Source organism: Kogia breviceps, chromosome 1 (assembly GCF_026419965.1).
Source record: "Kogia breviceps isolate mKogBre1 chromosome 1, mKogBre1 haplotype 1, whole genome shotgun sequence".
Classification (NCBI taxonomy): Eukaryota; Metazoa; Chordata; class Mammalia; order Artiodactyla; family Physeteridae; genus Kogia; species Kogia breviceps.
In genome coordinates, this window is record NC_081310.1 from 88,953,505 (window position 1) to 89,014,452 (window position 60,948).

The 60,948-nt window shown below is 36.8% G+C and overlaps 1 protein-coding gene and 1 pseudogene across 1 annotated transcript; one reads left to right on the plus strand and one right to left on the minus strand.

Moving 5' to 3' along the window:
- The first annotated feature begins 37,366 nt into the window (after positions 1–37,366).
- Positions 37,367–40,750, plus strand: LOC131764256 (mucosal pentraxin-like). The gene is given in 3 exon segments (XM_059077218.1): positions 37,367–37,430; positions 40,165–40,200; positions 40,203–40,750. Coding segments are annotated over 3 exon segments (648 nt in total).
- Positions 40,751–42,913: 2,163 nt separating this feature from the next.
- Positions 42,914–43,907, minus strand: LOC131759240 (olfactory receptor 10J1-like; annotated as a pseudogene).
- Positions 43,908–60,948: the final 17,041 nt, after the last annotated feature.

Genomic DNA, 60,948 nt, shown 5'->3' on the forward strand with positions numbered 1-60,948 from the left:
TTAGTGGTAGGACGGGAATAAAACACAGACTTACTCGAGCATGGACTTGAGGATATGGGGAGGGGGAAGGGTGGGCTGAGACGAAGTGAGAGAGTGGCAGGGACATATACACACTATCAAATGTAAATTAGATAGCTAGTGGGAAGCTGCTGCATAGCACAGGGAGATCACCTCTGTGCTTTGTGACCACCTAGAGGGGTGGGATAGGGAGGGTGGGAGAGAGGGTGATGCAAGAGGGAAGAGATATGGGAACATATGTATATGTATAAGTGATTCAGTTTGTTGTAAAGGAAAAACTAACACTATTGTAAAACAATTATACTCCAATAAAGATGTTAAAAAAATAAATTTAAAAAAAAAAAAAAAAAAAAAAAAAAGAGTGGAGGGGGTTTGGGAGAAGAACCGGGTCATGTGCGGCTTAGATCCTTTCTCCTCTCTTCTCTCTCCTCTCCTCCTCCTCTTCCTGCCCCTCTTTCCTCTCTCTCCCACCTCCTTCCTCTCTCTCTCTCTCTCTCTCTCTCTCTCTCTCTCTCTCTCTCTCTCTCTCTCTCTCTCTCTCTCCCTGTTTCTCTTCCTTTTTCTATGCTGTAAGGTTTATGGGATGCTAGTTTGAGGAATGCAGGAGGCTACCCTGATCCAGCTCTATCTGGCAAGTAATATAGTATTTCTAGGAGAATTTATAACTTCCGCAGGTCATACAAACTTTTGTCTTCATCTACTGAAAATAAGAGACAATCGATGACATTTCCTAAAAGCTTTTGTAAAAAGTTGATCAAGATTTCCTATACTCGAAATTTTCAAGAATGCTTTTTTGAAAAAGCATTATGGTGAAGTCTGTTATTTTGAAGTTTAATTAATGAGAATATTTGGAATGTCTAATTTTTCTCTCATATTCATACCCCCTATATTCTTTACTTTGTATGATTTAAGGTATTTATTATGGTTACACCAGTGCATGATCGTAGAGGATTTTTCCTTCAAGAACATTTTGAGGGGGCAAGCAGGTAGTCCACTTTGAATTTTTCCTCAAAAGATGTGAATAATTCTCTAATAGGAATTTTTCTTGAAGTTATTAGAACATAAATTGAATTAAACAACTAAATGTCAAATTCAGTTATGTTATTTTGTGTTAAAAATACTAGCACAACAAACAAGTTTACAAATATTAACATTAGATATAATGTAATCTTCATTTTTCTGCTTTGTATTATTTAAATTTTCATACATATTTTTGGGAATATAATTTTTTTTTTTTTTTGTGGTACGCAGGCCTCTCACTGCTGTGGCCTCTGCCGTTGCGGAGCGCGGGCTCCGGACGCGCAGGCCCGGCGGCCATGGCTCACGGGCCCAGCCGCTCCGCGGCATGTGGGATCTTCCCGGATCGGGGCACGAACCTCTGTCCCCTGCATCGGCAGGCGGACTCTCAACCACTGCGCCACCAAGGAAGCCCTAGAATATAATAATTTTTAAAGTTATCTAGCTGGTGAATTCAAAATTTGTATTAACTGTCAATCTATTTCACAATTTAACTATTGTTTTATACATAAAATTAACAGCTTTCATAGTCAATTATTAGAGCAGATCTCTCATCCAAACATAAATATGACTATATTTCAACTGACTGAATTTCAAAAATTTGAGGCTTATAAGGAAACTTTTTACTTCAAGTTACATCCAGAATGCTTCTTATTGAAAAGTGAATATGAAAATATGGTGGACAAGTTCAAATAAGATGGACAGTTTATATTAGCAAAATTATGTTGATTAGTTATGATGGAGACCTATGTGATACCCAATCATGCATAAACATGATTTGTGTTTTTTCTTTTTCTTTTTCCTTAATTATACCGGGGGTGTAGGGGGTTATCAATTTTGTTGATCTTTTCAAATAACAAAGTTTTGACTATGCTAATTTTCTCTATTGTTTGCCTATTTTCTGGTTCATCGTTTTCTGCTTACTTTGGGTTTTCTTTGCACTTCTTTTTCTAGCTTTTAAGGTGGAACTTAAGGTCATTGATTTTGCACCTTTTACTTTTCTATTATAAGCATTAAAAACTACATTTCTTTGTAAGTACTTCTCTAGCTCTACCCTTAAATCTTAATATTAATTAAATGAACATTAATAATTAATATGAAAGCTATATTGTTTTCCTTTCAAATTTTGGGTTTTTTTTTTTTACTAGATGTCTTATTGTTATTTATTCCTAATTTGATTATATTTTGGTCAGAGAACACATGCTGTGTGATTTTAGTTCTTTTAAGTTTATTGACACTGGTTTTTGCCCCAGAAAATTTTCTATCTTATTGAACATACTATATGAACTTAAAAAGAAAATGTATTCTGCAGTTGTTGGTTGTAATGTTTTATAAAAGTCAATTAGATTAAAAAAATAATAATAATAAATAAAGATATGCCCAGAAATTTAAGTGCCTTGACTAAGGTCACGCAGTTGGCAAAGCAGAGAACACAAAGCTATTTAGTAATTGTAGAATTCAGAATTTAAGCAGTGGAATGTTCTTAAAAGCTAACTTAAAAAAAACGAAATTTTTAAACAACAGCTTTATTAAAATAGAATTCACATACCATACAGTTCACCCATTTAAAGTCTATAATTCAGTGGGCTTTGGTATATTCACAGAGTTGTGAAACAATCACCACAATCAATTTTAAAACACTTTCACCACTTCAGAAAGAAGCTCTATACCCTTTAGCTGTCATCTCCCAGCACCGCCTGTGCCCCAGTGTTAAACAATCATGAATCTACTTTTTGTCCCTATATATTTGTCCATTCCATGCATTACATATAAATAGAATCTTACAATAGGTAGCATTTGTGACTGGTTTCTTTCACCAGCATGCTTTTAAGATTCCTCCCCATTGTAGCATGAATTATTACTTCCTTCTTTTTTATGGCCAAGTAATATCCCATTGTATGGCTATACCCAAGATTTTTTTGTTTATTTGTTTGTTTTGTTGTTGTTGCTGTTGTTTTTTGTGACCACTTAGAGGGGTAGGGTAGGGAGGGTGGGAGGAAGACGCAAGAGGGAGGGGATATGGGGTATATGTATACATATAGCTGATTCACTTTGTTATACAGCATAAACTAACATGACATTTTAAAGCAATTATACTCCAATAAAGATGTTTTAAAGAAAAAGCTAACACTTTAAAAGTTTCTGTTGATTGGTAAATTGACCTTCTCTTGTTAAGGTATATTTCTCAATAATTGAATAATTGAACTGCATCTTTAAGTCAATGCTAGAGACATACACTCTTCATTTCAGTGCTTCTTGTAGAAGGTAACAAAGTAGAACCTTACTGCTCCATTTGTATTATATCACTTGCCTTATGACATAGAAAGTCTGCAAATTCATCTTCTTTCACATTCACAGCATTTAGAGATGGCTACTTTCTCCAAGTGTGTAAGAAGCAATTCCATCCACTATGGGTGGATTATTGTTTTCCTGTCATAGTCATTCAAAGGATTTGGTTTTTGTTTAGACTAGGAAATTGGAGCCTCTTACCAGAGCCACTTTGAATGCTCTTTACTTTGGGGGCAAGGACACTTCTTTTTTACTCACTGGGTTCCATGGTTCTGCTACTTTGGTCTCTGGCAAGTGGTTGAAGCCAATCTGATAAAATGTAAGCTATGGTCCCGGCTGATAATGACTTTCTGTGTGATTCATATAAGATGTGTGTTTCAGCAAGAGCTTTCACAAAAGGAATTTAGAGTTCCAAGACAGAGCCCCAGTAGAGGTGGAACTCTGGGGAGGGGTTTGTAAAACAGAACAATAAATGAAAACTAGTAATAAAAACATAAGCAAAACCACTGTTTATGGAATGCTTGATCTGTGCCAGAAATGTGGATTCTGAATGGGATTTCCTTAAATGTTCTTTGAGAGAATCAGAGATCAGACAATTTTCTTTCTGACTTTAATTATTTTCTGTTTTTAAAGTGTCCTTATATGCAACCCAGGAGAAAAAACTTGTCCCATAAGGACCAATCTGGGACTGGGTCCCATAAGGCATTTTCTCAAGGAGTTTTGAGTTTGAGAGAAAGGGGACTTTTATCTTTGGGTGGATCAGAGGAAACAGAGGCTTAAATGTTTCTTACAGAAGCCAAAAAATAAGTTTAGAAGAAACATTTTATGCATTAATCAATGAATAAGTAAATGAATAAATAAATATTTATTATGCATTTTAAAAATCTGAGGCCTGGAGAAAGATTTATTCAAAAGAGGACCACGCTCCCTATCTGAACTAGAGGCGCTCCTGGCTCAGTCCCACATACACCTCAGAGCAGGGAGGTATTGGTGTTTGCCCACTAGTGCCTGGGTCGTGGGCCCCTCTCCACACAGAGAGAGTAGTAACAAGGGCATGGAGAAACACTTTCAGTTCAGTGGCAGGGCTCAGGCCCACAGCTACGATTAGGTCGGGGCATAACATTTTGACCACTGCTCAGTGACCACAAGTTCAGGATGTTGGCACAGAAACAGGTGGTGTCCATCTGGACTGGTGAAAGCACATGATCTGTGAACATGTGATAATGCGGGTGCCCAGAGCAGCTCCCAAACAGCAGGCTCTGTGGCCACTTTTGCTGCTGAGTACATTTCCACTGCCACCACAGAAGGCAAGAGTGAGTGGCTCCTCCAAAGATCATGCCCCAGAACCCACATCCTTTCCCCTTCACCTCTGCTCTACCCCTCCCTCACAGCTGTTTCAGAGTACAAAGATGCTTTATGGGGATACATGCAGAACTCTCAGGGTATAAACTATGTCTGGGTGAATCCTTATAAGCATAGTTTTATTACTTCAGCTTGGCATTTGCTGACACATAAAGCAAGTCCTTACTGTTGTCTTTATCCTGCTTTCTAGTTTTAACTTTCGTTCTCCTCCCACCCAGCCCCAGGTCTAGAGTTATTTTCCTTGCTTCCCTGGGTCACTGAGGAACCAGTCTTTTCTATCTTGCCCTCAGGTCCACACCTCATTTCGAAGCCAAAGCTATCACCCTAAGTGCTAGATTTTAGGCTGGTGAGTCCATCATTTCTATGCCTAGATTTCACAGGACAAGTTGATAAATGGCACATGTTTGAGAAAGCCAAGGGGTCTGGCAAACACACTATGTGTTAACTCCTGATTAGATGAGAAAGATAACCATGCAAAAGGGAGGTGACCAGTATTCATGACCCTTCATTGGTTGCGTCTTGTCTGATATGTTGGTTAAATGTGGGGAGCATTACGAAATGGTTAGGTATGGAGAAGTTAGAGACAGGAAAAGCGAGGGCCTGGAACCACATAACTAATTCATTTAAAAATACTTATTAAGGACTTCTGTATTAATAACAACAACAGCAGCAACAGGCATTTCTGAGTGCTTCATCTGTGCCAGTCATTATGCTAAACACTTTCTATGGATTATCTAGTTTGATCTTCACAATGACTATATGAGATAGGAATGATTATTATCCCCATTTAAAGATAATGAAATCAAGAGTTATGGAAATTAGGTGGCTTGCCACTGCTTAGAGCCTATATGTGGTTGATCCAGGATTGGAACCTCAGTAGTCTGACTTCAAAGCCCATGTACGTGCTTAATATCAGGTATGAGGTCATGTGCTTTGTGCTGGGCATTCAAAAAAATGAAAGAATAAGACAGCATTTCCATTCACAAGAAGTTTACAGTTTGTGCAGAAAAACAAATGAATGAATATTATATGTGATGATAAGGGCCATGATACCTGCATAACTTGTTCCTGTGATAGAACATCACTGCACCTTTTGCTTCCTGCCTTTTTCCCCTCTTAGCCAACTTGTAAATGAATACAAAATTAATCTTCCTAAGGAATTGGATCTTTATACTTATAAAACTACAGTAAGCCTAAACCCTCCTCAACTGGAACCTGTTTTCAGAAAAAAATTGAAAGGACTAAGAAAGTTTACTCTGGAAAGAGAGGAGACTCAAGGAGAACACAGTAGTTATTTTTACAGGCTGAAGGAGTTATCTTATGGGGAAGCAAGTAATCAGTGGTCCAAGTAATTCCCCAACATATGTCCATAGACCAGTAACCTAGAGAACCTACCATGTGTCAGGGACTATGCTAGGTTCTGGGGATATTAAAAGAAAGTCCTAAAAATTGTAAGTATAAAAGGCAAACCTGAAAACTATGAAATATTAAACTAAGTGGTTTTCAAACACTAGGAAAATAAGTAAATGGGAAGAAATGGTGGCAAAGAGAATCATGGAACTATGAAGAGAAAGGCAAGAAACAACTGCATCTAGGGCATCTAAAACAAACAAATGTTGTTTTGGGGGGTTTATTTATTTGTTTATTTTGTTTTGTTTTGTTTTTAATGGTGATTCAGTATAAGGAGGATGGACAGTTTAGTCTTTGGAGTCAGTCCTTCCAGGCTCCAATTCCTGCTTCAGTTTTCCCACTGTCTTGGGCAAGACACTGAAACTTTGTGAGCAGATATTTCCTCACTTGTAATCATGAGAATAATAATTCACATCTCAAAGACATTAATTAAACATGGAGGATGTGATAAATGTTACCATATGTGGGAAAAAATCAGTAAGTCATTGTTAGCTTCATTCACTCTTTTACTCAATGTCACAGAGACTTGAATGGGGAAGTCATGTTGAAAATGCTAAAGTGAAGAGCATAAAAGAACAAAACCAGAAACCAGATGGGAGGAAGATTGTGTATTATTTGGAATATTTTGGCAATAAATGATGGAAATTTTACCTGAATTAGATACTTTTTTTAAAAAGACAAGTATAAAAGAATGTAATTATTTATACAACTCAAAAATCCACACTAGGTGCGGATGGATCCAGGGGCACAAATTATGTCATCAGTTGTCCTCTTAATTTCTTATCTCTTTATTCTTCTGTGTGGGTTTCTTCTCAGGTAGCCATGGTTTAGTTTGTAGAAAAAAATAGCTGGTGGCATCTTTAGGTTTACATGGCCCTTAGTGCTTATAAGTTTGAAGCAGAGAAACCTCAAAGATTGTATCAATCTCTGAAAAAAAACTGTCCCTGCTGGGACCATGTGCCATCTCTGAACTAATCATCATGTGTGGTGTGGGGAAGGCAACTCTGATGGCCAAGCATGGTTGTGTGATCCCATCTCTTCCAAGGCTGTCTTCGGTGAATAATCCAGGTTTGTCAATCAGAAAACTCCATCCTCTGAACCTAGCCCAGGGTAGGGAGCTACAGTTTCTAGAAAAGCAGAATTTTATTACCAAATGGAGGAGAAAAAAGATATGGAAAAAAAAAGAAGAAAGAATGGCATAACTGGAAAAGAGATTGAAATTCAGGATAGATAATAAGGCTGTTGATGTTATAGCTGACAGTTGAGGTAAAGCCAAAAAGAGTATGGCTGCTCATCACCAATGCTAATAAGCTAAAATATTTAAGACAACTGCTAGTGTCAGTAACACTCTGATTCTGGCAAAGGGATCCTGCTCTACACCTCATATTTTAGAGGGATTTATATCATAAACATAGCCCCAAATGGACTTATTAAAAAACACAGTGGCGCTTCTACCCTGAAGATCTAGTGTCCAGTGATAGCCTAAGGACATAGAACCCTTATAACTGACATGTTTTACTCCCCCAGAGAAATGCTGATCCACACCTCTTGCCCTTTGTCCTCAAAATAAAAAGGAGTTGTGTCCAAATACCGTTAAGTTGGTGGGTTGTGGTACTATGAGGTGGATACCACCTAGCATGAGAAGAGGTGTGAATGGCAGGAGCTCTTCAGACAGAAAAAAACAAATGAATTAACTTGTCAAACTTGTCCTCTCTGAAAACATGAATGCAGGAAGTTCTTGTGTAAAAAGTTATCATTTCCCAGTAGTGCCCAACTGTCTATTTTGTTGCTTCTCTTTGTATACCAATTTGTAGTTACATAGAGATGCACCGACTAGCCCATGTTGCACATGGCAGACGAAAAATGCTTTTCATGTTAAACAATTTACATTACTCTTAAGTTTAGACATCTGTAGCTAGCATAATATGCACAATATTTAAAAAGCAAGGCACTGATTCTTTACATCGGCGGATAAATAGACACTGAACTCTAGAATTGTAAATAGTTTTATTTTTATAAAGGTATTCAATATGATTTAAATAAAGTTTCTTTTATTAGATAAACTTTCAGCTTAAAATAATTTTAATGAAAAATCTTATATTTCTTTTCCTTTGGGAAATATTTTTATAGAGGATTAACCATCTAAGTCTTATCAGAAGCAGGAATTCTTATTTTTGCCAGATATGGAGCAGAATTATAGACCGAAAGACTGGACAGAGCTTTTAGAAAGGTAGTTTTTTTTTCATTTTTTTTAACTTTTAATTTTATATTGGAGTATAGCCAATTAACAATGTTGTGATAGTTTCAGGTGCACAGCAAAGCGACTCAGCCATACATATACATGTATTCATTCTCCCCCAAACTCCCTCCCACCCAGGCTGCTGCAGAAAAATTTTATATTTATCATTTATCATTCACATTTGCCTTTAACTTTAACATATTTAAATACTGTAGAAGAAAATGACTTTCTTGAAAACATGAAAGTTATTCTGTTTGGAAAATCTTCTACATTTACTTTAATTTGCATTTTTGATGAAAATATGTTCAAATCTTTTACAGTTTGAAGGAAGACATTTAAAATTTTTTTAGGTCAATGAGAACGAGTACAAGTCAAAATGTGATAAATAAGAATTAAGAAATTTGAAAATGTCCACCAACAGTTGACTGGATAAAGAGAAGATGTGAGATACACACACACACACACACACACACACACAATGGAATACTGCTTCGCCACAAGAAATAAGGAAATTCTACCATTTATGACAACTTGGATGAAACTTGAGGGCATTATTCTAAGTGAAATAAGCCAGACAGAGAGACAAATACTGTACATCACTTATACGTTGAATCTAAAAAAACCAAACTCATAGAAATAGAGAACAGATTAGTGGTTGCCAGGGGCTGGGGTGTGGGGGAAATGGGGAAGTATTGGTTAAAGGGTACAAACTTGCATTTATAAGATGATTAAGTTCTAGGGAATCTAATGTATAACGTGGTGATTATGGTTAATAATGCTGTATTATATAATTGAAAGTTGCTAAGAGATTAGATCTTAAACGTTCTCACCACAAAAAAGAAATGGTAATTATGTGATAAGATGGAGGTGTTAGTCAATGCTATGGTGATATCATTTTGTGATATATAAATGTATCAAATTAATGTGTTATACACCTTAAACTTACACAACGTTATATGTTGATTATATCTCAATAAAGCAGCAGGGGGGAGGGCAGCGGGAATAAATGTGAGCTCACAAAAGAAAAAGAGCTGAAAAGAGAAAAAGGAAAAGAGGATGAAATATTTAGAACTGTAAACAATGAAAATGAGCTCATCCACATGTGACCCATATAAAATTTGTAATTATATTACAATTTTTATTAAGGATTTAATTATTTATGAAAACAATACACATGAACAAGAAAACTGCTCTCATCAAGTTTGCAACTTGAACAGGTGAAACAAAATGCTTTCATTTATCTTCATATCTCTTACTAAAAGAAAACTAATTACTACTACAAACAATGAGAATGAAAAAGAGAATTACTCAGATCAAACTTACAATTTGGAAATACCAAATGTAATTTTGAACTTGCCATTGGAAGATGAAGAAAATTACATTCATGAAATTGGCAAATTTCATGGCTGAAGAAGACTAAATCTCTTGAGCTTTAGATGAAGACCTTGGAAAATGGCTATCACATCCTTTTGACATCATATAAATATTTTGAGCAAAACAGAATTCGATCCAAATTAATGCATCTACGCCAGATTTTTAGCCAAAACTTCAGAAGATTTTTTTGGTGCCATATACATTGCATAGTTTAAATTTGTCACTAGAAGATATGTCCACAACTGTGCCAATAGAAATGACATTTGTTGGAACAATTCGAATTTATATACAATATTTTCTGAATCTACTAAAGATACCATTTTTTTGAAATGCCTATCAAATTGACCCTACAACCACGGTTGATGGGAACATTACTAATCATTGGTAAAACAATTAAATTTAGGTTAAACAAGGTAAAGTATTAGAAGAGTTAAATGAATCAAAAGAACATCCTTAAATAGTGAGTCATGTGGAGAACAGTATAGAGTTTCCTTAAAAAAACTAAAAATAGAATTACCATATGACCCAGTGATCCCACTACAGGGCATATACCCAGAGAAAACAGTAATTCAAAAAGACACACACCCCAATGTTCATTGCAGCACTATTTACAATAGCCAGGTCATGGAAGCATCCTAAACGCCCATCGACAGATGAATGGATAAAGAAGATGTGATACATATATATACAATGGAATATTAGCCATAAAAAGGAACAAAACTGGGTCATTTGTAGAGATGTGGATGGATCTAGAGGCTGTCATACAGAGTGAAGTAAGTCAGAAAGAGAAAAATATCATATATTAACACATATATATGGAACCTAGAAAAATGGTACAGATGAACCTGTTTGCAGGGCAGAAATTGAGACACAGAGTAGAGAATAAACGTATGGACACCAAGGGGGGAAAGTGGTGGTGGGGGGGGGGGATGAATTGGGAGATTGGGATTGACATGTATACACTAATATGTATAAAATAGATAACTAATAAGAACCTGCTGTATAAAAAAATAAATAAAATAAAATTTTAAAAAATAGCGATTCATGGTCTTCAGCAGAAAATAAAGTTCAACTTCTGTTATCCATAGTTATTTTATAAGAAATGTTTCTATTAATTATGCTAGCAAAAGCTTATGAACAACACCATCAACAGAAAACAAGTAATATTCTGAAAGGGTAAAGAAATATTTCTCAAAATTTTAAAGAAATTGTTTTTTCTGTCAGAAGAAACTACATGTGAAATATGCAACGAAAGTGATATTCCAGCAACATAAAAGAAATTATAAAAATGAAATAAAGACATTTCCATAACTCTGAAGTTAAAAATTCTGGTATTACTCTCTACACAGACTATTTTAAGTCCATTAGAGATAATGGTATAGTCTCAGTTAAAGAGAGATGACTACATACTGCCATTTTTGGTTTTCTTTATAATATTCCAACATTGAAATTTTTGAAAGAAGAACTTAAGTAATACTGTATGGATCAAGATATTATTTTAAGAGCCAGCAAAAAACTGTGATAAAAGTGTTAGTAATTTATATGGTGAAATTTAAATATTTTGTAACATACTCTGTGATAGAAATAATTTATTATATTTGACTCATTATGCTCAAACATAATAGGTAAAATTTATAGCTCGTTTTCAGTTAAATATTGCCTTAAACATTTTCTTGTCAGTTCCAGTTGGTAGTGACTCAGAAAAGCAAATTTTCTACAAATTGAAATTAATAAAAACTACCTAAGAACCACAGTAACTCAAGGAAAATGTTCTAACTTGGCATTGCTTTCAACAAGACAATATTATATGAAAATATTGATAAAAGAACATAATTAGTGTTTTTTTCTGAAATGAAGGAAAGAAAAATTAATTTATTGAAATAAACATGTACTTTATGAATTCTGCATTTATCTCATTTCTTATCCAAGCATAACTAGTCCCTAAACTGAACACCCAGACATATGCAACAATAGATAATTTCAGTCATCATTGATGTTTTGCCAGCTTCCAGTCACATCAAAACCATAACTTTATACATTTTTTTAGTTTTGATAGTATGAAGATATATTTGTCTAGATAAGATTTTAGAACATTTTAGTTACCAATTTTTCCACTTGATTTATAATTTTTATATATTTAAATATGTTTGGGCATCCTTTTGTACTTTCCCACAACTCACACATATTAGAGGCAGTTATGGCTACTATAACTAAGTTTTTAGCTGGGTAACCCTTGCTTTAAAAGAGCTTTCTTTGGTAGTTCTCTGGTGGTCCAGTGGTTAAGAATCTGTCTTCCAATTCAGAGGTACATGGGTTCTATCCCTGGTCGGGGAACTAAGATCTCACATGCAGCAGATAACTAACCCCCCGTGCACCACATCTAGAGAGCCCACAGGCCACATCTAGAGAGAAGCCTGTGCACAGCAGTGAAGATCCTGCGTGCCGCAACTATGACCTGATGCAGCCAAATAAGTAAAAATAAATAAATATTTTTTAAAAATAAAATAAGAAAGTTTTCTCAACCCCTATTTTATAATTTATGAAAAGTCCAATGCCTTCCCAATGATTTCTTTGAATTCTCAGAGGTTTATATTCTCATATTTACCTCTGGTTCCCATTACAATAGTTCAGTTTATAGATGGCTTCATGTCTAAAACATACTGCCACACTCATGGAATTCCCTGGAAAAAGAATTCCCTTTTATGCTGTTTTTGTTTGTTTGCTTGCTTGTTTGTTGTTGTTGTTTTGTTTTGGGCCATGCAGTGAGGCTTGCAGGATCTTAGTTCCCCAACCAGGGATTGAACCTGGGCCCTCGACAGTGAAAGCACAGAGTCCTAACCACTGGACCACCAGGGAATTCCCCCTTTTATTCTGATTAAAACTTCTCATATATGGTATGTATCAGACTTTACTAAAAGTTCAAGATGATGGGGAGAGCAGTAGGGTATAGAAGACTGCAGATATGCACAACCACAAATGAATGTTGGTCACCCCTGTCCTAAAAATTATATTAGCTACAGTCCTATGAAGAGTGCTGAAGTTCATGGCACCTATGTGAATTAACAGACTTCTCACCATCTTGTTGGTTCTTTTTCCCTCCCATCTTTCTTCCCAGATTTTCCTCACCTATTTCTCTCCCATATCCACACCATCCCCCAAACCCTGCCCTGAAAAGAACTCTGACTTCTTTTCATACTATGATGCAGAACAAACCCTCTCTAGTCTTTCCTCTAAAACTCAGTTCCCCGTCCACACTGGCTGTACCAAAACCCATTACAGTGCTTGGCACAGAGGCTGACTATTACACTGGTGGCACAAAAGTCTAGCAGGATCCCTCAGATTATTTTTAACAACATCCATCCCCCTTTCCCTCAGAAGGCAGCTGTTGTTTTAATAGCAGTATTCTTTCTTCCTCTTCTCTTCCTCCCCTTCTCCCTCCTCCTTGTCTTCCCCTCCATCTCCCTCTCCTCATTCTTCAGTTTCACCAAAAATAGTTTCATAAGAGCACAAGAATATAGGCCTGTGACCTATCAAGACATAAGCATTACAGTTTGGCTGCTGGTGGTGGGTGTCATCTTCATTCAGAATTACACAATAATTAGACTGATAGCATAGCCTTATTTTGAGTGGAACCTCCTTGCACAGAAGAATGAATAAATTTAAAATGGAGGTATTACTTATCACAATCACCCTGTTGACATATTCCTCCTCTTCATTTACTTCTCATTTTGGTTGTTACTTTCTACAGAAAGATTTTCTTGACCCCCTAGACTGGATTAAATCCTCCTTCTATGTGCTCCCATTATACTCTCAGGTTCCCCCATCATAGCACTCATCACATGATGCTATAATTGCCAATTAACTTGCCTTTCTTTCTGGGCTGTAAATTCTGCGCACAGGAACTGTATCTTTCTTCTCCTTTACCTCTCCAAAGCCTTGCAGAGTGCCTAGCACACAGAGAGTGCTCAGCAAATCATTATTAAACCAATCATTCAATCAATGAAACATATGGCAAGAGTAAGAGGAAGGGTAGTCAAGCAGAAAGTAGGTAGAGAGGGGAGAAGGAGAGTTGCAGGAGTTGTCATCCACATGGAATACTTGCAGAATTGCTGTTGGTTCATTACACCTACTTTGAAATGAATGCATTTGAACAAGTAATGAATGATGTGTCAGCCACATGTGGGGTCTGGTGGTTTAGCTGCTTTAACCTCTCCTTCCTACTAACCCATCTATCCTTACAATAAGCCTCTATTAACTGTGGTGACCTGGACATATTTCTATTCTGAAAGTCTGATGAAGCCTCACTAATACAAAGTCAAAGAAAAGTAACCCCTGGACTACCCCAAACATTTAATTCAATATTTCCTACATGTCTCATATACACTTAATGATAGCACAACCTGGGATATAATAGTTGCATAAAAGACTGTCCCTCTCATAAAAGAGCTTCTAGTTGAAGAGGCAGTTCATCCAAAATCAAGTATTACTAAGTACCATTCAATTAAGTGTAAATTAACAGAAAAAGACAAAAAGGATTTAGACTCAGATGAAGATGAGCTCAGTGTGAGATGAGGCTTCAAAGAATGCTCCGAGGAAGTGGTGATATTGAAAGAAACTCTGAAGTAATTGAATTACTTACATAGACCTGATATTGTCAAACCCAAGTTCATATGCCTGATGCACAGTGAAGCCAAACAAACAGAAACATTGGAGTCTGGGGCAGAGAAAGGTTTATTGCCAGGGTCAAGTAAGGAGAATGGGGTGGCTCATGCTCAAAAAGCCCAAACTCCCCAATGGTTTTGGGGGAAGAGTTTTTATAGGCAAAATATGGGGGGAGAGCTCAGGGTGTGTGACCCTCCTCTGATTGGTTGGTAAAGAGGTAACAGGGTCATGTTCCAGGAATCTCAATCATCAGCCTTCTGGTTCCAGCCAGTCTGGAGTCCATTTGCTTGTGCTCAGCCTGAAGTTACCGTCCTCCACATGGGTGGGGGCCTTAGTTCCTGTAGAAGAACTCAGAGGTATATTGTTATGTATATCCCTCGAGTAGGAACCAGGACCCTGCCCAATTGCTGTACTATTGTTTCTTGATGGTCTTTTCTTTGTTCTGTATTTCCTCACTCCTCTAATTAGTAACTGAATCTGTCCTTTGGAACTCGGGGAAGGTCTAGGAGGCTGAAACCTTTTTCCTACAAACAGGAAATGGGGAACATGAAAAGGCTTTTGTACCCAGGAGGGTCCCCAAAAGTCCTGCTTGGTTTCATCCCAAAATCAATAGAGGAGCCCAAAGCAAGGATCCTAGAGGAATTTGAAGTCTCTAGTACTACACATACAGTAAATATTAAAACACAGCCTAACTCCTAGCCAGATAAATATAAAACCTCACTTTAAATGCCTATTTCCCTCAGTTTCCATGCTAATACATCATGTCCAGCTATCAACAAAAAATTACAAAGTATGCTAAAAGGCAAGAAAAAAAGCACATTCTGAAATGGCAAAGCAAGAATCAGGAGGAGATTCACATATGACACAGTTTTTGGAATTATCAGACAGAAGATTTAAAACAGTTATGATTAATACATTAAGAGTTCTAATGGAAAAAGTAGACAACTTACAAGACAGATGAGTAATGTAAGCAGAGCTGGGAACTCTTTGAAACAATCAACAGGAAATCCTAGAAATCAAAAACACTGTAACTGAGATTAGAAAATGCCTTTGATAGTCTCATCAGACTTGGCATGAGTAAGGAAAGAATCAGTGAGCTTGCAGATAGGTCAACAGTAACTTCCCAAACTAAAGTGCAAAGAGAAAAAAGAATGAAAAAACAAATAAAGAACAGAACATCTAAGATAAGAGATGTGGGACAAAATCAAAAAGTGTAATATATGTGTAATTAGAATACCAGAAGAAGAAGAAAGAGAGCAGAAGAGATATTTGAAATAAGAATGGAGAGAATTTTCCAAAATTTATGACAGACAACAAACCACAGATTTATTAAGCTGCATGAACACAAAACACAATAACTACCCAAAAATCTACAATCAGACATATCAGTCAAACTCCCACCTTATCTATAGAGGGACACAGACAATATTAAGGTGGACTTCTCATCAGAAACTATGCAGGCAAGAACAGAGTGAAGTGAAATGTTTAATGCTTTGAAAGACAAAAAGCCACATGCCTAGAATTGTACATCCAGCAAAAATGTACTTCAAAGATGAAAGAGAAATAAAGATTTTTTCAAACAAATAAAAACTTAAGGAATTCATTGCTAAGAGATTGGCCTTACAAATAATTTTAAAAGAAACTTTTCAGGCATAAAGAAAATGGTATGGATCAGGAATTGGGATCTATATAAAGAAAGGAAGAGAGTCAGAGAAGAAATAAATACAGGTAAAATAAAATCTTTAATTTTTCTTATTTTGAAATTATCTAAAAGATAACTGTTTAAAGTAATAATAATAACAATGTATTGGGTGATTATAGTATATGGAAAACTGAAATAAATGATTCAAAGTCATAAGAGATGGAAAAGAGGAATTGATAATACTCAGTTATAAAGTACTGTACCATATATGAAACAGTATAAAGTTATTGCTGTTGGACTTAGATCAGGTAAAAATGCATATTGAAAACTCCATTGGCAAGCACTAAAATATTTTTTTAAATAAACATAATTGATATGCTAAAAGAGATAAAATAGAGTCAGAAAATGCTCAGTTAAGACCAGGAAATCTAGAAATATAGGGAAAAATAAAACAAATGCAGCAAGTAGAAAACAAATACAAACATGGCAGATATAAACCCAAACTTATCAATAGTTACTTCAATTGTGAATGGTCTAAATACACCAATGAAAAGACAGAGATTGCCTTTCAATATTGGTAAGATATAAATTCTTCTCACCTTGCTCTACAGATTCCTCTCAATCTCAACAAAAATTCTAGCAAGTTATTTTGTGGCAAACTGATCTTTACAAAGGAGCAAAGGCGATTCAAAGAAGAAAGGATAATGTTTTCAACAAATGGTGCTGGAAATATTAGATGTCCATAATGACAAAATGAACCTAGACCAAGACCTTACTTCTTTCAAAGTGGATCATGGCCTAAATGTAAAATGCAAACCTATAAAACTTCTAGAAGGAAGCATGGAAGAAAATTGATAGGACCTTGGGACTGGTGATGAATTTACATGTACAACACCAAAAACCTGATTATTAAAAGAAAACTGATAAATTAGACTTTATTTAAATTAAAAACTGCTATTTGAAAGACACTATTAAGAGAATGTTGAAAAAAAAGTCACACACTGGAAGAAAATATTTGTGAAGCACATATCTGATAAGGGAATTGTATGCAAAATACAGAAAGGATCCTTAAAACTCAACAATAAGAAAACAAACAACCCAATTATAAAATGAAAAAATAATATATCTGAATGTATCCTTCACCAAAGGAGGTGGAACATAACTTCCCACTAGTTAAGTATGGAGTATGTATGGTGACTTCCTTCTGATGCTGAAAACTCAGTGTCTGTGCACTGGTGCCAAATCTAATCTCTGAGACAGAGTTTTGGGTGAAGTAGAAAAGAATAGCTTTATTGCTTTGCCAAGCAAATGGGGACACAGTGGGCTCCTGCCCTCAAAAATTGTGTGTCCCCACACGAGAGGATTTGGTGAGGAGTTTTATAGCAATGGTCCTAGGATGGAATTACTGATAAGATTGGAGTGGGTGTGGAGCCTGCACTCCTTTCATCTGGTCTCAGGTAATCTCTTGATGAGTTTCTCTGGTTCCTTTAATCTGGCCTCAGGTGGTCTTCTCTGGAATAAGGAATACTGACATCTTCCATTTGGGGGGCTTTAGTTCCATAAAGAGCTCAAAGATATTGTTAGGTGTATTCCTTGAGGCAGAACCAGGACCCTGCCCCAAGACTGCACTTACTGTTTCTTGGCTGTTCCTCCCTTGTCTCTGCATCCCCTCCCTTCCCTGATTAGCAACTGTTCGAATCTGCCCTTTGGAACACAGGGAAGGTCATGGATGCTGGAGTCTATTCCCTACAAACAAGAAATGTAGAATAGAAAGGCTTCCGTGCCTGGGAGCCCCACAGAGTCCTGCTCGGTTTCACCTCCTAAGACTAGAGTATGTAACAATAGGGAACTTTACAGTGGAGACACCTAACAAACACTACCTCAACCATGCAATCAGGTCAACATCAGCAGTAATAGTGTGTACCCTATATCGTCATCATATAAAGTGATGAGAATGGCACTTTTCCTCTGTAGTCTTCCTCTCCTAAACTCATAAACCCAGTCTAAACATGAGAAAAAACATCAGACAAACTCAAATTGAGAGACAGTTGGCAAAATACCAGACCAATACTTAAAACTGTCAAGGTCATCAAAAACAAGAGTCTGAGAAAATGTTATAGCCAATAGGAGCCTAAGGAGATGTGATGAGTAAATATGATGAGGTGTCTTATGTGGGATCATGGAAAAGAAAGAGGACAATACGTAAAAACCAAGGAAATCTTAATGAAGTATGGCCTTTGTTAATAATAACGTATCAATATTGGTTCATTAGTTGTGACAAATGTACCATACCAATGTAAGATGTTAATAATAATAAAAAGCGCAGGGTATATGGAAACCGTTTGTACTATCTTTCCAATTTTTCTACAAATTTAAAACTGTTCTAAAATTATTAAATTACTGGAAACAAAGAGACCCAGAGTGGGTTTGATATTGGGACACCAAAGTTCAGTGAAATTCACTGTAATATTAATTCCATAGGAGAATGGATTTTTAAAAATTGAAGCATAGTTGATTTACAATGTTTTGTTATTTGGGGGAATATAGCAAAGTGATTCAGTTTATATACATATATTCTTTTTCAGATTATTTTCCATTATAGGTTATTACAGGATATTGAATATAGTTCCCTGTGGTATGAAGTAGGACCTTGTTGTTCATCTATTATATATAGCAGTATGTATCTGTTAATCCCAAACTACTAATTTATCCCTCCTCCAACTCTTTCGCCTTTGTTAACCATAAGTTTGTTTTCTATGTCTGTGAGTCTGTTTCTGTTTTGTAAATAGGTTCATTTGTATCATTTTTTAAGATTCCACATTAAGTGATATCGTATGATATTTGTCTTAATAAGAATAACTTTACAGTGTGACTATCACTGGGAAATTTCTATCATTACCAAGATGCAGGGTCTGGCATTCTTGTTGGGAAGTGAGAACAAGAGTCTAAGCAGCTGAATCGAGGGATAAGATCAACTTATTTGAGGCTCATCCTGGGCAAGTTTCTCTGGAAATACCTAACTTATCAAAAATCTCATAATTTTTAATACCATGGCCTTGATTTTCTCAGAAATCTCTGCATGGAACCCCTTAAATTTGGCTGCCGTCTCTAAATTGTGGTGTGAAATATATGGGAAAGGTCATGACCAGAAAATAATTGTGTCAGCCAACCTTGCCCAGCCCCATGTACATTCCATACCCAAGAAGAAACTCTCTCTGAATCTTTAGGTTTGGAATCACCCCCAGACAATCTCAACTCATCAATGAAATTCTGGATCCATTAGTCATATTTTTTTCTACTTCCTACCCTATAAAACTCTTGTTAGAATATTCCAGCAAGACAATTATATTAGTTTTAAAAATCTGTGGTAACAAATCATCACACTCTTGGTGTCTTAAAAAACAGAATTGTATTCTCTTATAGTTATGGGGGCTAGAAGTCTGAAATCAAAGTCCCTGCAATGCCATGCTCCCACAGAAGGCTCTGGAGGAGACTCCTTCCTTTATCTCTGCTTCTGGTGGCTCCCAGTATTCCCTGATTTGTGTCAGCATAACTCTAGCCTCTACTTTTCACTTCAAATTGCCTTCTCCTGTGTGTAACTATGTCTTCTTTTCTGTCTCTTGCAAGGACACTTGCCATGAGATTTAGAACCCACCTCAACGAAGGATAAATCTCACAGCAAGATCCTTACCTTAATTATACCTGCAGAAACCTTATTCCAAATAAGGCAGGTTCTGAGGTTCTTGGTGGACATATCTTTTGGGTGAGCACCATTCAACTCACTACTGTAATCACTGTTAAGTTCTGCTCTTACCTAGTGTCCAAAGGTTTTGACTGGTGAAGATCCATATATTATTTCTTATCTCAAATCCTGAAAGAAATTGTATTTTTACCTACTCTAAGGTAGTATTCTTAAACCACATGTCAACTTTCATTGATTTTGCTTAGAATTACTTCAATTAAGTTTGGTAACAATTGTTGGGAAACTTGATTTTTTTTTTTAATATGAGAATGTGAGTTACTTAAGAAGTGCAGTTCATTTGGCAAAAACCTGAAAACCTTAAAAAATATGCAATTCCAGGAGAAAAAAATAAGAAGGGCCCTTTCTAAAGGTAATACATTTAAGATCCTAAACTTATGAGCATGTTATCTATATTACACTACCAGTACTTAATGCTTAACTCTTTTTATAAGTGTGCTATCTATATTATTCTTTTCTGATAAGAACTAATTAATATATCATTCATTTTTTTTATACAGCAGGTTCTTATTAGTCATCAATTTTATACACATCAGTGTATATATTATATACGTTAATCCCAATCTTCCAATTCATCACAACCCCCCCGCCCCCGCTGCTTTCCCCCCTTGGTGTCCATACGTTTGTTCTCTACATCTGTGTCTCTATTTCTGCCCTGCAAACCAGTTCATCGGTACCATTTTTCTAGGTGCCACATATATGTGTTAATATACAATATTTGTTTTTCTTTTCTGACGTACTTCACTCTGTATGACAATCTCTAGATCCATTCACATTTCTACAAATGACCTAATTTCGTTCCTTTTTACGGCTGAGTAATATTCCATTGTATATATGTACCACATCTTCTTTATCCATTAGTCTGTCGATGGGCATTTAGGTTGCTTCCATGACCTGGTTATTGTAAATAGTGCTGCAATGAACATTGGGGTGCATGTGTCTTTTTGAATTGTGGTTTTATGCCCAGTGTGGGTATATGCCCAGTAGTGGGATTGCTGGATCATATGGTAACTCTATTTTTAGTTTTTTAAGGAACCTCCATACTGTTCTACATAGTGGCTGTATCAATTTACATTCCCACCAACAGTGCAAGAGGGTTCCCTTTTCTCCACACCCTCTCCAGCATTTGTTGTTTGTAGATTTTCTGATGACGCCCATTCTAACTGGTGTGAGGTGATACTTCATTGTAGTTTTGATTTGCATTTCTCTAATAATCAGTGATGTTGAGCAGCTTTTCATGTGCTTCTTGGCCATCTGTATGCCTTCTTTGGAGAAATGTCTATTTAGGTCTTCTGCCCATTTTTTGGATTGGGTTGTTTGTTTCTTTAATATTGAGCTGCATGAGCTGTTTATATATTTCGGAGATTAATCTTTTGTCTGTTGATTCATTTGCAAATATTTTCTCCCATTCTGAGGTTAGTCTTTTCATCTTGTTTATGGTTTCCTTTGCTGTGCAAAAGCTTTAAAGTTTCATTAGGTCCCATTTGTTTATTTTTGTTTTTATTTCCATTACTCTAGGAGGTGGATCAAAGAAGATCTTGCTGTGATTTATGTCAAAGAGTGTTCTTCCTATGTCTTCCTCTAAGAGTTTTATAGTGTCTCATCTTACATTTAGGTCTCCAAGTCATTTTGAGTTTAGTTTTGTGCATGGTATTATGGAGTGTTCTAATTTCATTCTTTTACATGTAGTTGTCCAGTTTTCCCAGCACCACTTATTGAAGAGAATGTCTTTTCTCCATTGTATATCCTTGCCTCCTTTGTCAGAGATTAGTTGACCATAGGTGTGTGGGTTTATCTCTGGGCTTTCTTGTTCCATCTTGTTCCATTGATTTATATTTCTGTTTTTGTGCCAGTGCCATACTGTCTTGATTACTGTAACTTTGTAGTATAGTCTGAAGTCAGGGAGTCTAATTCCTCCAGCTCCATCTTTTTCCCTCAAGACTGATTTGGCTATTCTGGGTCTTTTGTGTCTCCAAAGAAATTTTAAGATTTTTTGTTCTAGTTCTGTAAAAAATGCCATTGGTGATTTGATAGGGATTGCATTGAATCTGTAGATTGCTTTGGGTAGTATAGTCATTTTCACAATATTGATGCTTCCAATCCAAGAACATGGCATATCTCTCCATCTGTTGGTATCATCTTTAATTTCTTTCATCAATGTCTTATAGTTTTCTGCATACAGGTCTTTTGTCTCCTTAGGTAGGTTTATTCCTAGGTATTTTATTCTTTTTGTTGTAATGGTAAATGCGAGCATTTCTTAATTTCTCTTTCAGATTTTTAATCATTAGTGTATAGGAATGCAAGAGATTTCTGTGCATTAATTTTGTATCCTACAACTTTAACAAATTCATTGATTAGCTCTAGTAGTTTTCTGGTAGCATCTTTAGGATTCTCTATGTATAGTATCATGTCATCTGCAAACAGTGACAGTTTTACTCCTTCTTTTCCAATTTGTATTCCTTTTATTTTTTTTTCTTCTCTGATTGCCAAGGCTAGGACTTCCAAAACTATGTTGAATAATAGTGGTGAGAGTGGACATCCTTGTCTTGTTTCTGATCTTAGAGGAAATGCTTTCAGCTTTTCACCATTGAGAATGATGTTTACTGTGGGTTTGTCATATATGGCCCTTATTATGTTGAGGTAGGTTCCCTCTATGCTCACTTTCTGGAGAGTTTTTATCATAAATGGGCATTGACTTTTGTTATAAGCTTTTTCTGCATCTATTGGGATGAACATATGGTTTTTATTCTTCAATTTGTTAATATGGTGTATCACATTGATTGATTTGCATATATTGAAGAATCCTTGCATCCCTGGGGCAAATCCCACTTGACCACGGTAAATGAGCCTTTTAATGTGTTGTTGCATTCTGTCTGCTAGTATTTTCTTAAGGATTTTGCATCTATATTCATGAGTGATTTTGCTGTGTAATTTTATTTTTTTGTAGTATCTTTGTCTGGTTTTGGTATCAGGGTGATGGTGGCCTCACAGAATGAGTTTGGGAGTGTTCCTTCCTCTGCAATTTTTTTGGAATAGTTTGAGAAGGATGGGTGTTAGCTCTTCTCTAAATGTTTGATAGAATTCACCTGTGAAGACATCTGGTCCTGGACTTTTGTTTGTTGGAAGATTTTTAATCACAGTTTCAATCTCATTACTTGTGATTGGTCTGTTCATGTTTTCTATTTCTTCCTGGTTCAGTCTTGGAAGGTTATTCCTTTCTAAGAATTTGTCCATTTCTTCCAGGGTGTCCATTTTATTGGTATAGAGTTGCTTGTAGTAGTCTCTTAGGTTGCTTTGTATTTCTGTGTTGTCTGTTGTAACTTCTCCTTTTTCATTTCTAATTTGATTGATTTGACTCCTCTCCCACTTTTTCTTGATGAGTCTGGCTAATGGTTTATCAATTTTGTTTATCTTCTCAAAGAACCAACTTTTAGTTTTACTGATCTTTGCTATTGTTCTCTTTGTTTCTATTTCATTTATTTCTGCTCTTACCTTTATGATTTCTTTCCCTCTGCTAACTTTTGTTTTGTTTGATCTTCTTTCTCTAGTTCCTTCAAGTGCAAGTTTTGATTATTTATTTGAGATTTTTCTTGTTTCTTGAGATAGACTTATATAGCTATAATCTTCCCTCTTAGAGCTGCCTTTGCTGCATCTCATAGGTTTGGATTGTTGTGTTTTCATTGTCATTTGTCTCTAGGTATTTTTTGATTTCCTCTTTGATTTCTTCAGTGATCTCTTTGTTATTTAGTAATGTAGTGTTTAGCCTCCATGTGTTTGTGTTTTTTCACATATTTTCCCCTGTAATTCATTTCTAATCTCATAGTGTTGTGGTCAGAAAACATGCTTAATATGATTTCAATTTTGTTATATTTACTAAGTCTTGATTTGTGACCCAAGATGTGATCTATCCTGGAGAATGTTCTGTGTGCATTTCAGAAGAAAGTGTAATCTCCTGTTTTTGGATGGAATGTCCTATCAATATCAATTAACTCTATCTGGTCTATTGTGTCATTTAAAGCTTCTGTTTCCTTATTTATTTTCATTTTGGATGATCTGTCCATCGGTGTAAGGTGTTAAAGTCCCCTACTATTATTGTGTTAGTGTCAATTTCCTCTTTTATAGCTGTTAACAGTTGCCTTATGTATTGACGTGCTCCTATGTTGGGTGCATATATATTTATCATTGTTATATCTTCCTCTTGGATTGATCCCTTGATTATTATGTAGTGTCCTTCTTTGTCTCTTGTAACATTCTTTATTTTAAAGTCTATTTTATCTGATATGAGTATTGCTACTCCAGCTTTCTTTTGATTTCCATGTGCATGGAATATCTTTTTCCATCCCCTCACTTTCAGTCTGTATGTGTTCCTAGGTCTGAAATGGGTTTCTTGTAGACAGCATATATATGGGTCTAATTTTTGTATCCATTTAACAAGCCTGTGTCTTTTGGTTGGAGCATTTAATCCATTCACTTTTAAGGTAAATTAGCAACATGTATGTTCCTATAACCATTTTCTTAATTGTTTTGGGTTTTTTTGGTAGGTCCTTTTCTTCTCTTGTGTTTCCCACTTAGAGAAGTTCCTTTAGCATTTGTTGTAGAGCTGGTTTGGTGGCAATGAGTTCTCTTAGCTTTTGCTTGTCTGTAAAGCTTTTGATTTCTCCATCGAATCTGAATGAGATTCTTGCTAGGTAGAGTAATCTTGGTTGTAGGTTCTTCCCTTTCACCACTTTAAGTATACTATGCCACTCCCTTCTGGTTTGTAGAGTTTCTTCTGAGAAATCAGATGTTAAACTTATGGGAGTTCCCTTGTATGTTATTTGTTGTTTTTCCCTTGCTGCTTTCAATAATTTTTCTTTGTCTTTAATTTTTGCCAATTTGATTACTATGTGTCCCAGCGTGTTTCTCCTTGGGTTTATCCTGTATGGGACTCTCTGCACTTCCTGGACTTGGGTGGCTATTTCCTTTCCCATCTTAGGGAAGTTTTTGACTATAATCTCTTCAAATATTTTCTCTGGTCCTTTCTCTCTCTCTTCTCCTCCTCCTGGGACCCCTATAATGCGAATGTTGTTGCATTTAATGTTGTCCCAGAGGTCTCTTAAGCAGTCTTCATATCTTTTCATTCTTTTTTCTTTATTCTCTTCTGCAGCAGTGAATTCCACCATTCAGTCTTCCAGGTCACTTATCTGTTCTTCTGCCTCGGTTACTCTGCTATTGATTCCTTCTAGTGTAGTTTTCATTTCAGTTATTGTATTCTTCATCTCTGTTTGTTTGTTCTTTAATTCTTCTACATCTTTGTTAAACATTTCTTGCATCTTCTTGATCCTTGACCCAATCCTTTTTCCAAGGTCCTGGATCATTGTCACTATCATTATTCTGAATTCTTTTTCTGGAAGGTTGCCTATCTCCACTTCATTTAGTTGCTTTTCTGCAGTTTTGACTTGTTCCTTCATCTGGTACATAGCCTTCTGCCTTTTCATCTTGTCTATCTTTCTGTGAATGTGGTTTTTGTTCCACAGCCTGCAGGATTGTAGTTCTTCTTGCTTCTGCTGTCTTCCGTCTGCTGGATGAGCCTATCTAAGAGGGCTGTGCAGGTTTCCTGATGGAAGGGACTGGTGGTGGGTAGTGTTTGGTGTTGCTCTGGTGGGCAGCGTTCAGGAGAACTTTAATCTGCTTGACTGCTCATGTGTGGGGCTGGGTTCCCTCCCTGTTGGTGGTTTGGCCTGAGGCAACCCAACACTTGAGCCTACCTGGGCTCTTTGGTGGGGCTAATGGCATACTCTGGGAGGGCTCACACCAAGAAGTACTTCCCAGAACTTCTGCTGCCAGTGTCCTTGTCCCCAGGGTGAGCCACAGCCACCCCCCCCCCCCCCCACCACTCCTGCAGGAAATCCTCCAATGCTAGCAGGTAGGTCTGGTTCAGTCTCCCCTGGCTTCACTGCTTCTTCCTCTGGGTCCCAATGCACACACTACTTTGTGTGTGCCCTCCAAGAGTGGAGTCTCTGTTTCTCCCAGTCCTGTCAAAGTCCTGCAATCAAATCCCACTAGCCTTCAAAATCTGATTCTGTAGGAATTCCTCCTCCTTTTGCTGGATCCCCAGGTTGGGAAGCCTGACGTGGGGCTCAGAACCTTCACTCCAGTGGGTGCACTTCTGTGGTATAAGTGTTCTCCAGGCTGTGAGTCACCCACCCAGCTGTTATGGGATTTGATTTTGCTGTGATTGTGCCCCTTGTACCGTCTCATTTTGGTTTCTCCTTTGTCTTTCGATGTGGGGTATGTTTTTTGGTGAGTTCCAGTGTCTTCCTGTCGATGATTTTCCAGCAGCTAGTTGTGATTCTGGTGTTCTCACAAGAGAGAGTGAGAGGACATCCTTCTACTCCGCCATCTTGGTTCAGGCTCCCTCTATTATATCATTCTTATAAGCATGCTATTTGTATTATACCCTTCTGATAGCTCTTCCATTAAGCATGCTATATTTATTATACCACCAACACTTAACATCTAAGTCTTGTTATCAATATAAACAAACAGAAGGAAACTCCCACTAAAATAAAATCAGCCACCTGACACAATTGGAGCTGCTTCATCTTTTAGCTGCAAACCTGAATGCGAAAATGTTTGTTTAATCAGCAATTCCTATAAATTTTGTTCTAACAGATGGGAAGCAAACAACAGTATGTTTGCCAGCCTACACCAATTTGATTTTGAATAGTTCCTGATCCTTACCAGCTCCACCCCCCACTCCTGTCTGCCAAAGCCAAAGAACTCATTTGAAACAAAAAAAATTGAGTAGGAGTTTCTGAATATTTGAGAGAAGTAGTTATCTCTATAGTTTGACATGCTTCTCTGCCAATGGGAATTGGTGGCAATAGGCATCATTGGTTAGGACCTAATTAGTATGAAGAATCAGGAAGACCCTAAAGAATGAGTACTGTCTGGACAGAGGAGACACACATATTGAGTTTAATCAAGTAAAGTTGTTTAGGGGGAAGAAAAAAAAATGCTCTGGGAATGACAATGAAAACTAGGGCATTAAGTATAGTCAGTAAGCCTTAGTTATGATCTAAAGCACCTGTTGATGCCTGAGATAATAGGCCACCAGCCTAAACCAAAAAAAAAAAAAAAAAAAAAAGGGGGTATCCTATAAGAAAGAAAAATGGAAGAGCGCAGTCCTAAGAGGCTGCCTAGCATTTGAGAGAGAGTGATTTGAATAGTTGGTGTGTAAAGAAATTAAAAAGTAAACTGCTTTCTCAGAGTCTTACAGAATTAGATGAAGAGCTGGCACTTGGCCCAAAGTCACCTCAGCTCTTTGTATGGTATTCTTTCCATGGCTCGTGCTGTTTCTCCATACTGTAGGCCTAATTCTGTCTTTCCCAACAGGAAAACCAATCGGAGGCACACATGGATTAAGGATCACAAGCTTCCCCTCCCCCTAATGGTCATTGATTCCCCTCATCACCCCAGGGAAGGTAATCTCAATTTTCACTAAACATATTCTGCTTGTCAAATGTTGCTGGTTCACATAGTCATCCCAGATGTCAGTCAGGGTTACCCTGTCCTTTGACATACACAAATACGTGCTTGAAATGGATTCACACCTACCATTCAGTCTCATGGGAAATCCAAAACGGTCATATAATTTCTGAAAATTCACCAGGATTTTTATTTTTAGGCTTGCTTCAAATTCTGATTTCTTGATTCCATTTGCTCTCTCTTGCCCTTACCTCCTGTGGCTATTGTCTTCTCTTGATCCCATACCAATACAGGAAAGGAATCCAGCCCATTTCTCTAACTTGCCACAAAGTCGCTGTCAGCCAGATAGATACCTGTTTGTGTAGTGGAACTAATAGCAGGAGGGGACGGAGAAAGTTTCCATTGTAGCATCACACTGCAAACTGTTTCAGTGTTAATATCTGATAAGTCTTCTTAAAATTCTTTGACAGTCTTCACTCATTACAATCTCTCATTGTACCATATTTATCTACAGTCATCATGTATGCCACATTTCTGAACCTCTCTCCACACCTTTTCCTCTATTCTTTGTTTACAGAGGCCACCAAAAATCAGGTCGTTTCTATGTACAAGCAGCTTCAAATCTCTGATTACTTGTCCTTCTCCAAACAATGACCTGGGGTGTCCAGGAAGGAAGAGAAAATGGGAGATCAACATTGTGACACAGAGTGGCCTAAAAAAGGCATTTTTCTATGTAAAAGACCCTCTGCTCCAGAGAGAAGAGAAGGGACAAGCCTCTGAAGAAGGAAATAGCTTTAAATGACGTTTTTTTATGCCCATTGTGTTTTGTTTGCTATATGCCACACAATGAAATTCTGAGAAGAGTCTGAGATGAGATCCTAAAACTAGGATATTTTTCCAGTCGAATAAAACAGATGGCCAGAACTTGTCCTCAGTTCTCTGTTCAGGCATCTAACAAGGCGGGGTAGGGGTGGTGGTGGGGGGGGGGGCGGTGGGGGGACGGTGGGGGCGGGGGGCGGGGGGGAGGGGGGCACGGTTCAGGTTCTGAGTACAGGAAAATGAGTGTTTATTTGAATGAGAAAAGACGGTTTCTTATAAGAGGTCTGTGCAAATAAAGGAGAAGCTTAAGTTTCATTAGCTTCTTAGTAAATCCACCTCTGAGCCTAAACAGAACCTTAATGCTATAAGCTCTTCCCAGTTCATTTAGAGCTCAGCCAGGTATAAACTTAACTGCAAGAGAAAGAAACCATCCCCCAAACTGGCCTGAGTACTTATAGAAAACTACTATGTATGCAACCTTGATGTTTATTAATTAAAAATAAAAATTAAATATTGGCATAGTTGAGATACAACTGAATTATATTAGTGTAAGCTTCCTCCCGTGCTGGCCTCACTTTTAAAATAATTGTTTGGTAAACAGTCTTCTTGAAAAATAATAACTTAAGCAAATAGTCTTTTTCTTAAAAATTATAGTGATAATCAATAATTATTAAGCTCTTAGTAAATGCTAGGCATTGAGCTAAAAGCTTTTCATGCATTACTGCATTTAATCTTGACAATAACTCTTTGAAGTTGTACTATTTTTATTCTCTAATTTACAGATAAGAATATTAAGGCTGAAAGAGTTTTTATTTTTCCAAGAGCACAGTAATCAGGTCAATTCCCCAACAAAGGGATTTTTCATGGCAGAGGTCAAATGCTAACCATTACATAATAATGTCCTTTGAGTAACAAGAAACTCAGCACCTTCCTGAGAAACACACTTCATCTGTAGTACTCAGAGAGAGAGAGACAGAGACAGAGACAAAGAGACAGAGACAGAGAGGGATTTTTACACTGGGATTAAATCTGTTTTCTAATAGACTTTGTCCAGTCAAATGGGGCTGTAAAGAACAAGGCTAGTCCTTAGTGTTACCCCTAAGTCTTTTTTCCTGTGGGCAACCTTTCTCAGTGCTTTGCAAACTCTTCCCTAGGACATCAGCACCATGAGGGCAGAAACCTTACCTTGTTCTCTGCTGTATTTCCAGTGCTTGGAACAGTGCTTCACTCAGAGAAAGGACTGAAAAGGGCACTGTGAAGAGCACAACGTCACTTGTGTGGTGTTCCTGACAAAAGGGCACAACCTGAATCTGATCACAGGGAAACACCAGATAAATCTAAGATAAGGGGCATTCTACGAAACAACTGACCTATCCTCTTCAAAATGTCAATGTCACTAAATACGAGGAAAGACTGAAGAATTGCTCTGAATGAAAGAGACTAAAGAGACATGGCAATGACGTACAATGGGTGACCTGGGATTTTCTTTTGCCTTGTGTGATATTAATAGAATAACTGGTGAAATGTAAAAACAAAACAAATCAAATCAATAGAGTATTGTATCTATATTAATTTCCTGATTTCGATGTGTGTGATTATACAGTATAATGTTTCTCAACCTTATTTTTTCATTGTTGTACTGCCTTCAGGAGAAAAATTAGATTGTGATATTTAAATTAAATTAATTTCTCCCTAATAAAAGAAATTAAATACTAAGAAATACGATTTTGTTGAATAGGGTTGAGCTTTGGAAAGCTACAGGTCATATGTAGTATCTGGTTGTTTTTGTTTGTTTGTTTGTTTTTTTCCCATAGAATCAATGTTTGCCCCCTTGAGGGTGATATCACCCCTATTGAGAATACATAATACAAGAGAATATCCCTGCTTTTAGAAAATACACACTAAAGTATTCATGGATAAAGGAGCATCATGTCTGCAAATGATTCTAAGCAGTTTAAAAAAAGATGTAGATAAAAATTATATAAACATATATATGTGTGCACACATGCATGTGTGTGTATGTATGAGACAGAGAAAGGGGAAGGGGAGAGAGAGAGAGAATGGAGTGGGGTCTATAAAGTCAAACATGGTAAAATATTAACATTTAGGAAATCCAAATGAAAAGTATATGGGGCATAAGGACCATTATATAGACCAATAGAATAGCATAGAGATCTCAGAAATAAACCCTTGTATATATGGTTAACTGATTTTCAACAAGGGTGACAAGATGATTCAATGAAGAAAGGACAGTCTTCAGCAAATGATGCTGGGAAAACTGTATATCCATATGCAGAAGAATGACGTTAGATCCTTACTTTATACCATATGCAAAATGTAAAGCAAAATAAATCAAGGACCTAAGTGTAAGAGCTAAAACTATAAAACTCTTAGAAGACATAGGAAAAATCTTTGTCACATTGGATTTGGCAATGACCTCTTGGATATGCATGAGAAGCACAGGCAACAAAAGAGAAAATAGACAAATTGGACTTGATCAAAATTTAAAACTTTTGTGTACCAAAGGAAAATATCAAGAGTGAAAAGACAACCCACATAATGAGAGAAAATATTTGCATAGCATATATCTCATAGAGTACTGTTATCCAGAATGTGTATATGTGTGCTTATGTATATATGTATTTATATATATATGTATATATATATATATATGTATTTTGAAAATGGGCAAAGGATTTGAATAGACATTTCTCCAAAGAAGATAAACAAATAGCCAATATAAGCACCTGAAAAGATAATCAACATCACTAGCTAGTCATTAGAAAAATGTAAAGTAAACCCACAATGAAGTACCATTTCATATCCATCAGGATGGCTAATATATATATTTTTAAACAATGAAAAATAACGTGTTGATGAGGATATGGAGAAATTGGAACCCTTGTTTATTGTTGGTGGAAGTGTAAAATGGTGAAGCAACTGTGGAAAACAGTCTGGTGACTCCTCAAAAAAGTTAAACATAGAATTATTGTATAATCCAGAAATTCCACTCCTAGGTATATACCTAGAAAAATGAAAACAGGGACTCAGATACTTGTACATCAATGTTCATAGCATATTCACAACAGCCAAAAGTTGGAAAAAACCCAAATGTCCATCAACGATAAACGGATAATCAAAATGTTGTATGTACATACAAAGGAATATTATTCTTCTGTAAAAAGAAATGAAATTCTGATACATGCTGCTATATGGATAAAACATAAACATTGTGCTAAGTGAAATAAGTCTGACACAAAAGGACAAATATTATATGATTCCACTTATATGAGGTACCTAGGATAGGTAAATTTATAGAGATAGAAAGTAGATAGAGGCTACCAGGGACTGGGGAGGGAGAAATTGAGAATTATTGTTTGATGGGTACAGAGTTTCTGTTTGGAATCATGAAAAAGTTCTGTAAATGCACAGTGGTGACAATTACACAGCATTGTGAATGCATTTAATATTACCAGTATATACTTAAAAGTGGATAAAATGGTAAATTTTATATTATGCATATTTTACCACAATAAATTGTTTAAAGTATATGGAAATGTTTTTACTATTCCTGCAGCTTTTTGAAAGTCTGAAATTATGTTAAAATAAAAAGTTATATGAATAAAAAGACAACCTCAGAACCTGCCAGTTTGTGACGATGTCATCACAATAGATGGTTTAATATCTCCTTTGAGAAGAGCATGTAATCCTATAGGACTAATCTCAAATGTCACCATTAAAGAATTGCCCCTAAAAGAATTTCAAGTTTGCCCCTAAAAGAATCCTGCTCCTGCCCCAGGGTGATCTTTTCCTTCTTTCCAGTTGAGCATCTCTTTCTCACTTGGGGTTCCTCTTCTACCCAGTAGTTCTACGGTGGCAGAGATTGATTTCAGTTGGCACAAATGGACTGAGGAGAGAGGGTCTTCGAGTGGCTTGACAATGCCCTCTCTATGCCCAATTGGTAAACTGTACTCCTCATTTTTATCTGGATATAGGAAGAGCCTATTGTCTTGGTCTGGGTACTGCAGAGCAACAGAGGCTTTAGTGACAGGTGAACTGGTGTGTAGGATTTCTCTAGAATCAGGACAAGAAACAATATCAACAAGAGATAAGATGAAAATTATCCTACCAACTTCATGACTCATGTTTCCCATGTGTTCGATCTCCATATAGAGCTTACTGTATTTTGGAGTTTACATAAGACTTACAAATATATGTATTTTATTTATATGTGATAGAGGAATTAAAGATATTATGAGGTATTTTTTTTTCCCTAACTTACTTGTTTGGTTCCATCAACTCAATTCCAGGGAAATTTTTTAAAAGGATGATTTATTGAGGGTAATGAACAAAGGTGGTAGAACTCTATATATCCCTTTATCTCTCATATCTGGTGCCTGGACAGTACACCCTCAAAGTCAGAGAATTTTCCACATAGAGTTGAATGTGGCTGATGATAAATAAATATGGTGTGAAATTCTAAGGTTTTCCAGTCTGGCTGGTGGGATCAGGCTCTGTTCCCAGCCCTGGTGATTGCTGGGTACTATTACTTTAAAAAAAAAAAATTTTTATTGAAGTATAGTTGATTTACAATGTTGTGTTGGTTTCAGGTGTACAGCGGAATGTATCAGTTTTACATATGCATATGCATGTGTCCACTCTTTTTTTTTTTTAGATTCTTTTCCCATGTGAGCCATTGTAGAGTGTTGAGTAGAGTTCCTTGTGCTGTACAGCAGGTTCTAATTGGTTATCTATTTTATATACAGCAGTGTGTATATGTCAATCCCAATCTCCCAGTTTATCCCTCCTCCCTATTTCCTGGTAACCATGAGTTTGCTTTCTACATTTGTGACTCTACTTCTGTTTTGTAAATAAGTTCATTTGTACCCTTTTTTTCAGATTCCACATATAAGCGATATCGTGATACTTGCCTTTCTGTGTCTGGCTTACTTCACTCAGTATGACGGTCTCTGGGTCTATCCATTTTGCTGCAAGTGGCATCATTTTGTTCTTTTTGATGGCTGAGTAATATTCCATTGTGTATATGTACCACATCTTCCTTTTTTTTAACATCTTTATTGGAGTATAATTGCTTTACAATGTTGTGTTAGTTTCTACTGTATAACAAGGTGAATCAGTTATACATATACATATATCCCCATATCCCCTCCCTCTTGCATTTCCATCTCACCCTCCCTATTCCATCCCTCTATGTGGTCACAGAGCACCGAACTGATCTCCCTGTGCTATGCAGCTGCTTCCTACTAGCTATCTATTTTACATTTGGTAGTGTATATAAGTCAATGCTACTCTCTCACTGCGTCCCAGCTCACCCTTCCTGCTCCCTGTGTCTTCAAGTCCATTCTCTACCTCTGTGTCTTTATTCCTGTCCTGTCCCTAAGTTCATTAGAATCATTTTTTTTCTTTAGATTCCATATATATGTGTTAGCATACGGTATTTGTTTTTCTCTTTCTGACTTACTTCACTCTGTATGACAGACTCTAGGTCCATCCACCTTACTACAAATAACTCAATTTCATTTTTTTCATGGTTGAGTAATATTCCATTTATATATGTGCCACATTTTCTTTAGCCATTCATCTGTTGATGGACATTTAGGTTGCTTCTATATCCTGTCTACTGTAAATAGTGTTGCGATGAACATTGTGGTACATGACTGTTTTTGAATTATGGTTTCTTCAGGGTATATACCCAGTAGTGGGATTGCTGGGTCATATGGTAGTTCTATTTTTAGTTTTTTAAGTAACCTCCATACTGTTCTCCATAGTGGCTGTATCAATTTACATTTCCACCAACAGTGCAAGAGGGTTCCATTTTCTCCACACCCTCTCTAGCATTTGTTGTTTGTAGACTATTTGATGATGACCATTCTGACCGGTGTAAGGTGATACCTCACTGTAGTTTTGATTTGCATTTCTCTAGTGATTAGTGATGTTGAGCATCTTTTCATGTGTTTGTTGGCAATCTGTATATCTTCTTTGTAGAAATGTCTATTTAGGTCTTCCGCCCATTTTTGGATTGGGTTGTTTGTTTTTTGATATTGAGCTGCATGAGCTGCTGGTATATTTTGGAGATTAATCCTTTGTCAGTGTCTTCATTTGCAAATATTTTCTCCCATTCTGAGGCTTGTCTTTTCATCTTGTTTATGAAATACCTGATATTTATCTTTAAAAATAAAAAAAAACTAAGTTGTGAAAACTTTAAATTTATAAGAGTAAAGTTATAAAATTGTATATCAAATACTATATATATATATATATATATTTTTTTTTTTTTTTTTTTTTTTTTTTTTTGCGGTACGCAGGCCTCTCACTGCTGTGGCCTCTCCCGTTGCGGAGCACAGGCTCCGGACACGCAGGTTCAGCGGCCACGGCTCACGGGCCCAGCTGCTCCACGGCATGTGATATCTTCCCGGACCGGGGCATGAACCCGTGTCCCCTGCACTGGCAGGCGGACTCTCAACCACTGCGCCACCAGGAAAGCCCAATATATACCATATTTTTGCCACACCATATTTGTCATAATTGTTTCTTGTCTTTTTTTTAAGGTAATATTTATGGATACAATCAGAAACTCCCCACATTCTTTCCACTTCCTTACTTCCTCCTTCCTCAGAGATAACCACACTGAGAATGTGTGTATGTTTCCTTTGCATGTTTATACATATGTAATTATAAACATACGGTATTATTTTAAATTTACATAAGTATTTTGAAATTTATCTGTATTGATTGACAAAAAGATCCTAATCTTATAATCTATAGCACATCAAGATGTCTTTAGCACTTAATTAAGCCCTTGTAAGGTAAACACAGGTGGCCTTTCATATCTATGGGTTCTACATCCACGGATTTAACCAACTGCTGTTCAGAAATATTTAGAAAATAATTCCTGGAACTTCCAAAAAGCAAATCTTGAATTTGCCATGCTCCAACAGCTATTTACATAGAATTTACATTGCATTAAGTATTATAGGTAATCTAGAGATGATTTAAAGTATACAGGAGATTGTGTGTCGATAATATGCAAATACTGTACCATTTTATATAAGGAAATCAAGCATTCATGAATTCTAATATGGGGGGGAATTCCCCATAGATGCTCAGGGAGTACTGTACTTGGAATCTAGCATTAATATTTTTATTTATTTATTTTTGGCCGTGCCACACAGCATGTGGGATCTTAGTTCCCCAACCAGAACCCATATCCCCTGTAGTGGAAGGCAAATTCTTAACCACTGAACAACCAGGGAAGTCCTGTAATAGTTTTATATTTTTAAATTGTGTGTGTTTAGGCTCTAAACATCAGAAACACAAATCAAAATCATCAAAGAAATTTCTGTATATTTCTGATGTAGCAAAAAGTAGTTAAATTTCAAACTTCATTTTTTTCAAACTTCATTTTAATGCATTTAGTTTTATCCTCAAATGAAATGTGAGATTGACAAAATGTCAGTTTGAATCTGTCTGTAAATTGTGTTCTTGCTTTCATAAAGTTAATTCAATAATATGAAGCACATTAAATGTGGATAGGTCAGATTTGTCTTTTTAGACATGTATCATGAATATTATTAAAGGCTTTAATAAAATTAACTTACAATGTAACCTTTAATTGTAATATATTGACCTACAGTAACATATTTTATGGAAAATAACTTATTTTATATTGTATAAACATATACCATGAAAAATAATTTTAAAAATTCCTTAGTGAATTCTTGATATGTTAATGTGTATATAGTTTAGAATTAAAGGAGAGAAGGAGAAACCAAGACTGATTTAAACCAACCTAAAATTATACAAATAAGATAAAAATTTTTTAATGCTTTAATTCTCATTGCACCATTTCTGACTCATATAATATTACTGTCCAACTAGCTGACTTGCTGTTAATCACCCAGCTAAGACCGAAAGAATCACTAAGCCCAAATCATCAACCCACAGACTCATGAACTAAATAAATGTTTATTGTTTTAAAAACTGAGTTTTGAGGTGGTTTGTTGCACAGCTTCATTAAGTAGAAATAAACTGCCACAACTAACACAGTAGCTTTTGTTGTTTGCAACTGAGAGCTTTTGATAATTTCCTTTAGTTCTTCTCATCAACCTGGGAACACCCAGATTAGTTCATTCCATAAGTAGTATTAGGGCTTTTATAAATGAATCACAGTGATAAGTGCTGGAGATTAAACTGTGGGAGAAAACATACATGACACATATGTTGTCAAATTTTAAAATCTTATAATGTGTGATGAATAAAAAAGGAGAAATTGATACAGCCACTTACAAAAAATTTTTATTGGAGACAGAGAAACACCAGGATAAAATGTTTAGATGTAGTCAGGTTTGTAAATCACAGATTTAGGTCATAATATATCTGGCTTGTTCCCAGTATCTAAGCACTATTCTGTGCCCTCTCAAAATGGGCTCAGTCTATCCACCTTCACAGACACCTTCTTTGAGCTTATTTCCTAGCTGATTCCAGGTGAAGGGCATCATCTTAACACCCAGCAGCTAGAAGCTTCTTTACAGACAACCTGGCAACTTCATCAAGACCACAAGAGCTAGATCTCCACTATCTTGAAATTCACAGCCACCTGAATCAGTAAATGTCAGTTTCTCCATGATGATACCCCAGCCCCTAAACACAGGGGGGAAATGGTTCCTCCAGCAGCTCCATGAGGATGCCCATCTGACAGAACTAACAACAGACTGCCACAATTTCTTTACATGTATTAGGTAATTAAATGTCCCTTTAGGAGGACATAGAGCCTCTTTTTCTTTTTTTTTTTTTTTTGCTGTATGCGGGCCTCTCACTGTGGTGGCCTCTCCCGTTGCGGAGCACAGACTCCGGACGCGCAGGCTCAGCGGCCATGGCTCACGGGCCCAGCCGCTCCGCGGCGTGTGGGATCTTCCCGGACCGGGGCACGAACCCGTGTCCCCTGCATCGGCAGGCGGACTCCCAACCACTGCACCAGCAGGGAAACCCAAGCCTCTTTTTCTTGTGGGGAGACATGAACAGGACAGTTCAGCAGGAAATAGAACACTTAAAAAAGAAAGGAAAGACCCTGCAACTGAAGCAATAGACCAGAAAGTAAACAAATTTGTTTCCAAATCCTATCCTGGTTCAGTTAATATTTACCATTTATAGCTTTGCCTTCTGTTGCTGGTACAAAGTCTGTGCCTCTAAAAGCACAATATAAGAAGTCAAACAGTGAACACCTCTCCATTGGTAGGACCACTGCTGTTCCTCCCACTACTCCTGAAAACCCAAGGAGCACAGGATGGAGAAGCTTCTTCTGGGTGTCCTGCTTCCCACCTTTCTCTCAGAGAGTATGACACAGAAAGGTAGGTCCTGAGCCTTGCTGGGATAAAGTTTTCTCCAAGTCCCAGGGAACTGGAGTACAGCACATTCTGTTACTACTGGGGTTTCTGTTTGAGGAAGATGTGAATGAAGGATGTTATAAGTTATTTATTGCAGTATTACAAATCACCTTAAAATTTAGCAGCTTACGATGCGGGGGACGCGGGTTCGTGCCCCGGTCCGGGAAGATCCCACGTGCTGCGGAGCGGCTGGGCCCGTGGGCCGTGGCCGCTGGGCCTGCGCGTCCGGAGCCTATGCTCTGCAACGGGAGAGGCCGCAGCAGTGAGAGGCCCGCGTACCGCAAAAAAAAAAAAAAAAAAAAAAAGAAAGAAAGAAAAAATAAAATTTAGCAGCTTAAAGCAACAAACATTTATTATCTCATACTTTCTGTGGGTCAGGAATCAGGGAATAGCTCAGCTGGATGATTCTGACTCAAGGTCTCTCATTAAGTTTGCAGTCAATCAACCAGAGCTGTCCTCTCATCTGAAGGCTCAACTTGGGGAGGATCTGCTTCCAAGCTCATTCACATGGTTATCATCAGGATTCAGCTCTTACAGGCTGTTGGGTTGAGGGTCTCAGTTCTTCACAGGCTGTTGGCTGGAGGCTTCCCTTAGTTCCTTGCCATATGGACCTTTCTATCAAGTAGCCTATGACATGGCAGCTGGCTTCTCCAACAGTGAGTGATCTAACAGAAAGGGCCCAACCCAAAAGCACAGTCTTCCTTAAAAAACTAAAAATAGAACTACCATATGATTTAGCAATCCTGTTCCTGGATATATCCAGAGAAAACTATAATTAGAAAAGATATATGTACCCCAGTGTTCATTGTAGCACTGTTTACAATAGCCAAGACATTTAGGAAGCAACCTAAATGTCCATTGACAGATGAATCGATAAAGACAATGTGGTATGTATATACAATGGAATATTACCCAACCATTAAAAATAATGAAATAATACCATTTGCAGCAACATGGATGGACCTTTCTCAGACAAAGACAAATATATGATAACATTTATATGTGGAAACTAAAAAGAAATGGATACAAATGAACTTATTCACAAGAGAGAAACAGACTCACAGACATAGAAAAAAAACCTTACAGTTACTAAAGGGAAAACACTGCAGGGAGGGATAAATTAGGAGTTTGGGATTAACATGTACACACTACTATATATAAAATGGATAACCAACAAGGACCTACTGAATAGCACAGGGAAATCTATTCAATACTCTGTTATAACCTATATGGGAAAAGAATCTGAAAAAGAATGGATATATGTATATGTATAACTGAATCACTTAGCTATACACCTGAAACCAACACAACATTGTAAATCAACTATACTCCAATATAAAATAAAAATGAAATTAAAACAATTTTTTTAAAGAAATAAAACTTGGAAGCAGCTAAAAAAAAAAGCACAGTCTTTTCAAAATCTCATCTTCTGTCACTTACCTCAGTTCTGCTGTATTCTATTCATTAGCAACAAGTTAGCCTACAATCAAGGAGAGGAGAATTATTTCAGACATATTCTTAAAACCACTACAGATGCTGATGAGTAAGGACATGCCTGGCAGAAGGAAGCCCCAGGGCTAGAGAAAGGACAGCTGGCTTTGCTTACTACTTGGGAACACCATTACCTCTCACCTGAGAGAACAAGAAGGGATGTGCAACTTTTATTAGAAAAAGAGGTTATTACAGGTCTTAGGGTGTTCATTCTCTGATCCCTCTCAATCCTTTAGTCTGGATCACGTGAGAGGAAATATGAAATTTTAGAAGAATCCTGGGCTTTAAGTAGAGAACAAATTTCTCCCAAACTAATTGAATTGCCTTTGTGAAGTTGCTGAACTCTGACCCTCAGTTTCTTTGTCTGTGAAATGGGTATAAGGATGACATCAAACTAAAGGGAAAAGTTAACTTTGTGATGCATAACTGCTACAAAAAAGTTAGGTTTTATTGTCAGTAAAAAAGCTTTAATGTCCTGGCACCCTTTTTTTCTCCCTTTCTATTGTACCTAATAAGCCCAACCCCAGCTTCTCAAGTTTGAGACCCCCACTTCTCTATCATATCACTATCAGTTATAAGTTATTCAAAACACCACTCTCTGGCTAACCATGCTATTTTGCTCCGGGTTTGTATACTGACAAGGTCACAAACCACACATATGGTGATATTTAGATCACTGACGGCTCTGAGTATGATCAGCAATGGGAGAATATGGGGTGCTACATACTTTAACCATTTACACACCGTGAGTCAGCTGTGTTTCATTTTCTTTCCTTTTCTTTTTTTCCCATTATTTTCTCTTTGGCTGAACCACGCAGCATGTGGAATCTTAGTTTCCCAACTGGGGATGGAACCCGCACCCCTTACACTGGAAGCACAGAGTCTTAACCACTGGACCGCCAGGGAAGTACCCTGTGTTTCATTTTCTACACTGGTGTTTGCTGTTCTAACCAGGTGAAACCTAGATGAGAGTGGGAGTTGATATCGGACATCTTTAATTCCTCTTTCTATCAGGACAACTGTAGCAAAACCTGCCTTTTAACACTAACATTTTGCTTATACTATCACTGAGATAATGCACTTACAGACACCTTGTAAACACTGTATATACTCTATCAGGAGGCTGCCTGTGATCCATAGTGAGAGCAAATGGCACAAAAGAATTGATAGAATTTTTGTCACATTGTTTTTTTTTTTTTCTCCACAGACTTCAGAGGGAAGGTGTTTATTTTCCCTGAAGAATCAAAGCCCACTTGTCCCTGATCCCCAGGGTGAAGAAGCCACTGAAAAGTTTCACTCTGTGCCTGAAAGCCTCCACAGACCTCACCCACTCTTACAGCCTCTTCTCCTACAGCACTAGGTCTACAGACAATGAGCTGCTTCTCTTTGTCGACAAAGTAGGAGAGTACTAGCTGTACCTTGGGAACACCAGGGTCACTTTCAAGGTCCCCCTGTCCCCTTATGCCCCAATCCATCTCTGTGCGAGCTGGAAGTCTGCCTCTGGGATTGCTAAACTCCGGGTGAACATGAAGCCTGTGGGAAGGAAGGGTTTGAGGAAAGGGTACTCTTTGGGAGCAGGGGCAAGCATCATCCTGGGACAGGGGCAGGATTCCTTTGGGGGACGTTTTGATGCAAAACAATCCTTTGTTGGGGAGATCTGGGATGTGTCCTTGTGGGATCATGTGGTCCCCTTAAAGAATATGTGCGCCTTCTGTTACAATGGCAACATCTTGAATTGGCGGGCCCTGACTTACAAAGCTAGGGGCTATGTGGTGGTGAAGCCCACGTTGTAGGTGTAAGCCTCACTCCCTTCAGACATGATTTGTGTTTAATAATAGTCACTCACACATTCTCTTTGAAATTAAATACATAAATGTCCATTTTTCTGGCTCTGTTAAGATGGTGTAAACTACATTAAAGGCACAAGGGCTAGGTAGACCTTTAATATACATTCTTTGTTGTTGCACACATTACATAATTTTCTGCAGCATCAAACTATAGGAACTCAGGGGAACACACTGCTTTCAGTATGTGTGTCAATCTTCTAGAGCTCTGTATAGCTGTGGGATGCCCCATGGGGGTCCTGAGTGCAAAAATTTCATCAGTCTATAAAAATGATGTGTCTGCTGAGAGAGGCCTTTCAAGAATGGGCTACTATCATGAGCAGGACCCCCGAATAGAAAATCTCCAATGGGGCTTTCTCAGAAAGCAAGGTTGTGACTGTTACCCTTGAACCTAACCCGGAAAGGATTCAGAGGTGTTCTCAGGGAACCCAGATACAGGCAAAGTTTAACTGCTTTGGAGGCTCTTCTTCATATTCACTCTCTTGGGGGTAGCTCCTTTAGGGAGGCAAAGCTTATATTCCTGCAGGTAATTCTTCATAAATATGAAGATTTCCCTTCTTGACCCTGGTACCGTTAGGGAGTCCCAAGTCCTTTGTTTGACAGGCAATTTCAATGCATCCTCAGTGGGGACACTTGGACTGTCCTCAAGCAGAAGAAGGATAGTGGGTGGGAGACATGGATTAATTTTTTTTTTTTTCTTTTAACGTCAGCCCTTTATGGACTGGAAGACATTTGGCAAGTTCTGCCTCTTTTGAACGCCAGGCCAAATCATCCTAAAGTCTTAAACTTTTTTCACAAATAAATACAATTTTCCCCTTCAGAAGGCAATAACAGTAAGGATTGGGAGACTCCCAGACTCTTGTTTAGGCAAGTGTTTAAACTCAGAGTTTGAATGAGGTACCCAATGGTTAACGGAAAATGAGTTCATCAATATAAATAGAAAACAAGAGGGCAAAGGCAAGACAGAGGCATCACCCCAGGCTCCGCATAGAGATGAATGAAAATCACAGGCTAATTTCCCGATCTGAGACGGCCAGAGTTAGTTGGGAGGTGGTATTAATAAATTTATTTCCTTTTTTTTTTGGCTGGGCCATGCAGCTTGTGGGATCTTGGTTCTCTGACCAGGGTTCAAACACAGCCCACAAGCAGTGGAATTGTGGAGTCCTAACCACTGGAAAACCAGGAAATTTCCTTAATAAATTTAATTTCAAAACAGATCTTCAGGGCTTCTCTGGTGGCATGGTGGTTGAGGGTCCACCCGCCAATGCAGGGGACACGGGTTCGTGCCCCAGTCCGGGAAGATCCCACATGCTGTGGAGCGGCTGGGCCCGTGAGCCATGGCCGCTGAGCCTGCGCGTCCGGAGCCTGTGCTCCGCAACGGGAGAGGCCACAACAGTGAGAGGCCCGCGTACCACAAAAACAAAACAAAACAAAACAAAAAACAGATCTTCAGAAAGTCAGCCCTACACTTGTGAATACATTATGGCATATGCATTACTCCCAGAGAAAGCATGTATAACTGCAGTGAAATTCAGTTGCTGGGTTTGACAAGTTACTTACTAACATGTAAATATACAAAACTAACCAAGGAAACAGTCCTAATGTGAACTTCAGCAAAAGTGGGGAAAAAAAAATTCCATGGGTTGCCAAGGCAGGTGAGAATGTTTTAAGCTGGTAATATTTCTTCTGGAATGTCAGAGTCTGTTACTCTTGTTATTGCCCAAAGGAGAAAGTGATGATAAGTCAGAAAGGTGGTTTTGACTGTGCTTTCCACAAATCTTTCCACAAATGCTATCTCTGAAATTTTAGAGTTCAATATCTACCTGACATTTAGGTTGATCTTTCAACCCATCACCTCAAACAGGCGTTATGCAGCCCACTTTTCTGGCATTAACAAAGTGGAAACAATCAGTCACCCTCTTGTTTATTATTCCCTACCAGCTTTCCACTTTGTGAGGAGCATCTGACCATGTCCCTGGTGGTAACCCCACAAATGAATAGAGGGTATGTGAGAATGATGGTAAAAACAGAATTCAAGTCAGGGAAGCTCAATTCTTTAATGCTTACCCCCAAATTGTGCAACTGTCTCTGAGTAGAGGAAGAATGATAGGATCAATTCTTGTGACTACAAAAATACCCAGAGTATGATAGGGTATATATCAAGCTACCAAAGATCCTAGGCAAGAGGTTTTTGCCAACAGCACAGTGAAGGGCATCCTTGACCTCTTTGTTCCTTAGAGTATTAACCACAGGATTAAGGAGAGGAGTAAAAATGGTGTAAGTCATTGAAATCAGCTGGTCTTGATCCCTCATGATCTCTGACTTGGGCTTGGGGTAGGGAATGGATGCACAGCCATAGTGGACAATGACCACAGTTAGGTGGGAGGTGCAAATGGTAAAAGCCTTCTTCTGGCCCTCGGCAGAGGTGATCTTGAGGATGGTGGAGATGATGAGGATATAGGAGATGAAGACAAAAACCATGGGCACCACAATAATGAGTGAGCTAACAAGGAAATTAATTATGTCATGTATAGTGGTGTCAGCACAGGAGAGTTTCATAACTGGGCAGATGTAACAAAAATAATGGGCCATCTCTATGTCACAAAAGGGCAATCTGAACACAGAAGAAATCTGAATTGTGGCCACAAGTAGCCCAATGTTGCAGGCCCCCTGTACCAGCTAGGCACACACCGTCTTGTTCATGATGACTGTGTACCTCAAGGGGTTGCAGATGGCCACATAGCAGTCATATCCCATTGCTGTGAGTAGAAAGCACTTATTGATGGCCAAAGTGATAAAAAGGAACATCTGAGTGGCACAGCCAGCCAAGGAGATGGGTTGGCTCAGGCCTACAAGGCTGGAGAGCATCTGAGTACAATAACCAATGTGTACAAGGTCTCTGAAGTGGAAAGCATAGTAAGAAAGAAGTACATGGGTGTGTGAAGGTGGCGATCAATACTGATAATTGTCACAATGATGACATTGCCAGCCAAGGTTAAAAGGTACAAGGTAAGAAAGACCACAAATAGGATAAGCTGTGTTCATGAAAGCTGGTAAAATCCTAGAAAATAAATTCACTCACCACTGTATGGTTCTCAGTCTTCATTGATAAATTCCATGTCCAAAAGCTGGAGACTTAGGCCAGGCAGTCAGAACACATAGTGCCCAGTGCTTTGAGCAGGGGAATTCTAGGAGAAGGAAATAATCAGGATCTGCTCCAGATGGATGTCCAGTTATTGAGGACTGCTGTTCACCTATAAGTAAAAGATAGAAAAACACAACCAAGAGAAGCAAGGGGGCTTCCCTGGTTGTGCAGTGTTTGAGAGTCCACCTGCCAATGCAGGGGACATGGGTTTGTGCCCTGGTCCAGGAAGATGCCACATGCCATGGAGCGGCTAGGCCCATGAGCCATTATCGCTGAGCCTGTGTGTCCGGAGCCTGCACTCCACAATGGGAGAGGCCACAACAGTGAGAGGCCTGCGTACCGCAAAAAAAAAAAAAAAAAAAAAAAAAGAAGCAAGAAGAACTACAATCCTGCAGCCTGTGGAACAAAAACCATATTCACAGAAAGATAGACAAGATGAAAAGGCAGAGGGCTATGTACCAGATGAAGGAACAAGATAAAAGCTCAGAAAAACAACTAAATGAAGTGGAGATAGGCCACCTTCCAGAAAAAGAATTCAGAATAATGATAGTGAAGATGATCCAGGACCTCAGAAAAAGAATGGAGGTAAAGATCAAGAAGATGCAAGAAATGTTTAACAAAGAAGTAGAAGAATTTAAGAACAAACAAACAGAGATGAGTAATACAATAACGGAAATGAAAAATATACTACAAGGAAGCAATAGCAGAATAAGCAAGGCAGAAGAATGGATAAGTGACCTGGAAGACTGAATGGTGGAATTCACTGCCATGGAAGAGATAAAGAATAAAGAATGAAAAGAAATGAAGACAGCATAAGAGACCTCTGGAACAACATTAAATGCAACAACATTTGCATTATAGGGGTCCCAGAGGAGAAGAGAGAAAGAAAGGACCCGAGAAAATATTTGAAGAGATTATAGTCAAAAACGTCCCTAAGATGGGAAAGGAAATAGCCACACAAATCCAGGAAGCACAGAGTCCAGGCAGGATAACCCCAAGGAGAAACACTCAGATACATAGTAATCAAATTGACAAAAATTAAAGACAAACAAAAATTATTGAAAGCAACAAAAGAAAAATGACAAATAACATACAAGGGAACTCCCATAAGGTTAACAGCTGATTTCTCAGAATAAACTCTACAAACCAGAAGGGAGTGGCATGACATATTTAAAGTGATGAAAGGGAAGAACCTACAATCAAGATTACTCTACCTGGCAAGGGTCTCATTCAGATTCGATGGAGAAATCAAAAGCTTTACAGACAAACAAAAGCTAAGAGAATTCAGCACCACCAAACCAGCTCTACAACAAATGCTAAAGGAACTTCTCTAAGTGGGAAACACAAGACAAGAAAAGGACCTACAAAAACAAACCCAAAACAATTAAGAAAATGGTAATGCAAACATACATATCGATAATTACCTTAAACGTGAATGGATTAAATGCTGCAAGAAAAAGACACAGGCTCGCTGAATGGATACAAAAACAAGACCCATATATATGCTGTCTACAAGGTACCCACTTCAGACCTAGGGACACATACAGACTGAAAGTGAGGGGATGGAAAAAGATATTCCATGCAAATGGAAATCAAAAGAAAGCTGGAGTAGCAATACTCATATCAGATAAAATAGAATTTAAAATAAAGAATGTTACAAGAAACAAGGAAGGACACTACATAATGATCAAGGGATCAATCCAAGAAGAAGATATAACAATTATAAATATATATGCACCCAACATAGGAGCACCTCAATGCATAATGCAAATGCTAAAAGCTGTAAAAGAGGAAATCGATAGTAACACAATAATAGTGGGGGACATTAACACCTCACCTACACCAATGGAAAGATCATCCAAGAGAAAATTAATGAGGAAACACAAGCTTTAACTGACACAATAGACCAGATAGATTTAATTGATATTTATAGGACATTCCATCCAAAAACAGCAGATGACAATTTCCTCTCAAGCACTCATGGAACAATCTTAAGGATAGATCTCATCTTGGGTCAGAAATCAAGCCTCAGTAAATTTAAGAAAACTGAAATCATATCAAACATCTTTTCTAACCACGACACTATGAGATTAGAAATCAATTAGAGGAAAAAAACCATAAAAAACACAAACACATGGAGGCTAAAGAATATGTTATTAAATAACCAAGAGATCACTGAAGAAATCAAAGAGGAATCAAAAAATACCTAGAGACAAATGACAACAAAAACACGACAATCCAAAACCTATGGGAGTCAGCAAAAGCAGTTCTAAGAGGGAATTTTATAGCAATAGAAGTCTACCTCAAGAAACAAGAAAAATCTCAAATAAACAATCTAACCTTACACCTGAAGGAACTACAGAAAGAAGAACAAACAAAACCCAAAGTTAGCAGAGGGAAAGAAATCATAATGATTAGAGCAGAAATAAATGAAATAGAAAAAAAAGAAAACAATAGCAAAGATCAATAGAAGTAAAAGCTTGTTCTTTGAGAAGATTAAAAAAAATTGATAAACCATTAGGCAGACTCATCAAGAAAAAGAGGGAGAAGACTGAAATCAATAAAATTAGAAATGAAAAAGGAGAAGTTACAACAAACAACACAGAAATACAAAGCAACCTAAGAGACTACTATAAGCAACTCTATGCCAATAAAATGGACAACCTGGAAGAAATGGACAAATTCTTTAAAAGGTATAACCTTCCAAGACTGAACCAGGAAGAAATAGAAAACATGAACAGACCAATCACAAGTATTGAAATTGAAACTGTGATTTAAAATCTTCCAACAAACAAAAGTCCAGGACCAGATGTCATCACAGGTGAATTCTATCAAACATTTAGAGAAGAGCTAACACCCATCCACCTCAAACTCTTCCAAAAAATTGCAGAGGAAGGAACACTCCCAAACTTATTCTAAGAGGCCACCATCACCCTGATACCATGACCAGACAAAGATACTATGAAAAAGAAAATTACAGACCCATATCACTGATGAATATAGATGCAAAAACCCTCAACAAAATAGTAGCAAACAGAATCCAACAACACATTAAAAAGATCATACACCATGATCAAGTAGGATGTATCCCAGGGATGCAAGGATTCTTCAATATACACAAATCAATCAATGAGATACACCATATTAACAAACTGAAGAATAAAAACAATATGATCATTTCCATGGATGCAGAAAAAGCTTTCAACAAAATTCAACACTGATTTATGATAAAAACTCTCCAGAAAGTGGGCATAGAGGGAACCTAACTCAACATAATAAAGGCTCTATATGACAAACTCACAGCAAACATCATCTCAGTGGTGAAAAACTGAAAGCATTTCCTCTAAAATCAGAAACAAGACAAGGATGTCCACTCTCGCCACTATTATTCAACATAGTTTTGGAAATCCTAGCCATGGCAATCAGAGAAGAAAAAGAATCAAAGGAATACAAATTGGAAAAGAAGTAAAACTGTCAGTGTTTGCAGATGACATGATACTATACATAGATAATCCTAAAGGTGCCACCAGAAAACTACTAGAGCTAATCAATGAATTTGGTAAAGTTGCAGGATACAAAATTAATGCACAGAAATCTTTTACATTCCTATACACTAATGATGAAAAATCTGAAAAAGAAATTATGGAAACACTCTCATTTACCACTGTAACAAAAATAATTAAATACTTAGGAGTAAACCTAACTAAGGAGACAAAAGACCTGTATGCAGAAAACTTTAAGACAATGATGAAAGAAATTAAAGATGATACCAACAGAAGGAGAGATATACCTTGTTCTTGGATTGGAAGAATCAATATTGTGAAAATGACTATACTACCCAAAGCAATCTACAGATTCAATGCAATCCCTATCAAATTACCAATGGAATTTTTTACAGAACTAGAACAAAAAATCTTCAAATATGTATGGAGACACCAAAGACCCCGAATAGCCAAAGCAGTGTTGAGGGGAAAAAAATGGAGCTGGAGGAATCATACTCCCTAACTTCAGACAATACTACAAACTACAGTAATCAAGACAGTATGGCACCGGCACAAAAACAGAAATATACATAAATGGAACAGGATAGAAAACCCAGAGATAAACCCACATACCTATGGTCAAGTAATCTATGACAAAGGAGGCAAGGATATACAATGGAGAAAAGACAGTCTCTTCAATAAGTGGTGCTGGGAAAAGGGAACAACTACATGTAAAAGAATGAAATTAGAACACTCCCTAACACCATACACAAAAATAAACTCAAAATGGATTAGAGACCTAAATGTAAGATGAGACACTATAAAACTCTTAGAGGAAAACATAGGAAGAGACTCTTTGACATAAATCACAGAAAGATCTTTGATCCACCTCCTAGAGTAAAGGAAATAAAAACAAAAATAAACAAATGGGACCTAATGAAACTTAAAAGGTTTTGTCATGCAAAGGAAACTACAAACAAGACAAAAAGACAACCCACAGAATGAGAGAAAATATTTGCAAATGAATCAATGGACAAAGGATTAATCTCCAAAATATATAAACAGCTCATGCAGCTCAATATTAAAGAAACAAACAACCCAATCCAAAAATGGGCAGAAGACCTAAATAGACATTTCTCCAAAGAAGACATACAAGTGTCCAAGAGGCACATGAAAAGCTGCTCAACATCACTAATTATTAGAGAAATGCAAATCAAAACTACAATGAGGTATCAACTCACACCAGTTAGAATGAGCATCATCAGAAAATCTACAAACAACAAATGCTGGTGTGGAGGGTGTGGAGAAAAGGGAATCGTCTTGCACTGTTGGTGGGAATGTAAATTGATACAGCTATTATGGAGAATAGTATGGAGATTCCTTTAAAAACTAAAAATAAAACTACCATATAACCTAGCAATCCCACTACTGGGCATATACCCAGAAAAAGCTATAATTCAAAAAGACACATGCACCCCAATGTTCATTGCAGCACTATTTACAATAGCCAGGTCATGGAAGCAACCTAAATGCCCATTGACAGACGAATGGATAAAGATGTGGTACATATATACAATGGAATATTACTCAGACATAGAAAGGAATGAAATTGGGTCATTTGTAGAGACGTGGATGGATCTAGAGACTGTCATACAGAGTGAAGTAAGTCAGAAAGAGAAAAACAAGTATCGTATATTAACGCATATATGTGGAACCTAGAAAAATGGTACAGATGAACTGGTTTGCAGGGTAGAAATTGAGACATGGATGTAGAGAACAAACGTATGGACACCAAATGGTGGAAAGTGGTGGTGTGATGAATTGGGAGATTGGGATTGACATATACACACTAATATGTATAAAATGGATAACCAATAAGAACCTGCTGTGTAAAAAAATAAAATTCAAAAATTCAAAAAAAAAAAAGAAAAGCACAATCAGGAAACAATTTCATGTATGGGGATTTATACAAAAGAATGAATAGGGATGGGATAAGATAGAAGGAAGGAAGGCTATGTCAAGTGTGGCAAAAGTTTCCTGGTGTTTTAGAACATTGGTGTTGGGGGAAAACTAAGGCTAAAGAAATAGGAAATCCATAGTTAAATTTGGAAAGAATTTTCTCATGGATTACAGCTTCAGATTTTTTTACCTAAAACAAAATTTTCAACTATGCCCACAACTTTTCTACTTTTGTTTAAGGCACAGTTTTATCATCTTCCCAAACATCCTCCCTCTAAATTGCCAAACAAGACAATGCTCTCTGCTCCAACAAGACATAAGTTTCTGCTTTCTCTCTGTTCCACTTGTTTGCACCATTCATGAATGCTTTTCACAAATCACTGAATAGCTTCCAATCTGACTGCCCCTGTCTCCCACACACATACACATTATTTTTTAACAAGCCACATTCCTCTATTTTTTGTTTCAGTACTTACCTCAAGTCTCCTCTTGCCCAGAAAGTCTCAGGACTAAGTACAACCGATCAATGCAAGCTCTCTATAGTGTAGTTCAATTGCTTAGTGCTTCACTATAACTGGTCTCATGGATGGTGTGTATTTCTGTGTGTTTTCTACCTTGTCCTTAGATTTGGATTTTCATAGGTAGTTTGACTCACTACTAGACTCTGAACACTATTCTCTGATTCCTTCAGAATTATAAACAGGTATCTTTGAGGAAACCAGTTTGCACATCTCTCTCTATTCCTTACTGGGGAGTTACTGAGGATCAGAAAGTTCTCATTAATAAAAAAGTTTAATAATAATAACAACAACAATAATATTCCCTTATGGCACTTTTTAGTTTATAAATAGTTTTTATCTATATTATTTAACAGCATAACTACCCCATATGTTAGGTAAGAATTATCCCCATTTTGCAGATGGGGAACTTAAAAACACCTAGGAATAGGTGATTTGTCCAAAATTATTAAGTCCTTCATCCACTTTTTAAAATTTAAAGCCAGTGTAATTTGTCCTGCACCACAACTGCTGAGAAGCCTCATGACTACAAAGCTGATGAGGAAGAATAAACTTTTTTTGTTTTGCTTTGCTTTTATTAAAAATAATTAATGCATTTTCCTCATTCTGGGAATGAGATTATATTAGGAAAAACTTGGAAAAACTGAAAAACTTTGTGAAAACTGGAAAAATTTGGACCTGTCTAAATAAGTATATGAAATATTAGCATATTAGTGACAATACATGTCCATTTTCCTTGGCTTGATATTTCCACTTCCAAGTATTTATTTTAAGGAAATAATCAGAGATATGTATCAGGATATATATATATAAGAAATTTTAATGATATTATTTATAATAATGAATACCAAAAATAATGTAAATGGATACAGGAATGATTAAATAAATTATAACATATCCATCTGCTGGCAACTATGCAGCCATTACATGTCTAAAAGGGCTGATATGGAAAAATACATTAAATAGTACATAGATAGATAAATAGATCATAATTTGGTAAAAATAAAGAAAAGGAAAAAAGGAATTAACAAAGAAAGGAAACACATTCAATGGCACACATGCCTTTGAAAAAGCCTGAAAGTAAATATACCAAAATGCTAAAAATATTTTTTTCTGGGTAATGAATTGTCTTAAGTTAATTTTCTTTTTATGCTTTCTATATATTCAAGATTTTCTTTTTAATTATTCTCTTCTAAACACAAAAACAAAACTGTTAAATTCTTTTCCAAAATGGAACTTTCTAACAAGGCTGCAGAGGATTGAGGAGAAAAGGTGAAAGTAGTGGGTTAATTTATCTTGGAGAAGAAAAAGTTGACAATATAATGTACAACTAACTTAAAGTCTCTGAACAGGCATTTTATAGAAATTTGAGTACCCAAGGGCCAGATTCAGAGGAATTTATCTTCAGTTTTTAAAGATGGTAGTTAGTAAAAAGAAAAACTTTCTAAGAGTGGCTGGAAATAGAATGTGGCTAGTGAGACCTCACCTTGGGTGCAGAATTTAAGGGAGAACAAAAACAACAAAAACTCAGCAATCAAGATGAATTAGATTTAATGCAGTATTTTAAAAAATGAATGCAACAATCCAAGATGAACAAAATATTAAAATTTTAAATAAAGACATAACCATTTCTGACTGTTACTATAGTGGGTTGCAAGTAGTTGAATGAGGGCAGATGTTGTAAAGCAGAAAAATATAAAATATTTTCAAAATATAGAGAAAATGTAGAGCAAAATATGTGTTCCTTTTCCTCTGAGATGTGGTGACGGGCTAGTCTGTAACCACTTCTGGTTAACTGAGATTCATGATGCATTACTGAACAAGACAAAATTCAAAGCTTATGTAACTGGAAAAATCAATCCTACCTATATGAAGGGGAATGAAAAAAAAAATAAGCTAGGCTATAGAAGAGAAAAGATTGAATGGAGCTTGTGCATTCCTGCAATTCCATCTCCTCCCCCATCACTCCGTCAGGAAAACGGGGACTCCGTAAGATGGCAAAGAACTCATGAGTGATAACACTAGGATGGTAAGAGCATGATAACTGAAACAAAATGGCAGCCTCTTTCTGTGGAATTCATGTCAATGAAAAAAAGCAACACTTTACACCACTTTCTGTTTCCTTGGATTCTGGATCTTTAGCCAAAAATATCTCTCCATGCTAAAAAAAGTAAAAGTGTTTCTTTCTAGAGGCATCATTTTCTGCTTAGACCTGACAACCAGTCCTAGGCAAGGGGTTAATCTTATTCATTTCATTATCCAAGCCTTTGCTTCCACTTGGAAGCAAGGTGGAAAAATTCATGTTTGTGGTAGCTTTACGTCCTTTAAATATAACTAAATCATAGGACCTTAGAGTTAGGAGGTAATTTTAAAAGCACAGCACTCCTCAAAAATAGCCCCCAAACTCTGCTTCAGTGCTTCCAATGATTGGAAATTCATTACCTTACAAGTTAGCATCCCTTTGTTTTTTTTAAAAGAAACTAAGTTTACTTAAAAAAATAAAACTAGGCTTTTCATATTATAAAAATGCTTCAGGGGGAAAAAAAGCCATCTGTATAGAAGGGTATAACCAGAAAAGTTAGTTTTCTCTTCTGTACTTTGCATTCTCTGGTCCAGAGGTAAACATGGTTTATGTTTGTTTTTTTGTTTTAATTTGTTTATTTCTGTCTAGAAAATTTCCTTGTACAATTATGTATATTTCTGTATCATTTCAACTTTACACAACTGGAATTAGACTGCACATACCAATTTACAACTAGCTTTTTTCCCTTAATATTATATCCTGAATACTTTCTGTAATGGTACTGTAAATCTATCTCACTCTTTTCATTTCTAATGGTGCATACTCTCTCATTACATAGATCTATATACGATCATCAATTCTATTTTTGAGTGGCCCTAGTTTTTAGAAAATGTTACTTCCTATTGACTCAATATCTCTCTCCCTGCAACTTGCCATATACCCACGTTATCCCACCTTCTATTTCCTTTTCAACCTGATAATATTTAAAATATTTTGAGATCATTATAATGTCTCAGCTAAATTTCATGTCCTTGAATCCATTATCACAGCAAGATGAGCATGAAAATTTGCTCTCCAAGAGGAACAAATCCCTGTACCCCAAGTCTCCTGGGACCATCTGTTTCAAAATCCCTCCAGGGTACTTAGAAGGTAAGGATGAGAGATCCCTAGAGCTTATCTCAAGGACTTTGTTAGGAACTTGGGTAGTAGATGAGAGAGACACTTTCACTTACTTACTCACTTTGGGGGATTTTTGGAGGTTTCACAAACTAATATTGCATTGAGTTTTAGTCAAGTAAACCATAAATATACTGGATAAGTTCACAAAGAGAAGACCCTAAATTTTGTTTTTTTCAGGATTAGAGAGCAGCCAACTTCCTGAAACTTATTCAAATAAGATCAGAGCAAGTAGAGTGTTTATAGGAGCCAGGGCTTCTCTTGTCCAGTTTCAGCCTACAGCATATTTCCTTATGTCTCACTGACACACATCTCAGTCTAATTCTCCCATTTAGAGAGATTCATCTCCCGTGTTTGGAAAGGACAGAAGATACTTTCAGACCCATCCCTCATGCTCCCTTTGGTTCATTCTCAGCTTATTCTGGAGAGAGTATGAAACAGCAGTAGCTTTCCACTCCAGTAAGTTGAGTTTCTGGCTCAGCACGACCTCTCCATCAAGATGGTCTCTGTACACTTGGGAGATGTTTGTGAAACCATTTTAGCTCTACCACGTAAAAGGGAATGGCCATAAGGATATTGAACTTTGACTAATAATTTTCCTTCTAAAATATTCTATTTTCCCTCTGATTAAAAAAAGTAATATATGTTCATTATAGAAAAAACAGGAAAGGAAAAATAAGACACAAATCACTTCTGATCTCCAACTTAGAAATATCAATACTATAAACATTTTGATGACTGGTTTTCTGATCATTTTTCTATGCATTCATATGTTTGTATCTGTTTATACACATACACTATGTTTATGGCAAAAATGGGATGGTTTTTATTTTTGTAGCCCTTTCTCCTTTTTAGCAACATGAGGGTATGTTAAACAAACTTTTTTATATCCAGTCTGTTTTTTCTCTTAGCAATGTATTGTGAACCTTTCCCATATCAATAAAAATTTTTCTACATTATTCTTCTTAAATAGCTGTCTTGCCTTCTATCATAGAAGTGCTCCATATTATAGTATGGTTTCAAGATTCACATGATCGTTGTGCTTCACGTGTGGCTGGTAAATCTTTAAAGTTTTTTTAGACTAGATCAGAGTTTCTCAACAGCAGCACTGTTGACATTTGGGGCCTAATAATTCTTTGTGTGTGTGTGGAAGGTGAGAGGGGAGTGAGGAGGGAGATTGCTGCATATGTTACAAGATTTTTCACAGCACTCCTGGCCTCTAACTACTAGGTGCTAGTAGCATCATTTCCTCTCCCCCCACTACATTAGAGAAAACCAAAAAAAAGTCTCTAAATATTGCCAAATATCCCCCAGGGACAAAATTATCCTCATTTGAGCATCTTGGTCTAGAGCATTCTGCCATTCTCCCCGCCCCCACCCACCCATCTTTTTTTTTCATTTCATTGATATGTTTAAAAATCAGGTCAAAGTTTCATCTTCTGTATATCTACTTACTTGTACCATTAAATTTGTTCTTCTATATCCTGTGTTTCCTGCAGATTGGAAGTCAGTTCCAAAGGCTTAATTAGATGCAAGTTCAATTTATTAAACTATATTAAATATATATATACTACAAACTATATTATACTATATTAAACCATATATATAACTATGTTAAACTATATAATATATATATTAAAGTTTTGCATTACATCAAGTAGGATTATCAGGTTTAACAAATACATATACAAGACACCTATCTAAATTTGAATACTAAATAACTAACAAATAACATTTTAAGGATAAGGATATCCCAAATATTGTATGGGTCATACTTATATTAAAAATTATTGTTTATCTGAAAATCAAATTTTACTAGGCATCCTATATTTTATCTGTCATCCCTCATCAGGAGGCACATATTATTTGATTATACTACTCTCAGCAATGCTAAATTGATCACTGTTTCAGGGAGAAACAGCCTAATGCTCTATTCAAATTGATCCCATTAATCTTTCATCATTTCATCTTTTAATGACTTTTGGCTAAATCAGTTTTTTATTAGGTGATGCAAACAATGCTTTTCTATCTAATCATGTCATTTCTTCTATGGAATTTTTCTTTTGGTATGAAAGTTTATTTCATCAATTAGAGCAAGAGTGAAAGACATTGAATAGAATTGAGTATAACTGGAATTCATACTGGGTTCTCTGTTTCTGAGTCTAGTGTGCATTCCATTCCAACCAGTGAAAAAAGACTATTCACTTTCGATTGGTTGATGATATGTGACTACAAATAGTCATAGTCCAGCAAGCCTATATCTTATAACTAACAGAGATGTAAGATGGTAGAAATACAGCAGGGGGTGGGAGTGGTGCCTGCAAGCATTCAGAAATGATTCTCTAAGCAGGAAAAAATAAAGTTCTAGAAATGAGGGGTAAATGGTGGCATCCAGAGGAAAAGAGAGTAACTCACAATTAAAGAATCTGTGCCATTTTTTCATTTTCCTTTCATTCTGGCAACACATTCTGAGTAACACATTTCAAAATAATCCATAAAGCCAAGTACATAGCCATGGATGTGCCATAGAAATTCAAATTGCTTGTAGTTTCTGAAAGGTCTGTTTGTTCACAAACAGACTGTAAAGGTAGGTCAAAGGAAGACCCCCTTTCTTCAGCTAAGTGACATGTGACATGATCAGAATTAGGCAGCACCAGGAATTTCATCTTCTTCTTCCTTTACTGACTTTATTATACTGAATTTTAAGTTAATTAAATTTATAGTTAAATATCTTGTGGTTAGAATACAGAAAGAGGATTAGAAGACCCTATCTTGCACATATTTTACATATCTCAATAGGGCTGGTAGTACATCAGTCATAAAAGAAAATATTCTATGATACTAATCACCATAGGAATTCATTGAAAAGTATGAAAAAGAGATGCAAAGGTTGGTGATTCCCATGAAAGATAAACAATTGGAGATAAAGAGTCATCAAGGATGTCTTTAGTATGCTATTTTTTTTAACATCTTTATTGGAGTATAATTGCTTTACAATGTTGTGCAAGTTTCTGCTGTAAAACAAAGTGAATCAGTTATATGTATACATATATCCCCATATCTCCTCCCTCTTGCACCTCCTTCCCACCCTCCCTATCCCACCCCACTAGGTGGTAACAAACCACCAAGCTGATCTCCCTGTGCTAGGCTGGCAGCTGCTTCCCACTAGCTATCTATTTTATATTCGGTAGTGTATATATATCAATGCTACTCTTTCACTTTGTCCCAGCTTACTCTTCCCCCTCCCTGTGTCTTCAAGTCCATTCTCTACCTCTGTGTCTTTATTCCTGTCCTGCCCCTAGGTTCATCAGAACCATTTTTTTTTTTTTTAGATTCCTTATATATGTGTTAGCATACGGTATTTGTTTTTCTCTTTCTGACTTACTTCACTCTGTATGACAGAACCTATGTCCATCCACCTCACTACAAGTAACTCAATTTTGTTTCTTTTTATGGCCGAGTAATATTCCATTGTATATATGTGCCACATCTTCTTTATCCATTCATCTGTCAATGGACACTTAGGTTGCATCCATGTCCTGGCTATGGTAAATAGTGCTGGAGTGAACATTGTGGTACATGTCTCTTTGAATTATGGTTTTCTCAGGGTATATGCCCAGTACTGGGATTGCTGGGTTGTATGGTAGTTCTATTTTTAGTTTTTAAAGGAACCTCCATACTATTCTCCAGAGTAGCTGTATCAATTTACATTCCCACCAACAGTGCAAGAGGGTTCCCTTTTCTCCACACCCTCTCTAGCATTTATTGTTTGTAGATTTTTTTGATGATGGCCATTCTGACTGGTGTGAAGTGATACCTCATTGTGGTTTTGAATTGTGTTTCTCTAATGATTAGTGATGTTGAGCATCCTTTCATGTGTTTGCTGGCAATCTGCATATCTTCTCTGGAGAAATGTCTATTTAGGTCTTCCGCCCATTTTTGGATTGGGTTGTTTGCTTTTTGATACTGAGCTGCCTGAGCTGCTGGTATATTTTGGAGATTAATCCTTTGTCAGTTGCTTTGTTTGCAAATATTTTCTACCATTCTGAGGGTTGTCTTTTCATCTTGTTTATGGTTTCCTTTGCTGTGTAAAAGCTTTTAAGTTTCATTAGGTCCCATTGGTTTATTTTTGTTTTATTTCCATTTCTTCGGAGGTGGGTCACAAAGAATCTTGCTGTGATTGATGTCAAAGAGTGTTCTGCCTATGTTTTCCTCTAAGAGTTTTATAGTGTCTCATCTTACATGTAGGTCTTTAATCCATTTTGAGTTTATTTTTGTGTATGGTGTTAGGAAGTGTTCTAATTTCATTCTTTTACATGTCCAGGTTTCCCCACAGCACTTATTGAACAAGGTGTCTTTTCTCCATTGTATATTATTGCCTCCTTTGTCAAAGATAAGGTGACCATATGTGCATGGGCTTTCTATCCTGTTCTAATGATCAATATTTCTGTTTTTGTGTCAGTACCATACTGTCTCGATTACTGTAGCTTTGTAGTACAGTCTGAAGTCAGGAAGCCTCATTCATCCACCTCCATTTTTCTTTCTCCAGATTGTTTTGGTTATTCAGGGTTTTTTGTGTTTCCATACAAATTGTAAAATTTTTTGTTCTAGTTCTGTGAAAAATGCCATTGGTAGCTTGATAGGGATTGCACTGAATCTGTAGATTGCTTTGGGTAGTATAATCATTTTCACAATGTTGATTCTTCCAATCCAAGAGCATGGTATATCTCTCCATCTGCTTGTATCATCTTTAATTTCTTTCATCAGTGTCTTACAGTTTTCTGCATACAGATGTTTTGTCTCCTTAGGAAGGTTTATTCCTAGTTATTTTATTCTTATTGTTGCAGTGGTAAATGGGAGTGTTCCCTTAATTTCTCTTTCAGATTTTTCATTGTTAGCATATAGGAATGCAAGAGATTTTTGTGCATTAATTTTGTATACTGCCACTATACTAAATTCATTGATTAGCTCTAGTAGTTTTCTGGTAGGGTTTAGGATTCTCTATGTATAGTATCATGTCATCTGCAAACAGTGACAGTTCTATTTCTTCTTTTGTGATTTGGATTCCTTTTATTTCTTTTTCTTCTCTGATTTCTGTGGCTAAAACTTCCAAAACTATGTTGAATAACAGTGGTGAGAGTGGGCAACCTTGTCTTGTTACTGATCTTAGAGGAAATGGTTTCAGTTTTTCACCATTGAGAACAATGTTGGCTGTGGGTTTGTCATATATGGGCTTTATTATGTTGAAGTAGGTTCCCTCTATGCCCACTTTATGGAGAGCTATTATCATAAATCATTGTTAGGTTTTGTCAAAGATTTGTCTGCATCTACTGAGATGATCATACGGTTTTTATCCTCCAATTTGTTAATATGGTTTATCACATTGACTGATTTGAGTATATTGAAGAATCCTTGCATTCCTGGGATAAACCCCACTTGATCATGGTATATGATCCTTTTAATGTGCTGTTGGATTCTGTTTGCTAGTATTTTGTTGAGGATTTTTGCATCTATGTTCATCAGTGATATTGGTCTGTAGTTTTCTTGTTTTGTAACATCTTTCTCTGGTTTTGGTACCAGGGTGATGGAGGCCTCATAGAATGAATTTGGGAGTGTTCCTCTCTCTGCTATATTTTGGAAGAATTTGAGAAGGATAGGTGTTAACTCTTCTCTAAATGTTTGATGGAATTCACCAGTGAAATCACCTTGCCCTGGGCTTTTGTTTATTGGAAGATTTTTAATCACAGTTTCAATTTCAGTGCTGTGATTTTTCTGTTCATATTTTTTATTTCTTCCTGGTTCAGTGTTGGAAGTTTGTACTTTTCTAAGAATTCGTCCATTTCTTCCAGGTTGTCAATTTTTTTGGCATATAGTTGTTTGTAGTAGTCTCTCATGATCCTTTGTATTTCTGCAGTGTCAGCTGTTGCTTCTTTTTCATTTCTAATTCTGTTTATTTGAGTCTTCTCCCTTTTCTTCGTGATGATTCTGGCTAAAATTTTATCAATTTTGTTTATCTTAAAGAACCAGCTTTTACTTTTATTGATCTTTGCTATTGTTTCCTTCATTTCTTTTTCATTTATTTCTGATCTGATCTTTGTGATTTCTTTCCTTCTGCTAACTTTGGGGTTCTTTTTGTTCTTCTTTCTCTAATTGCTTTAGATGTAAGGTTTGAGACGTTTATTGTCTCTTAAGGAAGGATTTTATTGCTATAAACTTCTCTCTTAGAACTGCTTTTGGTGTTTCCCATAGGTTTTGGGTCATTTTTTTTCATTGCCATCTGTTTCTAGGTATTTTTTGATTTCCTCAGTGATCTCTTGGTTATTTAGTAGCATATTGTTTAGCCCCCATGTGTTTGTATTTTTTAGATTTTTCCTGTAATTGATATCTAGTCTCAAAACGTTGTGCTCATAAAAGATACTTGATATGATGTCAATTTTCTTAAATTTACTGAGGCTTGATTTGTGACCCAAGATATGATGTATCCTGGAGAACATTCCATGAGCACTCGAGAAGAAAGTGTATTCTGTTGTTTTTGGATGGAATGTCCTATAAATATCAATTAAGTCTATCTGGTCTATTGTGTCTTTTAAAGCTTGTGTTTCCTTATTTATTTTCATTTTGGATAATCTGTCTATTGTTGAAAGTGGGATGTTAAAGTCCCCTACTATTATTGTGCTACTGTCAATTTCCCCTTTTATGGCTGTTAGCATTTACCTTATGTGTTGAGGTGCTCCTATGTTGGGTGAATAAATATTTATAATTGTTATATCTTCTTCTTGGATTGATCCTTTGATCATTATGTAGTGTCCTTTTGTCTCTTGTAATAGTCTTTATTTTAAAGTCTATTTTGTCTGATATGAGTGTTGCTACTCCAGCTTTCTCTTGATTTCCTTTTGCATGGAATATCTTTTTCCATCCCATCACTTTCAGTCTGTATGTGTCCCTAGGTCTGAAGCCAGTCTCTTGTAGACAGCATATAGATGGGTCCTGTTTTTGTATCCATTCAGTCAGTCTATTTCTTTTGGTGGGAGCATTTAATCCATTTACATTTAAGATAGTTATCGATATGTATGTTCCTATTACCATTTCCTTAATTGTTTTGGGTTTGTTATTGTAGATCTTTTCCTTCTCTTGTGTCTCCTGCATAGAGAAGTTCCTTTAGCATTTTTTGTAAAGCTGGTTTGGTGGAGCTGAATTCTCTTAGTGTTTGCTTTTCTATAAAGATTTTAATTTCTCCATCAAATCTGAATGAGATCCTTCCTGAGTAGTGTAGTCTTGGTTGTAGGCTTTTCCCTTTCATCACTTTAAATATGTCCTGCCACTCCCTTCTGGCTTGCAGAGCTTCTGCTGAAAGATCAGCTGTTAACCTTATGGGGTTTCCCTTGTATGTTATTTTTGCTTTTCCCTTGCTGCTTTTAATATTTTTCTTTGAATTTAATTTTTGATAGTTTGATTAATATGTGTCTTGGAATGTTTCTCCTTGGATTTATCATGTATGGGACTTTCTGCGCTTCCTCGACTTGACTATTTCTTTTCCCATGTGAGGGAAGTTTTCAACTATAATCTCTTCAAATGTTCTCTGAGAGACTTTTTTTCTCTTCTTCTGGGACCCCTATAATTCGAATGTTGGTGCACTTAATGTCCCAGAGGTCTCAGAGACTGTCTTCAATTATTTTAATTGTTTTTTCTTTATTCTGCTCTGTAGCAGTTATTTCCACTATTTTATCTTCCAGGTCACTTATCTGTTCTTCTGCCTCAGTTATTCTGATATTGATTTTTTCTAGAGTATTTTTTATTTCATTTATTGTGTGGTTCATCATTTTTTGTTTAATCTTTAGTTCTTC